Genomic DNA, 65,718 nt, shown 5'->3' on the forward strand with positions numbered 1-65,718 from the left:
TGGGGAGGAGGAGGGGGCATCTATAATGGGGGGGAGGAGGGGGCATCTATAATGGGGGGGAGGAGGGGGCATCTATAATGGGGGTAGAGGGGTCATCTATAAGGGGAGGGGGTATCTATAAGGGGGGGAGAAGAGGGGGCATCTATAATGGGGGAGAGAGGGGGCATCTATAATGGGGGGGAGGAGGGGGCATCTATAAGGGGAGGGGGTCATCTATAAGGGGAGGGGGCCATCTATAAGTGTAGGGCAAACTGGCTGCAGACACTGGGAGATAGATATATGCACAATTATTATCAGGGCCCCTCAGGTGTCTGTATTGTAGGGGGTCACTTGCATTAGTCACTAGGTGAGAGATATATCTATCTATATACACATCTTGTGGGGGGGTCACTATGGCTGCAGTCAGAAGTCTAGCTCAGTATGTATAGACTGTTGCAAGCTTTTAAAGGGAACCTGTCACCCCCGGTGACGGGGTGACAGGCTCCCAACCCCCCGTTAGAACCCCCTATACTCACCTCATCCCGGGTCCCGCTTCTGGAGGTGGTCAGGTCACGGAGATCTCAGCCGCTGCAGCCCGGCGCGCACACTGAGAGATGAGTCCAACGCTCATAGAGAATGACGGAGTGCTGGACTCTCCCGTCATTCTCTATGAGCGTTGGACTCATCTCTCAGCGCACGCCGGGCTGCAGCGGCTGAGATCTCCGTGACCCGACCATCTTCAGGAGCGGGACCCGGCGCGATGAGGTGAGTATAGGGGGGTTGGGAGCCTGTCACCCCGTCACCGGGGGTGACAGGTTCCCTTTAAGTTCAAGTTCAGAAGAGTAAGCCTCATTAAAAGGCTAGCCAAGTGAAGCTGAAGTACTGAGTCAGACTGTATATGGTTGTCAAGTTGCAAGTTTCCATGTTGAACATTTTCAAACTAAGAAAAGAAAGGATCTAAAGGAGGAGGAGGCTGCCGTGGCCTCTGCACACAGTAAGTCCCATGTAACATAACATTAATTTTACATGGTTTAAAATGTTGGCGACCAAATATTCTATTTGGCGCCTAAATTTTTCAGGTTAGGAGCCAATGGCTCCCAGGTAAATTTTTTAGTCTGGAGCCCTGCTTAGAGCTTTATCCAAGTTCAGCAGCCACCACTAATCAAATGCCGAACGTTCGGGTTCGGATGGACTCGAACCCGAACCTGGTTCGCTCATCTCTAGTTGTATGACTTCAGTATGCATTAGGATACTAATAAAGGGAAATATGAACATAAGAACCCTAGTAGTATATACCTTTAGGCCTTTCTCACTGATTCAAAAGAGAACCTTTGCTGTCTGAACCATTCTGCCATGCTCGCACTGTAACAGCCGTACACAGGATCCTCGGCCACAAGTTGTCACTACATTATACATATGCAGGCGGTGTAGAATATGCTGGTAGATTGGTGCACTGAGGAGCTGGGGACCACCCCAGTGCAACAAACTACCTAACTTACATATTTGGATTATTTATCTATTAGATAAATAATAGAAAAATGACAGAATGGATAGGCAACAGAGGTTATTGTTTGAAACAGCCTGAAAAGGCCTTCGGTACACACCAACAGGTTCATATATACGAAGCCACTATACATTTCTCTTTAAAAAGGTATGCCAACGCCATAGGCTGTATCCATGTTTTCCAGGACTCCCTAGGGCTGAATCCAACTTCTACAGCCACCGGTATTCAAATGCCAAACAATCAGACTAGAGCATGCTGGGGTTAAGCTCATCTCTAATGCCTATGTATACCAGCCACATACGCCCAAACATGGTGTAAACCAACCTTTGCTGTATAAGCAGGACTAGGTCAACATGGCGTCCAGCTTCTGGATGTAAACATTTTCCTTTTAGTGAGAAAGCTCAGATTTTGAAAATAGTGAGGAACTGAAACAAAGTATATAAAAAAAAAACATTTCAGAGCCATTTATTAATCATAATAGGTTTCATTGACATAGAAAACCGTCAAGTTCAATAGCATGCTATATTAAGAGAAAACGAATCCCAATAATAGTCACAATCTGGAATAGTTGTCATACAATATTTTCATTTATTTTCACATAGACGTTCTTAAAATACAAATGGAAGCACAGACAGATGGAGACAGACATTTCCCTTATACAGATGCGGAATTTAAAAGCCTGATCTGTGTAGGTTTGCAAAAGTGAAAGCGCCTTCAAATTAACCAAAGCCTTGTGTAGAAAGGGAGAGCCCCTGCCATTCCTCCGACGTGTCCCTTGCAGTATGGATCATTCTTCCTATAAATTACACCATGCACCTCATGTCCTTGTCTATAGTCCTTCCCATCAGGATTTCCACACGCTGATCACTTTTTCTTCTTTTCCTGAGTACTTGTAAACCAAGAGTCCAGGAGCTTCTTGCTGTAATAAATCTGCCACCCATGAACTTGCACGGCCACAACCATAACCAAGTACAAGACAGATACGGCAGAGAAGCCAAAAATGAAGCGGTAAGCTTTGCCATGCCGGTACAACTGCTGGGCCATGGGGAACATTTCCATACTGCCATAGATCAAGGGGGCAATAGAGAAGAGCCCAGTGCTGATCATAGAGATCACTAAGTAACTGATGTTATTACGAGGGAAGGAGAACAATCCAAAGAGAGAGGGGACGAGACTCAGAAGATACGGGTACTCCCACTGATACGGCATGGCTACCACATCATGGGGTACTAGCTTCATATGGGCCACGACTACTTGGGCTGCCATCAGTAGCCAGATGAGTAGGTGGACATAGATCAGTTTCTTGATTTCATTTTTCAGAGACACGCTGAAATAGAAGGAAAGACAATATTAACAAAGGGCAAATGATACAGAGGTAGAAATGTTTACATCTTATTAACCATTCAAAGTGGTGACAGACCCTCGCTGCTGTTAATGAGCCCCTAAAAGTTCCCTCCATAGCACAAAGCTATATATATCTATATCATAAAAATCAAAGTCAGTCTGTCTGTCTGTCTGTCTGTCTGTCCTCTATAGACTTCCAAACGCCTGAACCGTTTGACCCCAAATTTGGCACACAGATACATTGGGTGCCCGGGAAGGTTATTGCGAAGTTCCCGTCCCCGCCAGATGTAAAGGAGGGGAGGGGGAGGGGAAAGAGCGCTCCATAGAGATAAATGGGAAAATCTCCTCACTGCACACACAGGTGATATAATTAGCTGCAGCAGACACGGCAGTTGGAGCCTTAGCAACCAATAGGATTACTGCTTTCATTTTCACAGGGAGCAATGGTTGCTAGGGAAGCTGCCTCACAACATCCACAGTAATAACTGGTAGACCCCTACTCCATCTATACAGTACATGTATATACAGGACCCCCTACTCCATCTATACAGTACATGTATATACAGGACCCCCTACTCCATCTATACAGAACATGTATATACAGGACCCCCTACTCCATCTATACAGTGCATGTATACAGGACCCCCTACTCCATCTATACAGTACATGTATATACAGGACCCCCTACTCCATCTATACAGTACATGTATATACAGGACCCCCTACTCCATCTATACAGTACATGTATATACAGGACCCCCTACTCCATCTATACAGTACATGTATATACAGGACCCCCTACTCCATCTATACAGTACATGTATATACAGGGCCCCGTACTCCATCCATACAGTACATGTATATACAGGACCCCCTACTCCATCTATACAGTACATGTATATACAGGACCCCCTACTCCATCTATACAGTACATGTATATACAGGACCCCCTACTCCATCTATACAGTACATGTATATACAGGACCCCCTACTCCATCTATACAGTACATGTATATACAGGGCCCCCTACTCCATCTATACAGTACATGTATATACAGGACCCCCTACTCCAACTATACAGGACATGTATATACAGGACCCCTACTCCATCTATACAGTACATGTATATACAGGACCCCCTACTCCATCTATACAGTACAAGTATATACAGGACCCCCTACTCCATCTATACAGTACATGTATATACAGGGCCCCCTACTCATCTATACAGAACATGTATATACAGGACCCCCTACTCCATCTATACAGTACATATATATACAGGGCACAACAGATATACCAAACTGTGACTGGGTAACACTGCTACACCAGACCTGACCAATACCGCCATACTGTGCTGGATAACACTGTCATACCAGACCTGACCAATACCGCCATACTGTGACTGGATAACACTGCCAGACCTGACCAATACCGCCATATTGTGACTGGATAACACCGCCACACCAGACCTGACCAATACCGCCATACTATGACTGGATAACACTGCCACACCAGACCTGACCAATACCGCCATACTGTGACTGGATAACACTGCCACACCAGACCTGACCAATACCGCCATACTCTGACTGGATAACACTGCCACACCAGACCTGACCAATACCGCCATACTGTGACTGGATAACACTGTCATACCAGACCTGACCAATACCGCCATACTGTGACTGGATAACACTGTCATATAAGACCTGACCAATACCGCCATACTGTGACTGGATAACACTGCCATACCAGACCTGACCAATACCGGCAAACTGTGACTGGGTAACACCGCCACACCAGTCCTGACCAATACCACCATACTGTGACTGGATAACACCATCATATCAGACCTGACCGATACTGCCATACTGTGACTGGATAATACTGCTATACTAGACCTGACCAATACCACCATACCGTGACTGGATAACACCGCCACACCAGACCTGACCAATACCGCCATACTGTGACTGGATAACACCCCCATACCAGACATGACCAATACCGACACTCTGTGACTGAATAACACTGCCATACGGGTAAATACAACCCTGCAGGTATACAGGACATTACAGGTATACAGGACCCCAAAACTATACACTACAAGTGCACGGGACCTCCACAAAACTATATACTACAGGTATACAGGACCCCAAACTTTATACTACAGGTATACAGGACCCCAAAACTATATACTACAGGTATACAGGACCTCCACCAACTATATACTTCAGGTATACAGGACCTCCACCAACCAGACACTACAGGTATACAGGACCTACACCAACTCTATAATACAGGTATACAGCACCTTCACCAACTCTATACTACAAGTATACAGGACCCCAAATATACTATAGGTATACAGGAACTCCACCAGCTATATACTACAGGTATATCGGACTCCAAACTATACACTACAGGTATACAGGACCTCCACCAACTCTATACTATAGTTATACAGGACCCTCAAACTATTTACTACAGGTATACAGGACCCCCAAACTATATACTACAGGTATACAGGACCCCCAAACTATATACTACAGGTATACAAGACCTCCACCAATTATACACTACAGGTATCCAGGACCCTCAAACTATAAACTACAGGTATACAAGACCTCCACCAACTATACATTACAGGTATACAGCACCAACTATATACTACAGGTATACAGGACCCCCGAACTATACAGTATAGGTATACAGGACCTTCACCAACTGTACACTGCAGGTATACAGGACCTCCCTCAACTATACACTATAGGTATACAGCCCCCCCAACTATGCACTACAGATATGCGAGACCCCTAAAAACTATACATTGTGGGTATACAGAACCCCTCCAACTATGCACTACAGGTATACACTAATTCCACTGATTAACTCAGATGAAACAATACCTTTAGCTTGGCCTCCTGGGCACCTTAGAACAAATCTAATTAACACACTGACACTTTATACCCGGGCAGCGCTGGGTACATTTTCTAGTATATAATATTAGTCAAAGGATTGTTAGATGTGCTCTCTGTAGAGCCCAGCACCCTTTCACTACCTGTCAACCTCACTAAGCCTCCCTAGGAAGTAGACTGCCAATCTCTCCAAAGGCAAGACAGCGGGATTGAAAACGGCATGGTGCCAATCTACCAATATCTATCCTTCATCAGCCTTTAATGGTGCGTTTACACAGAAAGATTATCTGACAGATTATCTGCCAAAGATTTGAAGCCAAACCCAGGAACAGACTATAAACAGAGATCAGGTCATAAAGGAAAGCCTGTGATTTCTCCTCTTTTCAAATCCACTTCTGGCTTTGGCTTCAAATCTTTGGTAGATAATCTTTCTGTGTAAACGCACTATAAGTTTAGAGCACCCTTGTTGGCTTCTTCCAGCCTGGTACTCATTCACTGTATTATGTGAAGTATTACTGTTTTGTAAGAGGAGCCTCTGTAGGTCACCGGAGGCAGCGTTCAATCAGCAAGAGAAAACCCACACACAGAGCAAATTATAACTACAGCGCCACCAAGTGGTCATGAACATGATTACAATGACTAAACCTGAACAGTGTGACATTCGGTGCAGAATAAGACAGGTGGGCATATATTAGATATGTAATGGATGACACATAGATAGCTTCCTACCTCATTTGATAATGATTGGCCACCCTCTCTCGATGTTGGTAATCACTTCCATCTGTCCCGGTTGCCCGAGGACCTGCACGGGATGCCATTGTTGATGGTCACACCTAAGGGAAACACATGATTATGGGTATGAGCTGATTATAAATATAATATAAACAGATGAACCAGCAGCACTGTTGATTGTATACACTAAAAATGCAGTCAATGGTGCTGCCAGATGAATTCTGTCCTCAACACCAGTTTAAAGGGGAATTATTAGCAGATTAGATGAATCTAAAGTGCTGATAGCCTCCTATAGCGCCAGGGATGCTGAGGAGGAAGGTATGTGTGTAACATTCCTCCTCGGCACTGTTCCTGCACTGTTAGAGTATGTGCACACTACAGAATCCAAGGGAATAACCCGCTGCGGATTCCGCCGCCCGCGCCATAGACTCCATTCTATGCACCATCCACCCAAAGAATGAACCTGTTCATTCTTTGGATGGACAGCAGAATAAGCCTGTGTATAAAATGGAGTCTATGGCAAATGCGGAGATGCTTGTGAGCACGAACAAGAGTTGGAATCCGCAGCGGGGTATCCACCTGGATTCTGTAGTGTGCACATAGTAATCGACGCTCCAGTGCACTGTTAGCAGCACCGCCGCATAATTTGTTCCACCCCCTTCATTGATTATCATTAGAAGGGAGAGGCCAAATGACGCAGCAGTACTTCTAACGTTGCTCCGGAGTGGCGTTTACATTACTTCCTACTTAGCGTCCTGGGTGCTATAAGGGGCTATCAGCAGGTAGTCTTAATAATAGAATGCTGCTTTATTGCTGGGCTTTTGCTGCTTTATTTCCTGTCTCTTCTGCAAAAAAATAAAATAAATAAATTGTCTGAAGTCTAGTGTTAGCAGAAAGCCAATAGTAAAATATATCCTATGCTTTTTTTCTTGTTGCATTTGATTGCTTTGCATTTTAGGGCCTCAGCAGAACATATAAAACGACAGAGAGAAAAGGATGTTAAAAACACAACTTAAAGCCACCCAGGGGCTTAAGGGTAGAAACACACACCGGATCCGCAGCGGATTTCATGCTGCGAATTCGCGGATCGCTTTCCTTTAATTTTCATTGCAATTACATACTCGCAGTGGGATTGACATCCTGCTACCAGTATGTAAGTGACAGCCCACTTAACATCCCCCCACCCTCCAGCATACATTACCTACTCCACCCTACGGCTTGCTTTAGGGGTTCCCGGCTGGGTGGCCCAGCCACTGATTGACTGAGCGGGACGTCCAGTCGCCGGGAGTCCCAGAAGCAAGCCAGAGCGTGGAATGCACGTAGTGTAGTAGTGCGGTGTTCAAAAATTATTCACTAAATAACACACATTACAAAGTTATACAACTTTGTAATGTGTGTTATGTAAGTGAATGGTGCCCTTCCCCGTGTCCCCCCACCCCGGAAGTGTGGTGCAGTATACTCACCAGATTACTGTCGACCGCGGCCGCCATCTTGGGTCGAGTGACATCATCTTTGGGAGGCTGGCCAGCCAGACCGCTCAGCTGCGATTGGCTGAGCATAACTGTGCTTTGCCAATCTGGCTGAAGACGCAGCGGCCGGCATGATGGACAGCTAGAGCGGTCCACCTGGCCGGCCTCCCGACAATGACGTCACTCGACCCAAGATGGCGGTCGGGGGTCGACAGTAATCCAGTGAGTATACTGCACCACACTTCCGGGGGTGGGGGCCATTCACTTACATTACAAAGTTATACAACTTTGTAATGTGTGTTATTTAGTGAATAATTTTTAAACACTGCACTACCCCTTTAAGGGGGCTGTCACTTACATACTGTACTGGTAGCGGGATGTCAATGGCATTGAAAATGACAGGCAAGGGATCAGCAGCGGATTTCGCAGCATGCAATCCTCTGTGTGTTTCTAACCTAAAGGGGTATTCCACCTGAGATAAAAAAAAAATGAAATGCTCCAAAACCCATTTGTTCTTACTCACAAAGCCCCCTGACCTAGGTAGCAGGAGGGGCGGGTAATGGAGGAGGAGGCTGCAGCACAGGAGGGAGCCGATATCCGATTACCAGGGGGGTCTAGGTAGCAGGCACTGTTTACCGGGGCAATCCAGAACTCACAGATGATGCAGAAGACAGCTCCTGGGGGCTAGGTTACAAAGTCACCAGACAGCTAACCCTGCCCCCAGAGAGAACATCACATGGAGTGGGGAGAGGGAGCAGCGCATTGTCGGACTGGACCCAAAGCAGAAGATTTCAAAAGTCCAGAGAGGGCAAGTATGAGAGAAAAACAGGGAAAGGGCGCATACATGTTATACATGTGTATTAGATAGAGAATGTTATTGGAAAGGGGGATTGCTTAGAATATTGTTTTTGTTACCCAGATGACCCCTTTAAAAGGGGCATCCTATAAAGCATTTCTCATCGGGGGTATTTTTCTTTACTGGTTAACACCTCAATAGGTAGGCCCTATGAATACCCTTCTGACCCACCTACCACCCCCTTAGTAACCACGCTCACCACTGCGGGAAATCACCTGGCTCCTGTCTGCACACCTCAAAAGCAGTTACTTGATGATGACCATTCAAATAGCAGCTAGTAATGTAATAAATTACCACGTTAGCGAGAATGATGGCTGACGGAGAAAAACCAAGAGTAGCCCCTCCCCCTACTCCATTATGTGCATCTGTTCTTATGCATAAGGAGCTCCGGGAATGTTCTCATGGGAAATGCAGCTCTGATGAAAAGAACTCCCCAATACCAGCAGGGAATTTGATCTGCACATTTCAGTGCACATTTTGATGGGATTTTTAAGCACCTTTTTTTAATTGAAATCATTGTAATATTTTTATTTTTTTCCTAAAATGTGTGGACTGTGACGCAGTGATTATATATAGCTTTGAATAAAATGTACTAATTTATTATACCTTAGTCTTTATATATGACGTAACATCTGTTTCTGGAAGTTGGTTTAATATGTGACTAATGTAGCATATATATTTTTAGCAGTGCATATCCTTGCATCATATTTATGCATATGGTCCTTGCTCATGTGAACAAACCTGTAGGGTGCTATGACACCGCTCTTATCCAATCTGGATCAGAGTTTGGAAAATCCACAATGGATTAGGGCCCTATTACATGAGGGATAATCGGCCAAATCAGGCCAAACAGGACGATTATCGCTGTGTAAGGGTGCCTTTACACAGACAGATTTTTGAAGTCAAAGCCAGAAACAGACTATAAACAGGGTACAGTTCATAAAATGAATCAATTCCTGGTTTTGGCTTTAAAAATCTGTCAGATAAATCTCTCTGTGTAAACACATCCTAATAAAGAGAATGATCAGCCAATGAAATGATCGTTGGCCGATCGTCTCTTTAGATCAAGACCTAAAATTTTCGGGAGTACAGCTGCAGAGACCGGGGAAGGCCCAAGGACACCGGGGAATGTGGTAAGGTATGTGAATACTTTATTTTACACTAGACAAGGGCAGCACGGACATTTCTGCCCAATGATCGGCCTGTGTAATTGCTCAGTAAATAAGCACCGATCTAGCAGATCAGCAGTCGTTTACACTTAATGATCGGGCCTTTACAGTACCAGCATTGTGAATGAGATTTTTAGTACTCTCTCTCACACGTTATGGATAAACCTGCACAAAACCTCACTCCATTCTTTTTTGTGGATCCACGGCAAGATCACTGTGGATTTTCCCCACTGACTTTGATGGGGAAGTCAAAAGCTAGACAGAATCTGCAGTTTTGGAGATACGGGAGGAAAATCTGCACCGGATTCTTGGTTTTCAGAATGTACAAACCTGTAGATATATTCGCAAAACCACAACAAATGAAAGATTGGTGCAGATTTACATGCGGGTGCGCTGTGGACCAGTCCTGTGTGATGAGTACAATTCCTTTATGGCCCCTTACAGATGTAGCAGAGCCTAACCTGTCACTTGATGCTTTTGTGCATGCCACTAATGCACAGACTTAAAAGGGTTTCTGCATATTCAGCATTAGAGAAGAGGCCCTTCTCCTGACCTCCATATTCCCTTACAAGCAGCGACCACTGCTCTGGCAGACTACGGCCCTCCATGTGTTATACAGATTCTCATTAGGAGGTAACAGTAGCCGGGGGTTCCACTGATAATGTCCAGGGGGGGGGGGGGGGGGGGGGTCTGAAGTGCTAAACCCACTGTGGCCGACGTACATGATGAGAACCTTTAAGAACACAGAAGGTTTTTCTGCAGTCCTATGGAAGACCACAAAAATAACACAGAATACTGCATGTTATCCTGTATATACTATGTATAAGGACAGAGCTGCCTGCACGTTACATTGTATATACGGACAGCGGTGCCTGCACCGTATACACATATATTGCCTATCCTTGCACAACTCTACTAGGTGAGTGTAACTCATCCTTCTCCCTTTTAATGATTGGTATTCCTGACCTACTACACCAGGAGGCACCCCCACCCTCTCTCTTTTTGCGTTTCCTTTGTATACACATATAAGGACAGGTATATATGCACGGTATACTGTATATACTATATATAAGGACGGTGGTGCCTGTAGGTATACTGTATATAGTGTACCTAATATATATATGGACAGTGGTACCTGCACAGTATACTGTACATACTATGTATAACAGGGGTGGGGAACCTTTTCCATGTCGAGGGCCGGTCGGGCCTTAATAAAATCATTCGAGGGCCGCACTCAATGTTATACCATGCGCGGCAGTTAGTAGCGGGGGTTTGCAGCACCCGAACAAGGCAAAGTATTGTTCCCCTAATGCCCCTGCTATTGTAGTTAACCCTCTGTGATGCCCCTTGTACCTTAGTAATCCTTAGTGATGCCCCTGGTAGCCTAGTTAACCCCCCAGCCATGTCCCTGGTGGCATAGTTAACCCCCCCAGTCATGTCCCTGGTAGCCTAGTTAACTCCTCAGTCATGTCCCTGGTGGCCTAGTTAACTCCTCAGTCATGTCCCTGGTGGCCTAGTTAACCCCCCAGCCATGTCCCTGGTGGCCTAGTTAACCCCCCAGTCATGTCCCTGGTAGCCTAGTTAACCCCCCTAGCCATGTCCCTGGTAGCCTAGTTACCCCCCCCCCCCCCACAGTCATGTCCCTGGTAGCCTAGTTAACCTTCCCCAGTCATGTCCCTGGTAGCCTAGTTACCCCCCCCCCCAGTCATGTCCCTGGTAGCCTAGTTAACCCCCCCCCCCCAGTCATGTCCCTGGTGGCCTAGTTAAACCCCCCCCCCCAGTCATGTCCCTGGTGGCCTAGTTAAACCCCCCCCCCCCCAGTCATGTCCCTGGTAGCCTAGTTAACCCCCCCCCCCCCCCAGTCATGTCCCTGGTGGCCTAGATAAACCCCCCCCCCCCAGTCATGTCCCTGGTAGCCTAGTTAACCCCCAGTGTCTGCCCCAAATGAAAAAAATAAACATCCCACTCACCTTTCCTCCGCTCCCACGCTGTCCAGGTCCTCTTCTCCCTCCTCTCTTCTGTGCCGGTCTTCTCCTGCAGGCGGCGCGCGATGAAATGACGTCATCGCGCGCGGCCCGCAGGAGTCAGAAGACGTGCGCCGCGCTAGGGGGGGCAGGAGCCGGCATACAACACATCTTCCTGTGTCTGTGCCAGCTCCTGCCCCCCCTAGCGCGGCGCACGTCACAAGAGGGCAGGAGACAGAAGATGTGCACCGCTCTGAGGGGAAGGAGCCGGCACTCACAGCATCCTCCTGGCAGCTGTCACAGACACAGGAGGATGCCCTGTGTGTCGGCTCCTTCTCCTCCAGAGCGGCGCATGTCACAGGGGAGCCGCGGGCCACATCCGGAGGTGTCAGGGGCCGGATGCGGCCCGCGGGCCGGAGGTTCCCCACCCCTGATGTATAAGGACAGAGAAGCCTGCACATTACACTATATAAGGACAGAGAAGCCTGCACATTACACTGTATATACGGTACATACAGACAGAGCTGCCCGCACAGTATACTGTATATAAGGACAGAGCTGCTCGCACATTACACTGTGTGTAAATATTTATATATATATATATATATATATATATATATATAATATTTACACACAGTGTAATGTGCGAGCAGCTCTGTCCTTATATACAGTATACTGTGCGGGCAGCTCTGTCTGTATGTACCGTATATAAAGTGTAACGTGCAGGCAGCTCTGTCCTTATATACAGTGTAATGTGCAGGCTGCTCTGTCCTTATATATAGTATGTACAGTGTATACAGTATACCGTGCAGGCACCACCGTCCTTATATATAGTATGTACAGTATACCGTGCAGGCAGCTCTGTCATTATATAAAGTATGTACAGTATACCGTGCAGGCAGCTCTGTCCTTATATACAGACAGAGCTGCCCGCACAGTATACTGTATATAAGGACAGAGCTGCCCGCACGTTACACTGTATATACTAATATATATATACATATATATATATATATATATATATATATATATATATATATATATAATGACAGTGGTGCCTGCACGGTATACTGTACATACTATATATAAGGACAGTGCTGCCCGCACGTTACACTGTATATACTAATATATATACTATATATATATATATATATATAATGACAGTGGTGCCTGCACGGTATACTGTACATACTATATATAAGGACAGTGCTGCCTGCACGGTATACTGTATACACTGTACATACTAAATATAAGGAGGGTGGTGCCTGCACGCTATACAGTATATAAGGACAGTGGTGCCTGCACGCAGGGCTCCAGACTAAAAAATTTACCTGGGAGCCATTGGCTCCTAACCTGAAAAATTTAGGCGCCAAATAGAATATTTGGTCGCCAACATTTTAAACCATGTAAAATTAATGTTATTTTACATGGGACTTACTGTGTGCTGAGGCCACGGCAGCCTCCTCCTCCTTTAGATCCTTTCTTTTCTTAGTTTGAAAACGTTCAACATGGAAACTTGCAACTTGACAACCATATACAGTCTGACTCAGTACTTCAGCTTCACTTGGCTAGCCTTTTAATGAGGCTTACTCTTCTGAACTTGAACTTAAAGGGAACCTGTCGACCCCCGTGCCGGGGTGACAGGCTCCCAACCCCCCGTTAGAACCCCCTATACTCACCTCATCGCGCCGGGTCCCGCTTCTGAAGATGGCCGGGTCACGGAGATCTCAGCCGCTGTAGCCCGGCGTGCGCTGAGAGATGAGTCCAACGCTCATAGAGAATGACGGGAGAGTCCAGCGCTCCGTCATTCTCTATGAGCGTTGGACTCATCTCTCAGTGTGCGCGCCGGACTGCAGCGGCTGAGATCTCCGTGACCCGACCATCTTCAGAAGCGGAACCCGGCGCGATGAGGTGAGTATAGGGGGTTCTAACGGGGGGTTGGGAGCCTGTCACCCCGTCACCGAGGGTGACAGGTTCCCTTTAAAAGCTTGCAACAGTCTATACATACTGAGCTAGACTTATGACTGCAGCCATAGTGACCCCCCACAAGATGTGTATATAGATAGATATATCTCTCACCTAGTGACTAATGCAAGTGACCCCCTACAATACAGACACCTGAGGGGCCCTGATAATAATAATTGTGCTTATATCTATCTCCCAGTGTCTGCAGCCAGTTTGCCCTACACTTATAGATGGCCCCCTCCTTTTATAGATGCCCCCTCCTCCCCCATTATAGATGCCCCCTCTTCTCCCCCCCTTATAGATACCCCCTCCCCTTATAGATGGCCCCCTCTCCCCCCATTATAGATGCCCCCCCTTCTTTTCCCCCCATTATAGATGCCCCCCTTTCTCTTCCCCCCATTATAGATGCCCCCCCCTTTCCTCTATGCTAAGCAGTATTTAAAAAAAATAAACACACAAACTCACCTGACAACCCGCTCCCCCGGTGATCCTCCTCTTCTTCAGGCGCTGTCCCCGGCTGATGCGCGGCTGCCGGGGGTGTCCCATCCTATCCCCGGCAGCGCGGCGCGTCGGTGAGCTCCCTGTACGCCGGGGCTGTGACTTCTGACACAGGAAGCGTCTCTGACGTGCGCTTCCTGTGCCGGAAGTAAGGGCCCCAGGCAGCTCACTGATGCGCCGCGCTGCCGGGGATAGGATGGGACACCCCCGGCAGCTGCGCATCAGCCGGGGATACTTAAAGAGACAGCGCGCCGCCGCCGGGGCCAGATTAATAAATCTGGGCGCCATTTGCAAAATGTCAGTCGCATTGGCGACCATTTTGGTCGCCATCAGGAGCCCTGGCACGCTATACAGTATATAAGGACGGTGGTGCCTGCGCGCTATACAGTATATGAGGACGGTGGTGCCTGCACGCTACACAGTATATAAGGACGGTGGTGCCTGCACGCTACACAGTATATAAGGACGGTGGTGCCTGCACGCTACACAGTATATAAGGACGGTGGTGCCTGCACGCTACACAGTATATAAGGACGGTGGTGCCTGCACGCTACACAGTATATAAGGACGGTGGTGGCTGCACGCTACACAGTATATAAGGACGGTGGTGCCTGCACGCTATACAGTATATAAGGACGGTGGTGCCTGCACGCTATACAGTATATAAGGACGGTGGTGCCTGCACGCTATACAGTATATAAGGACGGTGGTGCCTGCACGCTATACAGTATATAAGGACGGTGGTGCCTGCACGCTATACAGTATATAAGGACGGTGGTGCCTGCACGCTATACAGTATATAAGGACAGTGGTGCCTGCACGCTATACAGTATATAAGGACAGTGGTGCTTGCACGCTATACAGTATATAAGGACAGTGGTGGCTGCACGCTATACAGTATATAAGGACAGTGGTGCCTGCACGCTATACAGTATATAAGGACAGTGGTGCCTGCACGCTATACAGTATATAAGGACAGTGGTGCCTGCACGCTATACAGTATATAAGGACGGTGGTGCCTGCACGCTATACAGTATATAAGGACGGTGGTGCCTGCACGCTATACAGTATATAAGGACGGTGGTGCCTGCACGCTATACAGTATATAAGGACGGTGGTGCCTGCACGCTATACAGTATATAAGGACGGTGGTGCCTGCACGCTATACAGTATATAAGGACGGTGGTGCCTGCACGCTATACAGTATATAAGGACGGTGGTGCCTGCACGCTATACAGTATATAAGGACAGTGGTGCCTGCACGCTATACAGTATATAAGGACGGTGGTGTCTGCACGCTATACAGTATATAAGGACGGTGGTGCCTGCACGCTATACAGTATATAAGGACAGTGGTGCCTGCACGCTATACAGTATATAAGGACAGTGGTGCCTGCACGCTATACAGTATATAAGGACAGTGGTGCCTGCACGCTATACAGTATATAAGGACGGTGGTGCCTGCACGCTATACAGTATATAAGGACGGTGGTGCCTGCACGCTATACAGTATATAAGGACGGTGGTGCCTGCAGGTATACAGTATATAAGGACGGTGGTGCCTGCACGCTATACAGTATATAAGGACGGTGGTGCCTGCACGCTATACAGTATATAAGGACGGTGGTGCCTGCACGCTATACAGTATATAAGGACGGTGGTGCCTGCACGCTATACAGTATATAAGGACGGTGGTGCCTGCACGCTATACAGTATATAAGGACGGTGGTGCCTGCACGCTATACAGTATATAAGGACGGTGGTGCCTGCACGCTATACAGTATATAAGGACTGTGGTGCCTGCACGCTATACAGTATATAAGGACAGTGGTGCCTGCACGCTATACAGTATATAAGGACAGTGGTGCCTGCACGCTATACAGTATATAAGGACGGTGGTGCCTGCACGCTATACAGTATATAAGGACAGTGGTGCCTGCACGCTATACAGTATATAAGGACAGTGGTGCCTGCACGCTATACAGTATATAAGGACAGTGGTGCCTGCACGCTATACAGTATATAAGGACAGTGGTGCCTGCACGCTATACAGTATATAAGGACGGTGGTGCCTGCACGCTATACAGTATATAAGGACGGTGGTGCCTGCAGGTATACAGTATATAAGGACGGTGGTGCCTGCACGCTATACAGTATATAAGGACGGTGGTGCCTGCACGCTATACAGTATATAATGACGGTGGTGCCTGCACGCTATACAGTATATAAGGACAGTGGTGCCTGCACGCTATACAGTATATAAGGACAGTGGTGCCTGCACGCTATACAGTATATAAGGACTGTGGTGCCTGCACGCTATACAGTATATAAGGACGGTGGTGCCTGCACGCTATACAGTATATAAGGACAGTGGTGCCTGCACGCTATACAGTATATAAGGACAGTGGTGCCTGCACGCTATACAGTATATAACACACGCATGTCCAGTCGCAGCTGCAGCCCGGCACACTGCACAGCAGGGATACATCGTCCACCCCGCGGCCTCCTGCATTCCCCAATGTCGCTTCCCTGCACTAGCCGCCTGGTTACACGGACACCGACTCACCTTACACCTTCCTCCCGACACAATGGCTCAGTCAGCGTTGGACCATGACCACTTCCGGTTCCCGTACAGCGCCATATTGGTACTCCGGAAGTGGTAAGGCGCCATCTTGCTGCTCCCGGAAGTAGCTGTCTTCTGTAGTGTATCCGTAACTGGAATGGGTTGACTTCTGTTTTCTATGGTTTAAGTTATTTATAGCGAATAAAATCACATGGCACTGCCCAGCCAGTGGTAGGACACTGAGACGTTTAACCTACACCTTAAAGGGTTTGACTCTTTAGTAGAGGTGAAGGCAACTGGAGCATTCTCCACGATCTAATCATGCTCCAGTTAAGCTCATCTTTACCAGACACTTGTAAATATAGGATAGGGGGTCCTCAGATCTGGACCCCTGTGTATTACACACTTGTAAGACTATTCTGCAGGAATTATATTCAGTCCTGTGCGAAGGAAAAACAAAAACACATCTTTTCTCTGGATCCCACTGTAAGAAAAAATGCAGGCCTTTAAACAGTTCCAACCAGCAAACAAACAGAAACCAGACAACTTTATGGTTATGTTTAATGTATATGTTGGAAATTTCTTAATGGATATGGTAAATGTGGTGTGAAAACAGCAGAGAGCTATAGTCACTGGGTAATACAACATTTATGACTGTGAATTGCAAGTTAAAGGGGTTAATCAGGTTTAGAGAAAAAAAAATAATAACACAGCAACTTTCTTGTAAAAACAGCACCACCTCTGTCCTCACGTTGTCTGTGGTAATTCAATTTGGCTCCATTTACTTCAGAGGAACCAAGCTGCAAAACTACACCCAAACTGAAGACTAGAGAGGTGCGGTTTCTGGGAGAAAGAAACCATGTGTACAACCCATTTCAGAGGTTTCTGATAAGAATGGGGCTACAGAGTTCAGCACTTTATACTTCACTCATATACCATTTATGTGTAAAAGAAAAAAAACTGCACCTGATTTTTTGTTTTCAAAAGTATTCGCAAAACCACAACAAATCAAAGATTGGTGCAGATTTACATGTGGGTGCACTGTGGACCAGTCCTGTGTGATGGGGGGAAAACAAACATTGTAGATTTCATTACTGACTACCAGCTTACATCTGGACACAACATTTTCGGGAGAAATCTCTCCATGTGATGTTCCACAAAACCACCATGTAAGGCCCTCATGGCCCACCAACAGGTCAGGATTTGAGGATCTCTCATACAAAGAACACCTCTGATAGTATAATTATATACTGTGTCATACTAAGGGTCCATTTGCACAGAAAGCTTATCCAACAGATTATCTGCCAAAGATTTGAAGCCAAAGCCAGGAATGGATTTGAAGAGGCCAAATCTCAGTCTTTCCTTTATGACCTGATCTCTGTTTATAGTCTTTCTGGCTTTGGCTTCAAATCTTTGGCAGATAATCTCTCTGTGTAAATGGACCCTAAGGAAATCCTCAAAACACCTGTTGGTGGCCACAAGGACTGGGACTGTGAAGCACTGGTCTAGAAAAAAAAAAAAGTACACACTAATGTGAGACTCAGTACATTAATTTTAATGTTAAAGGTGATATTCAGGGATAAAAAAAAAGTGTTTGTGGCTAAGAGTAAAAGATTAAAAATATAAAAAATAACCTATACTTACCTGCTATGATCCTCACGTGGTTGCAACACCCAGTCCCCTCGGTTACATCCTGATTGCAAATGACGCACCCAGATGCCCTGCTCAGTTATTCACTGACAGAGTTGGGACCCCACTGTGATTGACTGAGCAGTAGATGAGTGCAACTCATGTTTGAGTCTGCTCGCTCTGCATTTATATACCTGTGGCTGATGAAACGGGAGTCAGCCCTAGGAAAACATGGATATAGCCATAGGCCAGGACTTCCTAGGGCTGCATCCCACTTTATCAGCCACAAGTATTCAAATGCCGAGAAAGCGGACTTGAGAATGTTTGCGTCGCATTCATCTCTACTGAGCAGAGTAGTCCCTGTAGGAACAATGCATCGTCAATAGAGATGAGCGAAGCTGGAGCATGCGCGATCATTCAGCATTTGATTACCAGTGGCTGAAAAAGCTGGATACATCCATAGTCTATATCCATGTTTTCCAGGACTCCCTAGGGCTGCATCTAACTTCTCCAGCCACCAGTATTTAAACTCCAAACAATCAGATTCGAGCATGCTCAAGTTGCACTCATTACTAATCATCAAATATACATTTTTTTTTAAATCCCTGCAATGCCATAATTTACCTGTGGCGGCACTGCAAGGGAATGAAACATTTTCTGTGATGTCTCCTGTTCCCTCCCACTATGTGATGTAATTCACATGATCCTCTTGCACCAGGTACTATTTATGTGCACACCTAGTCACCAGCTGCACCCACATAACCTATTTATTGTACTAGCATTCACCTATATAAGCCACATAAGGAGTCAATTTGATGATTGCATTACATTGTCGATGCTGGATATGAGGACTCTATTAGGAATGTATAATTGAAGCCAGCAGCCATACAGCAGGAGCCCATAAACCCCCCCATGTGTGCGGCTAACCAGCAATGCCCTGTGCTCCTGTTTATTTCCACACTGCTGCTGGGAGTTGCAGTTGAGCAACCATGACCTGAGGTCACTGTACAGTAGAGCAGTCTGGGAAAAGGGGAGTGAGACTCTCATCATACATGAAATGTGCCTAAAGCATCAGTATGTGGCTGCCCTGGTCAGGCTGAGGAGCAGCAGCATCTTCAGGAACAGTAAGTAGCATCATGGATTATATGGGCAGCCTTAGGCTCTGTGCACACCACCCTTTAAATATATGAATGCATACTGAACATGTAGCAAATATACAGTTAAAGGAACCATACATAATATAGTTGATACAATTTGTGGCTAGATATATTTGTATAGAGCCTTGGTTTCTATAAATCCCATTTCCACTGTTTCTGCCCTGTGTTAACATGCCCTAAGCAGTTTTTACCATGTCCATCCGACACTAAGCAGCGCTCTACTTTTTGGCTCATACAATTCTATAGACACTTTGACTATACTCACAAAAAAATTTTTGGTCTCAAGTTTCATTGGTCATGGGACGGAACAAGGATTTAATATTCACCTTTATTATCCTATTGCTTTCTTTGAGATTAGTGGCATTGTGCATGGTTATTTCCATTGATGATTGAATGCTAGGCTGAACCTATGGGTATTTGGGGTAGTCAGGACTAGTAGACGTGTGATTGTTCAGCTGATATCCATTAGCCAACATTAACCTTGTGTCACAGGTTCTGCGAGGACAAGGCCTCTGGGTGACATTACAGGCTCGATTACATACAGACAGTAGCTGCCATAGTGAATCTGTATGACCCTAGAGGGCGAGTCACTCACTTCTCAGCAACAGGTTGTTACATGAGACACTTATCACATAGGTGAATACTGTCTCAGACCTCTGTGAATAAGATGGGGGAGGGGGACTGTCTTGTACGTAGCTCAGTGGTGTCAGTAATATATGATGCTGATCCTTCTGTAACATCCGTGATGGCCATAATAACATATCTGGCGCCACTTACCTGGGGATATTAGCAGGCAGGAATAATCCACCCTTACTAAATGGGTTGAATGGCCAGTTTCTTCAGAAGTCAGATTGTCAAAGGGATGTACTAAGCAAATTGTCATGGCTACGGGCAACCTGTCCCCTCGTCTCCTGAATCCATGACAGTCCACAAGGTCTGTAAACAAAAGAGGTTGCCATCTGTTTACAAAAAAGTAAGACAAGTGAAGTCACATAGTGACATCTCCCTTCCCCCATGTTCCCAGCTGTCCACTGACTGTCATTGAATGTATTCTATTGTATCCTGTCTTTTGGTTTTTCGCCACCAAATATGGCACCAAAATATACTAGATAATGGCGTCCACCAGAAGTTGCCAACCACAACACTATGACTCTGCCCAAAGTCTTATAGGATCTTGGGATATCTTAGTGTCATAGTACTGTGGTTGGCACCTGCTGTCTGACACTATTATTTATTATAACAATAATGTAGAGCTTAGTAGTCACCCCTTTTATGTATCCAGCTGGTTATTTCAAGTGCTTGCTGACCTACCTAAGGGTGCCTTTAAACAGAGAGATTTATCTGACAGATTTGTGAAGCCAAAGCCAGGAACAGACTATAAACAGAGAACAGGTAATAAAGAAAAGACTAAGATTTCTCCTCTTTTCAAATCGTTTCTGGCTTTGGCTTAAAAAATCTGTCAGATAAATCTCTCTGTGTAAAGGAACCCTAAACCAATCCCCTATAGGTCAATGCTAAACCATCTCTGTAATTGGAGATGATAATTTAATATTCCCCCAACCATGGCTTTGGAGTATACCCTGACAACAGCAGGAATATGGTACACATCCTACTATTTGAATAGGACCTATAGCACTGTTCATCCTGACCTTTCTGATTCATGGGCAGAATTGCAGTAGAGACTGACAAACAAGAAGAACAGTCATATCACAGAGGGGACTGGGATAAGATTGTAACAGTGGCAACACCCTATAATGGTAATCTGACTACATTTGTTACCCAGAATCCGATATTAAAGTAGGGCTACAACATGACTGCCAGTAGCAAACCCTTTAGTGAGTGGGACCTGTATTGTTGTTCATCTTGTTCTTTTTGGTTTATGAATAGAATGGCAGAACTGCAGTAAAGACTGACACGCACACAAACAGGACTATGACTCTGCAAAAAAATATAGATTTTCACGCCGTTCCAGATCCGTACAGCAAAAAGCCACCATACTATAAAAAAGATGCACTCTCATGTAACCAAAAAATGGGAAATAGTCTTTATTATATATACACCATCAAGACACAGGTTAAAACACATAAAAGTTGTGGCCAATGTTGGTCCACGAATGAATCTGTGAGCCCCATAGTCACTGGCACCGCACCATACACCAGGAACATAGGTGAGTTAGAGTAAATGCTCACATAATAACACATTTGTTCCACCTATTCCCATGAAAGGTAACAACAAAGGATGAAGCAAACAATATAGGACAAATAATCAGAGCAAAGTCAGTCTGGTGTATGTAAATGCCCACCCTGAAATGGACAATACCAGCTGTCTGCCATGCTCCTTTACCCAGATATAGTGGTGATTAATGAGCAGTAATAAATCCGCACTTCGTCCTTCTGTCTGAATCCTTCCATCAGAGGGGACCTTGTACCCAGGACTTACATGGTCACCCTGAGTTTGGTGACATCACGTATGATCTGACAGGACAAGGTACACAAGGCAGGATAAAAGGGAAGGGACACCCTGACACTTGTCACTTTCTCTGGATGCTGCAGACTGTGACTCCTGGTAATATGGCAAATCAGTAAGTATCTCCCAAGTCGCTGACTATAGCTTCTGAACTGTTGTGCAGCTACACTGGCACGCCATGACAGCCTGGATAGTAGTCGCTTTATATTGTTAATATATGACTTCTTTTCTAGATCAGAGGAAATCCTCCTGACAAAGATGGAATATGCTATGAAGTCGCTGAGCCTTCTCTCTCCTAGGTCTTTATCCAAGTAAGTAAAGTTTCCTTCTGTATTATTATGCTATATTCGTAAGCATTATTTACTGGTATACCTTCAGCCCCCCTTCTAATGTAACTGCTGACAAGGTACAATGGTAGTGACTCTCTAGCTCAGTAGCAACCTATATACTTTTTGCTTAGTAACACTCATTTAAAGGCATTGTCTAGTTTTGATAACCCCCTTTCTATAAATCAGCTACCTGTCACTAGCTGATGGCATTGGGTCCTGCTGTTAGGTACCCCCCAATATAGGGAGATCCCCTAACCTGCACGATCCAATGCTGTCTAGCAAGATTTCAAGGGATTAGAGACATTATGTTGGAAATAATGGACGTTGAATGTGTTTCAGAGAATATTTATCCAGTCCATTTATTATAATTACAATATGTAGGTAAAACAGTAGTAGTGATTCCTTACGTAGAAAGGTATTTAATAACATTCAGTGCATATCGTTGCAGTAGTGGAAACTATCAGAACTAGAGATGAGTGAACCTCGAGCATGATTTTTTATTTTTTTTTTATCTTTAAATAACCTTTATTACAGAATTCACCATACAAACATTAAAAACCACTCCATCCATGTCTGGATACTCCCACAATTTTTCTACATCTTGAACCAAATATCTTCTTAGGTATTTCACCTCATAACAATTCGAAAGACGTTAACATAACATTTCACTTTCCAGAGGGTGTTTATCCATGGTCACCATTATTTCATCACCTCTCTTTTAACTTTTCCCCTCCACTAAATTTACCTTAAACGTTCATGTCCCAGCCGGTCTCCTCCTCCGTGCAGGGGACCGCAGGGGAACAGAACCTGCCCCCACAGGCTCGGGTGTCCCCCCCGCCCCACAGGCTCCTGCCTCCGCCGGGCCGAGAAGGAGTACAATCACCCGCACACAAAAAAAAAAAAAAAAAAAAAAAAAAAAAACAGCAAACTATAAACCTTATTATTCTCGTGTCCAGCCTTATACATATTTCATACATACTACACACCATTAACCCCCTCTGGGAGCTCAGCCCTCCACGGTACCGAGCCACCATTGGGGATTTACTTTTCCTTTTTTTTTTTTTTCTTCCTCTTTCCTTCTTCCAAACACTCCAACACCACCGCCCACATATATTTATATAGACTTGTGGCATTACTCTGGAGCAGGCTGTCTGGACACAGCAAAGGAACCCTTCGCTGCTCCATCCCGCTCACTCCAGCTTATTATCTCACATTAACTCAACCACCAGCGGATCTCCAAATAATAATAAAATAATAATAACAAAAAAAAAAAAAAAAAAACACCGCAAAGTAACACCCCTCCTCTTCCTTCAACCGAGACCTGAACCCGAGACATAGGGCCCCAAGCCAGGAGAACCTCGAGCATGATTATGTTCGTCCAAACCTGGTTGATCGGCATTTGATTACCAGTGGCTGAAGTTGGATGCAGTCTGCCTGGAAAACATAAATACAGCCATAGACTGTATCCATGTTTTCTAGGACTCTCTAGGGCTGCATCCAACTTTAGCCACCGGTAATCAAATGCCGATCAATCAGGTTTGAACAAACACAAGGATGCTCGAGGTTCACTCATCTCTAAATCAGAACCCATCAGATCACTGTCCGCGGCCACACAGCTGTCTGTTTCCTTCATGTCACCTTTAACCATATTTATCAGTCAGACAGTATCATATTAGGAAATTTTCTTTAGTTGCGTCCAAAAGTCGAGCACTGTGTTCAGCCAACACAAAGTTCACAGGACATTAGGAAACACAGTGGGTGTTATTGGAGGATACTGTAGATCACACATGAGATCAGCAAATGTTATCATTGTCCTAATGTAGTAATTGATTATTACAGGTGTGTCTCCATCAGCGCCACAATGACTCAACAATTCCTTTCCCGTCCAACTTCCAAACCACGACCCTTCAGAGTTTGCACCTGTGATCGAAGCCTCCGAAAAGGCATTGTGGCCGACAGTCTTGAAGATCTGTATAACAAGGTAAAGACCTTTAAAAAGGCAGGAGCTAGTATTCAGGACATCTGAGGTCATCATGGATCATTTATGTGGTCATTGGCTACTATTACTTGATTAGCCAGATTTTTCTGTATGACTCTATATAGGGGTATTTTTCTTATGCCCCTCGTGTAAAACCATTGGTACTGGAGGTTAAGGTATGATTCATGGGTCCTTCTCCAGTCAGCTGGAAGCATCTCTGGTGAAGATGATTGGAGAAGGACCCATGACTGAGCAATGCAACTGAAAGAGATTGTAGCCCCCTCAAAGTCCCCTACTTTGGGCCATTTTGGTAAATCTGCGAGATCAAGTGCCATTTGAAGGATACAGGTGCACTCATAGATTTGACCCATTAAGTGATGGCTCTGTCTGCTGCAACAGACCTCTAAGCTATTTCAGTTGAGTAGGTCCAACACCTTGACTGAAGGTATGGCCTTGGTACTTTTTTTTTTTTTTTTTTTCTAAGTAGATGTGCCCCTATGTGAAGTCCCATCATTACAGTTCAGGAGGATTTTAATATGGGTCATCACTCACTATAGGTATCCTTCTTGTTCCTAGACACAGGATGCTCTGCTCATGAATGAAGCTGTTACATTGGTTCTGGAGGAAGATGGTACTGGCGTGGACACTGAAGATTTCTTCCAGTCTTTGGACAGTGGTGTGGTGTTCATGGCTCTTGAGAAAGGCCAGAAGTGGAAGCCCTCTAATGTGAGTTTATTGGATATTTCAATGCAAAATGATGGAGACAACCAGATGGCTGTATAAAGTGCATTTTGAAACCAGCTTGATGTACCTTGGTTACGGTCCTTTCACATGTACCGATAAGTCCAGATTGGGAAGTCTGATTTCAAGTAATCAACACTATACTGCCACTTCTCGTTTACAAATTTATTGTGGCCACGTTTACACCAGCTGATAATCGTTTAAATACAAACGATAATCCTGTAGTGTAAAAGGCCCTTTACTCATCAAGAAGAGACCCAGTCACAGCCCTGACCTTGTGCCCTCCTTAATACATATTAAAGGGTGGAGGGCTTGCTGCTTTTAACAAGTGACATATTCAGGGGTGCAGACTAGCAAGACAATTATACAGACCTTTAGAACAGTGGCATAAACTAAAGTCCATGAGCAACAGAGCTACATCTGATCTATCCCTTCCGCTTCCCCAATTACACCATATGTGGACACCCACCTATACAGTAGAGGGGTTTGTGGCTCCCTTGGGCACCGGAGCCTGGGTGCGATTGCAGCCTGTGCACCCACTATGAATACCCAACTGCTTGAGAACCACCAGCTGTCACCACCTTGTAAACAGGTCTAGGGGTTCCTCAGATAACACTCTGGGGCCCCGCAGTATACATAGATGGCACAGGAACATCATATGCTGTTGATTCCCAATGTAGCTCCCAATGGTCAATTTTTAATTCCGTTTTCAAGAGTCCTGTTTGCTAACAATATACGGAAACATTGATACTGGGAAGCTGAAAATGCACTCTGTCCAGCTGAGATTTAGAGAGTCTCCATTCGCTGACAGCAAGTATCATGAAACATGTGAGAAGTGTAAATATGTAGGTTTCTCTATTTAATAACAATTTTTTCCATCCACAGAATTCTGGCTATCATATTTGCCTGACCAACAAGCCTCAGCGGAAGTTCGATGTGGCACGCATCAGCTTTGACCTGTACAAGAATGATCCTCAGGATTTCATTGGGTGTCTGAATGTTAAGGCCACTTTTTATGGGACCTATTCTGTGTCCTATGACATTCAGTGCTACAGCGCCAAAAGAATGATGAAGTGAGTATCTGAGCAGCCAGGATGGCAGTGCAGTCCTGTCCCTGACCTCTGTGTGGAGGAAGGAAAGTGAAAAACAATACTGTTTTCTGTGGAGCTTGTCGCCCAGCTTTTCCAAACTGCTAGGGTATGTCCCACTACGAAATATGTGCAGAACTTTCAAACTTGAAAGTTCTGCATGAATTCCGTAGTGTGCACATACCCCTAAATGGCAAAATAACCCATACATGCTGTGATATTGGAGTTAGGAATTTGGCACTGGGTATAGAGGAATCTAAGAATGGGAATGCTGGGTGACAACCTGTAGCAATGATGGTCATGGCCTTATTGGTTGTCACAGTTTTCCCAGATGCAGATAACTAAAACAACTGAATATAATGTTTTATTTTTATTTTTTATAGAGAGGCCTTACGCTGGACACTGTTCACTATGCAAGCCACTGGCCACGTTCTCTTGGGCACCTCATGTTATATGCAGCAGCTTCTGGAGCCCAACAATAAGACTGCACTTGAGGAGGAAAAACCAGCATCTGCTCTCAGAGACCTTATCCCTTTCTACTCACGCAGGATGCTCCAGTAACACATAATGGGAAAGAAAAAGTGTTACTGACCATCCAAGCCTGGAGGTTACCCAAGGCCCCCTATGCCCTCACTTCATAGAAATGCCTTGCTGCAAGTGATAGGGCAAAACAGCGGTGACATTCTATTCTGCATATTTGCCCCTTCTTTAGAAACCGCATTTTCCAGTGTTTGTGATACAGCAATAGGTGGTGCAAAAATTTATTATATTTATCAATATCACAACTACAGGAAGTTACAAATACAACCAAAAGTTACTTGCCACTTATCACTTCCTAAATTGACTTCTGCATAGGCTTAGGGACAGTAATAGCTTTATTATAGTGAATGCGTCATATTTATTTTTTTTAGAAATCTGATACGTGCTGAGATGAGCGATGGGATGGTATAGATGCTGCCATGCTGCTTTTTCCCTTTGGCAGTATACCATTCTAGCCGTATCCTCCTGTCTGGCAGGCTGGTTGCTGTAGATAATCTGCTGAATAGGGTTGCTAACCTGCTCCGTTTTGCTCTCTGAATATCAGTCATTTGTTACAGAGAAGTTAGAAAACAATAATATATGATAAAGAATATATAACTAATACAAGTTGATAGCTCAGAATACTCAGATGAGCAGCATTTAATGTGAACGCTAACATGGTCATAACTCCAATCACAACAATCTGCACAGGCCCCTCTGGCATTGCACAGATCATGGACACCACAATTTTTTTTCTTTTTTTAGGGTGCCTTCACACATACCGACTCGCAATAGAAAACTCGCTGCGAGTTTCTGCTACAAGCCGAGGTCCTGGAACTCCCCTATTACTACATACAAGCAGTGGTCTGAAAGACCGATGCGTGTATGTAATGCAGCCGCCCCCTTAACCCCTTCGGCTCCCGCACCGCTGTCTCCATACGTTACCTGGCTCTGGCTGCACGGGGTCCCGGGGTCCTGCTCTGCCGCCCAGCCAATCAGTGTGTTGCCCAGCCGCAGCCACTGATTGGCTGGGCGGCAGAGCGGGACCCCGTGCAGCCAGAGCCAGGTAATGTATGGAGACAGCGGTGCGGGAGCCGAAGGGGTTAAGGGGGCGGCTGCATTACATACACGCAGCGGTCTTTCAGACCACTGCTTGTATGTAGTGATAGGGGCCTTCCAGGACCTCGGCTCGTAGCAGAAACTCGCACCGAGTTTTCTACTGCGAGTCGGTATGTGTGAAGGAACCCTAAATGGACTTAGGGGAAGATTTATCAAAGGGTGTAAAGTTTAGACTGGTGCAAACTGCCCACAGCAACCTATCACAGCTCAGCTTCCTTTTCAGCAGAGCTGGAAGCTGAGCAGTGATTGGTTGCTGTGGCCAGTTTGCACCAGTCTAAATTTTACACCCTTCGGTAAATCTCCCCCTTAGTCTCCAATTTTTACAAACTGTCTAAAAATTATTGGAGGTTGGCAACCCTACTACTGAACAACCAGCTTTATATTTGCTTGCCGGGCAGCACATCCCCAGCCAATCTGAAGGATTATTGGCACTGGTGGAGCCTATATAGCACAAATAAACTGGGTAGCATCCATTATTGCCATATTTGATCAGATTTTTGTGAAAATTAGGTGAACGTCTTTTAGTGTGTTCTTTTTATTTTTTTTCCCTTTTCATACTTGGGGGTAAGGTAACACAGTGGGGGAAGCTTGGTATTGAATACCATTTTAAACTATGATACTGGCACTTTATCCATTAACTGTAAGTATATAGAATCCCATAATCAGGCTTAGTAATAATATTGACTGTTACCAGCTCAGACTTTGGTTATATGATATTAATATATAAATATTATAATGCTTATTTATTCTTTGGGTTATAGAAAACACAGCATTTTCTCAATAAACACATGATATTGTTATCTTGAATGTGGCTTGTTGTATCTTTTGGTTATGTGGTGGCGGCAGAGCTTGTTACTTGTGTCTGTAGGTTATAGTGGAAAATGATAACAGTGCCTTTATGTGGCTGCGCCCGACCATAGAATGGAGTCTATGGCGTGGCCGGAGATGCACGCTGCCGCGAGTGTGGACAGAATCCGCGGGAACTTCTCAGAGAAGATTCCTCAGTGTGAATCCACCCTAAAAAAAAATGGTGCATTGTATACAATGGAATTAAAGCGACTATTCCAATTTGCTTACTGAATTTTTTTTTTTGTTTACACTACCTAGTTCGCGCGGTTGTGGAGATCCCGGTGGAGCAGTCTATTTTTTTCACATCACACCCACGTGTTAACCTTAAGGGTGGTATTACACGGGCCGAGCAGGGCCCGATAATACCTGTAAACGAGCAGCGATCTGCTAGATCGTTGCTGGTTTACTGGGCCTATTACACGGCCCGATAATCGTTTGACAAGAGTTGCAAGGACATCGTTAGCGATGTCCTTGCAGCCCTTGCTAAACTGGCATACATTACCCATCCACGTTCCAGGGCTGCTCCTGCTGTCCGCTTCTCCCGGGGTCCCGCGCGCTCTCTAGTTTCACAGCGGCCTGTCAGCTGGTAGGCCGCTCAGCCAATCAGAGGCTGGGACCGCCGTGGCCTGTGATTGGCTGAGCGGCCTATCAGCTGACAGGCCGCTGTGAAGCTAGAGCGCGCGCGGGACCCCGGGAGAAGTGGACGGCAGGAGCAGCCATGGAACGTGGATGGGTAATGTATATCGTTAGTCGCTGGCCACGCACCGCTATTACACGCAGCGGTGCACGGTAGACGCCCGACAAAAATAGGGTCTAACCTATATCAACGATCAGCCGATGATCGTTGTCATCGGCTGATCGTTGCATTTATTACACGGAGCGATAATCGGCCGAATCGGGCCAATTCGGCCGATTATCGTTCCGTGTAATAGTACCCTAAGGGTGGGTTCACACTGAGGAATCTGTGCAGAAGAGTTTCCACGGATTCCGTCACTCGCCCCCGTTTGCATCTCTGCCTGTGCCATAGACTCCATTCTATGCACAGGTGGACAACCCAAACAAAGTCCTGCCTAAATAAATCTACTGTGCAACCAAACCTATACACACAACCAAAGAAATTGCACAAATAATCTAGAAGTATAACAAATCCTTTATTACCATATACATCATATACATAATATTAAAAACTCAAAATTTCCATGGGGAATGACTCAGATAACACTAAGGCCAGAGGGGGAGAAAGATCTCAGTGCGGTAAACCAACCAAGTATGTATATGTATATATATGTAATATGTGCCAATTACAACGCTGCCATCTGGTGGTCACTAATAGTAAAGTACAGGCAGTAATGTTGAACTAGAACATCCCAACATAAAAGTGGACAGCTAAACCAGTACTATATAATCTATAGAGGAAAACAAGTACGTAATTCCTCAGCTGGCCACCAACTAACAAAGGAGCGCCAAAAGTAAAACGCCATATACAATTGCAGTTCATATGTGACCACATTCCAGCATCCAGGCACCGCACACACACTGAGATCTTACCCCCGTTCGGCCCACAAGCCCTTTTTTTTTTTTTTTTTTTTTATGCACAGGTGGATTACGCTGTCCGCTGAAAGAATTGACATGTCAATTCTTTCATCGGAATTCACCTGACCATACAATGGCACAGGTGAGTCTATGGCACAGGCGAAGATGGAGATGTGAGCGACGGAATACGCAGGAACTTCTCTGTGCGGATTCCTCAGTGTGAACCCACCCGTAGAAAGCACATTACTTATTCAAATCAGGAAAAAGTGCCTGTCTGCCCAGTTTGATGCCAGTTTTTACACCCCAAACCACTTTGGGCCAGACTGGACACATTTGGGTTTGATGCAGGGCATCCCTCTGTATGTTGGCAGTGTGACGTTAGTGGCGGTGACCTGAGTTGACCCTTCCCAACATATGGATTTATCAGACTGACACTAAGGACTTTCTGTAATTCTCATTGTTTTTTAAAAAGAATTCCTGTTTTATAAAGAAACCAATTTGTCCTTCCACTGTGGTGTGACAAAATATTCTTGACATGATTCAGGACACTATTTGTAGCAATCAGACATTTCTCCTTGGGTGCGTTATATTTTTGTAGCTCCTCTGAGATCGACAACAAGCCCTAAAAAAATCATCCTGTGAAAAAAGACATGAGGGGTCTCTCTGGTCACTCTAATGGACACAGCACCTTTAAATGGGATAACTAGTCTGGATGCCTTTCATGATTTCCCAATGTGGCAATATCTGATGTCAGTGTGATCGCTCAGGGGGTATGTGAGCACTCAGCCCCCTCCAGCTCATCATACCTGCTCATGTACGCAATATCGAAAAGATAAGCAGTTGTACCGTACACACTATGAAGGTATCGCAGAGTCCATCGGCAGGCAGTCCGACATAAATGTTCATAACATGGTGAGATACCTAGTGTTATTGCTGCAACTTAATAGTATGTTTCACAATACGAGGAAAACATCATGGTAATATCTGGAAAAAAGCTGTAGAACATTGCATAGCAGTAGTCACAGCCGCTATCACTGCAGAACATTACAGTAGTCACAGCCCTTATCCCTGCAGAACATTACAGTACAGCCACAGCCCCTATCACTGCAGAACATTACGTAACAGTAGCAACAGCCCTTATCCCTGCAGAACATTACAGTAGTCACAGCCCTTATCCCTGCAGAACATTACAGTACAGCCACAGCCCCGATCCCTGCAGAACATTGCATAACAGTAGTCACAGCCCTATCTTTGCAGAACATTACAGTAGTCACAGCCCCTGTCCATTACAACCAGCTCCCTGCAGAACACTTGCACACAGCACCCACCACAGACAGGCAGCGGCTTCTGCGTCCTGTTTAGAACACGTGACTACCATGATGGTCAGGCCCCGCCCCTTCCCGTGACGCGCAGCTAGTCAGGTGTGAGCTGTGCTCCATGTGTGCTCCGCAGTGATGGCTGCTGCCCTGTGCCGGCTCCCCGGGCTCACGGGCGGATGGAGAGCGGGGCCGGGCTGCCTGGGCTCTGTGAGGAGGCAATGCTCGGCGCCCTGGTGAGTGCCCGGTGCACATGATGGCCGCTGATAATGGGGCATAGAGTCCTAGTTGATGCTGTGGACCTCAGAGGTCGCTCCCATAATGGTGGTAGATACAGTATATCCCCCCTCTTCCCCATATGTCTTTGGTGACCTGAGGACTATAACCCCCCTTTATCTGCGCCCCCTTTATATTATAATATCTGTTACAGAATCTGTGTAAATTAAGATTATTTCCATATTTTAAAAAAAAAACCCACCTTTTCATGTCATGCTGGTAGTTGTAGTATAGCCACAGGTTGGGGAGCACTTATGTTTGATTCTCTAGTGATTCTGCCCATAACAATGGCAGCTATACAATGGTGTCCACAGGGTCCGGCCCCCTGTAGTATATCTCATTGCTCTCTATGGCTTCTCTTGTTGCAGGTATCAGGAACATTTGAAGGTGACGGATAAGGGAGCTGGCAGATCTTCCTCCAGAATCCCAGAAGGAACATCCAGCATCTTCAAGAACCCGGGCGTTACCACTGTGGATAAGCTGAGCAAGGATTCATTGTGTGATCTGCTGGCACAGAACGTGGTGTATATGGAAGGTGTGAGGTCCCTATATAGGCCTATAGTCAGTAGTTCATCACTGTGCTGGAGGGACTGACACCTCCATCTCAACCCCTCAGTGTATGTGTGACAGTTCCTGATATCCCACCCCAGTTGCTTTGCACTGCAGTGCCGCACACTCAGATTGACTGTTGTGTATTAGCACCATCCAGCATGGGAGAGCTGGCTACCATTACAGTAAACAGCGTGCCAGTTAAAACTTCTACCAACCAACCCAAGTGCAAGCAAGACAATCGTGACTGCTTCATATAGACTGAGCCTCAAGAAGAGAAGGAGACTGGCAATAGTCTGCCCACAAAAGGCAGTCATCTACTGGTTGAGGATCTTACCACTGCAACTCCAACAATCACAAGAATGGGGGGGCCCAGTGTCCCCTTGTTTGAATGGAGTAGCAGTTGGACAAATGTACTGTTGCTGTATAGGCTGGCTGAAGATACATGTACAGCCCATCTCTAGCATCTTCTTGCCCGGAGTTAACTGTTGTAGCAATGCGTGTGTCCAGCTCCTACCCCATTCATATGGGAGGGGCACAGGACCATGTTCTTGAGATCAAAAGGGTCTCAGCGGTCAGACACTTGCCTCCTATCCTGATAGAGTAAAGGTGTTGTTTGTGGGAAATTCCCCTTTAAGTATGAGTCTAACATCCCATTGTTTTTTTTTAATCTTTAGGTCCACTTGTGGCCGTCAATAAACCACAGGGGCTCCCCATTACAGGTAAGTACATACTGGCCCCTTTTACCTGTAATCTGATTCAGTATGTTACACTGCCCCCAAACCCCACTGCCATAAACCTGGATGGGATTAGGAAAACACTCTGAAAATTGATGTCACTTCTTTTCAGAGAAGTTCAGCACCGACTGCAGTCAGGGGGTGCTTCAGGGCCGGTAATACATTTAAGGCGTGAAGAAGCTGTGTATACTACCTGAACTGTGTTTTTCTTTACCATCAGGGAATCCAGAGACTCTGTCACTTGTGTCCATACTCCCGGAGTTACAGCAGATATTGCAGTTGAAGTCAGATCTTCACGTAGTAAAAGCTGCTCCAAAGTATGTATGAGAAGTCTACTTACTTTACAACCAGCAGAGGCCTATAGTGTGAATGCTATGTAAACTGCAAACATGGTTCTCATTAGGATTATCCAGCCATATATAAGTGGGATAGGCCATCAGTTTTATAATGGTGGGGCCTGATTTCCAGCACCCCTGCCAGTTAATACAAGCACTGCAGCCTCTTCACTGTTCACCAATGTTTGTACCCCCATCCTTTTATGATTAGCAGCATTGTCCTGTTCACTAGAATTGAAGAAAGCTTCAGTACCTTGCACCACTGCTTCTAATAATATGACCATAGAAGTACAAGCACTGGTAAACAGTATAGCACTGTGCCCCCTTCCAACAACTGATCTAATATTAATGGCCCACTCTGAGGATAAGCCATTTGTTTTAAAAGGCTGAATAACCCCTTTAAAGAACACTCAATGGTACACTTACATCCTATAGCAATGTAAAATATAATGGAGATGAAACAGCTATAAAGCTACTGTCTATATACAAAGATGTGATTATATAATATTGCCATCTATGTGCAACTACTATAACATTAACCCCTATGCACAAGCATACAACTACTATAATACTGCCCTTTAGGTACAAGAATGTAACTATGATAATACTGCCCCCTATGGACAATAATAAGTCTGACCAGGTCAAAGGTTTGTCACCTGATTGTCATGACTGCATTTTTTTGTATAAACACCTGTTATGTTTTGGATCTAGAGAAAGCTCTGGACTGGTTCTGCTCTCCTCTTGTTACACCACCACAAAAGAATTTGAGGATTATTATGCTAAATGTCGAAAGTCTGAACAACCAGTTACCACATTCTGGTGAGTTCCCACCTTCCCTTTCCTGCTGTATGAGATTTGTTCACTGTAGTCTCCTAAGAATGAGATTATAGAAGTTTCCTATTCTGTGTGCCATTTCTCAGACTTAAAGGACAAGTGCCATGAAAAACTTTTCCCCAGTAATTGAAGCACATTACAAAGTTATAGAACTCTGTAATATGCTTCAATCATCTATCTGCCTCCCTTCCCTGTCTTTTCCCCCCTCCACCCCCCACTAGGAAGTGTCCTGACTCACACAGACCTAATTACTGTCGTCACCCTCACCAATCTCTTCTCTCAGCTCCTTCTCCTGTTACAGCAGCCCCCTCCCCTGCCTTGTCAGGTGACTCAGCTTGCTCAGCTCCCATTGGCTGAACAACTGCAAGCCATCACTTGGACTGGGGAGGGGGGTGGCTGGTGTAACAGGACCTAGAGCAGCCCTCCTGCTGATGACTCATCCTCACAAGAAGGAGCTGCCTGGTGAGAGTGACTGCAGTCATTAGGTCTATGTGAGTTAGGACACTTCCTGGGGGGGTGGAGGGGGGGAAAGATAGGGAAGGGAGGCAGATAGGTGATTGAAGTATATTACAGAGTTATATAACTTTGTAATGTGCTTCAATTACTGGGAAAAAGGTTTTCATGGCACTTGTCCTTTAACTTGTTCACCATTAACCCTTTAACAAATGCTTTGAGGTGTGACCTGGAAATAAATGTCCTTGTTTTCAGTGCAATAACTCTTGGTGTCCCCAGTCCAGCCCAGGGGGAGATAAAAGTGGCTCTGAAACAGGAAACTATTGGAGACCTAGAATTGGTAAGATCAAAGATCTGACATTTTACATTGCCTGTTTTGTAAGCTAGCTGTCACATTGTATGCTCTGGTGAAAGCCACTGAGCTCCTATCAGTTCTACTAACCAGAAAACCAGTTTGGGTGTCCATTATTATGTATTTAGTGTCCCAAACAATACCATTCATTGCTGAGGTTTTTGTAATAGGACAGGGGAGACCTTTGGAGTTGTAATACCCAGTTAAAGTGATACTCAATTCAGCTACCCCCCCAAACTGCAGGTACCGTCCGAGCTGAAGTCGTTCTCGGTCATCTGTTACGAAATTTGACTGGTGCCTTTGGCGAATAAACAATCTTTAATCTGCAGAAGCTGAGTCAATGAGGCTTGGCATATGGCATCCATGCCCTAGGCCTGCTACGCCTATTATTCCTCCTTCTTCGCCCTCCTCATCTGTAAGGGCCCTATTCCACAGGAACGATAATCGCTGATTCGGCCGATTATCGCTCGGTGGAATAGAGAGAACGATTAGCCGATGATCGTGTCATCGACTGATCATTCATTTAGGGCCAGACCTAAAATCATCGTTCCCCCACCGCGCATCGCTACGGTGGAATAGCGGTGCGCGGCGGGCAACCGACGATTTGAGAAGCGCAGCATACATTACCTGTCAGGTCTTCTCCTCCGCTCTGTCTTCCTCCCCGATTCCCACGCGCTCTAGCTTCAGAATGGCCCATCAGCTGACGGAGCGCTCAGCCAATCACAGCCCGGGACCGCCGCGGCCTGTGATTGGCTGAGTGACCTCTCAGCTGACAGGCCATTCTGAAGCCAGAGCGCGAGGGACTCGGGGAGGAAGACAGAGCGGAGGGAAGACCTGACAGGTAATGTATGCTGCAAGGACATCGGTAGCGATGTCCCTGCAGCCCTCGCTCAACGATCATCGGGCTGTGGAATAGGCCCAGTAAACGAGCGGCGATCTAGCAGATCGGCGCTCGTTTACATCGTTGATCGGGCCGTGCTCGGCCCGTGGAATAGGGCCTTAACTCCCCCGGACGCTGTAGCACATGCACAAGTAGAGGAGGAGGGCAAAGAAGTAAGGAGAGGCGTAGCAGGCCTAGGGGACAGGCACCCTCATTGAAAGGCACTGGGCGCATTTTGGAACAAACGACCAGGAAGTACTTCATCTCAGCAGATGGATGGTACCAGTGTTTTTTTTTTTTTTTTTTTTGGGGGGGGGGGGGGGGGGCTGAATACAGTATTGCTTTAATGTTCTTGCTTATTGTGTTGTTAGGTGTTCCCTGTGATGCATCCCTCCAAAGGAAGCCTGGAAAGAAAAGAAGTAAAGCGAACAGAAACTCTGTATAAGGTTGTCCACTCTGTGGAGGGGTGTTCTCTTCTACAGCTGCAGCCCTTGAGTGGTATGAACATATTTGACTAGATTAAAGGTTTTTAGTGAGATTACAAAGAAAGTTCAATCTTGTCATCAAGCAAACCCACCAAAAGCTCATCTGATATAATGTGTGTGTGCGTGATTAGTTTTTCCAACATCAAATGACCTTATAAACCAGACTTTCAGATTGTAACTTAGAATCAGTGCAAAATCAGCGATATGTGAACAGCGATATGTGTATTGATTATTTTTTGTAACCACAAAATTGTGCTTAATGGTGGACGTGTCCATTTTTTTTTTTATCTGTTGATATATTGTCCTTTGATTATTATTATTTTTTTTTTCTCTCTCTTTTTAGTTTATAGAGATCAACTTTTAGTCCACTGCACATTAAAGTTCTGTCCAATACTAGGAGATCACACTTACAGTCCACGAGTGGCCAAAGTTTTAGGGGAGAATATCTATGTTCCTGTTGACCTCGCAACGCCAAGAACACAGGTAGAGATTGGACTTTCTGACTTTATGTCCAATGTTTCTCCATTCACATAAGATTTTTTATTACTTATTTTTTTATTGTTTTTTTTATAGGAAAAGGGAGTGATTTAAACTTTTAATATGGACTGGAATTTTTTTAATTATGATTTTTTTTAACACTAATCTGTAGTCCCCCCTAAGAGACTTTTATGAGCAATGCACTGTTTGCTCATTGAGATTAATGTAGCACTTAAAGCGACTCTGTACCCACAATCTGACCCCCCCCCCCCCCCAAGCTGCTTGTACCTTTAGATAGCTGCTTTTAATCCAAGATCTGTCCCGGGGTCCGTTCGGCAGGTGATGCAGTTATTGTCCTAAAAAAACAACTTTTAAACTGGCAGCCTTGTGCCAATCAGGAGTATCTGTGCCCTAACTTTGCACCACCCCTCCCGTCCCTCCTCCCCACCCTCTTCATCATTAGGAATGCCACTGAAACATTTTCTCCATGCTTAACATTGCACAGGTGTCTTAACGATCCAGCCCATGTGCCGGGCTGACACAGGTGGGAATAGGAGACCATCTTCGTGGAGCATTCCTAATGATGAGGTGGGACAGAGAGGTTGTGCCAGCCTAATGCATACACAATCTAGGCCACGCCCGTTAGGCACGGGCTGCAAGTTTACAGGTTGTTTTTTAGGACAATAACTGCATCACCTGCCGAACGGACCCCAGGACAGGTCTTGGATTAAAAGCAGCTATACGAAGGTACAAGTGGTTTGGGGGGGGCAGATTGTGGGTACAGAGTCGCTTTAACGCCCTATTCACACATCCTGTTCCTGTCCGCAATTGCGGATCCGCAGAAAAATAGGACCAATGTATTTCAATAAACCCATACACACATCCGTGTTGTGTACTGGGCTGCAATCCGTTCCGCAAAAAAAAAGGACAGGCCCTAGTACGGACAGTAACTGACACACCCAATACAACTCTATGGGGTCCGTATTTTTTTACGGATGCAATACGGACTGAATTTGCGGATTGTTACTGACTGAAATTTGCGGATTGGAAAAATATACTGACGTGTGAATAAGGCATTAAGTGTAACTGTCATTTCAGGGTCATTTTTCTGAAAACATTAAATATCAACAGTTCAAGCGATTTTAAGAAACTCTGTAATAGGTTTTATGTACTAAAAGAGTTTCCTTCTGTACTGAAAAAGCAATCTCCCAGCCTCCCCCCTCACATCAAATGAAGCAGGATTTCTCTCTCCATTATGTGGCTATGGAGAGGGGAGGGGCTGTTAGGAGTGACTGAGCACGGAGGATTTCTGCACAGCACAACACCCTGCAATCTTCTCTCAGTAAGTTCATAGATAAGCACTGACCTTTCTGACACCTGAATTTAGCGTTTTAGGTGCCCAGAGAGTCTACAAACAGCTGACCTTCATGTCACCTCTTCCTGCTCCCTCATCTCCCTCGGCCCCTCCCCCCTCCATAAGGATAGAATGGAGAGAGCAGAGCCCGTCTTCACTGGCTTCTCTGTAATGAAGACGTGTTTGCCTGATAATGCACAGATAAGAAGTCAGGGGGGGAGGCTGGGAGATTGCTTCTTGAGTACAGAAAGAGGCTTTTTTGGCTGATGAAACCTATTACAGAGTTTCTTAAAATCGCTTATACTACTGATTTCTGCAATAAAAAAAAAAACCTGACAGTTACGCTTTAAATACTGCATTGATCTATGTAATCTGGGCTCGATTGATAGAGGCAGCGAAAGGGGCTGGTAAGCCTGATATCTGCTAGTAGTGTGTACCACCTTAGGGAGGCCATGACCTACCAGTACGTCATGGGTCATTAAAGGGGTAGTCTCCAATTTTTTTTACTTTCAAATCAACTAGTCCCAGCAAGTGCTGTAGATTTGTAATTTACTTCTATTAAAAAAAATCTTAATTCTTCCAGTACTTATCAGCTGCTGTATGTCCTACAGGAAGTGGTGTGTTTTCTCCAGTCTGACATAGTGCTCTCTGCTGCCACCAGTTGATTTGAAAGAAATATTTTGGGGTGAACTTCCCCTTTTAAGGAGTTAAGAGCCAATCATATGCACAGTCCTTTGACAGTAACATACTATTATGTAATCTAAGTAGTAAAGATGGGAATAACAGATCTTTATTTAAATGTTTTCTTTTTGTTGATAACAGCGGATAGAAGAGAAGACTCTCCGCAAGATGCATATAACTGAGCCGCAGGTGCACCGTATACCTCTTCACCTTCATTTGCAACAGTTACTGATGCCAGACAGCCGCTCTAGCACGTACCCCACACATCTTACTGCACCGCCTCCCCCTTTCTTTCAGCGGACAATGAAGCTTTTGCACCTCAAAATGAAGTAGTCAGTAGCCAGTTGCCTTCCAGTCAGGGACGGGTTTATAAATAAATATGAACTTTTTTTATTTCCTCTATTACACCGATGCCTTGATTAACGTGTAATAGGGGATTGGGCTGTTTCATACATCTGTAAATAATGTAAAGCTGCTTTTCTAAATTTAATATATATTCTGAAAAGGTATTTCATTTTCTAAAAAAAGTACATGATCTTATTGTACATGCCTCCATCCTATATTTTAATTAATCTCACTGGTCTTTGTGTGGAAATATGTACAGTTCCTTTAATTTTCACTTAGTACTCACAGAGCTACATTTACAAATCTGCTGATTGTTAAAGGGGTACTCTAGTGCTGATTGAAAAAAAAAAAAACAATTGATCAATCAAACATAGTTTTTACATTTACCATCCCTCTGGAGTCTATCTCTGTTAGAATTTCCCTCTTTTTGCAGGTCCCTGAAGCTCCAGTTGGTGGCTTCATTTTTTCTTTACTTCCTGGCTTGGGCATTCCCATGATGCACTTTGTCTCCTGTGATGTCTAACTGACTCTGTAAAACTGTTAGATGGCTTACATTTTTTTCAGCCAATTAGAGCTCAGCAACCTGAGTCATCTGACAAAGGGAGACTGGCTTAACAGGGCTTTGATACTCCTCCCTCTTGATGATGTCATTGTCACAAAATGGCTTCCACAGAGCAGCCTGGGGTCAACAGTCATTAGAAGAATGAGTTTACTTCACTTCCTGGTTGGGGTTTGAGGGGGGAAATATAGGGAAGAGGGGCAGATAGGTGATTGAATTTGATTATAGGTTATATAACTTTGTAATGTGTTTCAATTACTGGGGAAAAGCACAACATATGACATACTACTCTTCAATATACAATGACATTCTGCAGGTAAAAGTCTACTGAAGAGGCTGACATTGTGCTGGTAGGGATGTATGGGGTACTGGTGCAGTAGCAAAGCGTTACAGTAAACTCTGCTAATATAAGAGGGAAGCCTTCACCTTTCATAGACAGAGCAGATGATCTGGAGTCTTACAGTTCGCAAGTCCTTTGTCCTGTTTTGCTGCCACTGTTACTAGAGACAAATTTACCCTAACAACTGGCAGTGGTCAGTTTAGGGGTAAGGAGTTTCTTTTTGGTAGATTATGTGATATACAAAATTTAGGAATCGCATGGATGGAAGCTGTCTGAAATTGGAGTTACCATTTAAATGTTAAAGGGGTATTCCCAATTTTTATTCCCTATCCTTGATAGGGGATAATAAGCTGATCACTAGGGATCCAACCTCACTGATCCAACCTCCTGCGAACAGGGATGCAGTTATCTCTGCAATAAATGCAGTGTTTAATGTGCCTGTGTGGCCTTTGGTCCATTCATTCTCTATGTGGCTGACGAACACTTCATAGAGCTTGGGACTTAAAAACATCTGACAGTCCCTTAGAGAATGAATGGAGTGCACGGCGCACAGGTGTGGTGGGCACTCCATTCATTGTGTGAATGGTTGTGTCTCCGTTCATGAGGGGTTTCTGGCAGTTGTACCCGCTGCTAAACGGACTGTGACCAAAAGCTTACTATCTTTAAATAGATTTAAAGATTTAAATAGATTTAAATAAACAATTTTTGCTTCACAGAGTCCTAGTGTCCAGAATTCTAATTCCTGCTCTTTACATTATTGTAGCAATTACATTGATAAAGGGTGTTCAGGACTACACGGTTAGTTGCACCACTACTGCTCCCAGCTTGCACACAGAATAATGTTCATCCATGTAGGTTCCACATGGTTGTCACAACCCCACCTTTTATTGCTCAACATCGGTTTTTTATTACAGCCTTGACCTGTCACAATACATGTCCAATTACCCAAATTGTATCTCCAACAATGAGTTTATTGACATACAGGACTGTGGGGAGTAGAAATTTTGTCAGTATTGTTCATAGCAAACAGTAGTTATGGGGAGTACCATTTGTTTCCTCAGACAGCCCTGTGCTTTCTCTGTATCAGGATCACAGTAGCACTGATGTGAGGATGGCTGTCCCCCGTGCTGTAAGAGGCTCTGCTCCTTCATGGAACTTGCTGAGGTTGGTTCCCTTGGTGAGCTGGAAACGGATGGGCTTTGCTGGAAGTTTAGCGCTCCTGGTACAGTTGCACATTGCTTGTAGACTGTTGCTCAGTGAGGAAGATCCCTTGCAGAACAAACATGGCATTCGGTGGGGGTCCAGCCCTAAATATGAAAAAAATGAATATGGGTTGCTACTGTATCTTATATCTATCTACCAACTGTTGCCCCCGTAAACAGAAATGTGTATACCACATATATCAGCAAATTTAACCAAGCTCTTAGGACTCTGTATAACCCCATTTTTAGCCTAACCCTCTATGAGTGATATAATGATAAAGGGTCTCCCGTTGGGAATTTATATATCATTGTCACAGTTTTCTCACCTGTCTTTGGAAAGTTTTTAAGAAGTTGAATTTCTCCCAGATCAAGACTGGAGAACTTCAAGTCAAGGTGTATCCCATCCCTTTGGCCAGCTGGGTGCTTTACTAAAAGTGGCTTTTCTGAGAGAGACAGTTTAGGAGCAGGGATCATGCGCTGATGCATGTGCGTCACCACTCCTTTTGACACGCTTCTCCCGTGCGTCAGGGATTTGGCCATATCCTTGCACTCTCCTCCCAGTTTTCTGGACAGCTTGACAAGCTCCACACTCTGAGGTCCACATTTTACCTCTGCTATGGAAATGTTCTCTTTACCAATAGCTGTAGTCTTTGCCCTTTTTAAAGTGAGAGGTTTTTGTGTGGACTGGGAAGACTTTGATGTTGAATATGGGATTGTTGACCTTTGTCTTGAAGGATCTTGGTTCCCAATAAATGAGGTTGCAGTTGATGTTTTGCTTTGCACCATGGAGAGGGATCTTTGGTTGATCGGATTAGTGAAGCCAATGTTCATAGGTCCATTGAGGGGTTTTAAGAGAGGTCCACGTGGTCTTTTCACTGTTAAGCCTTCCACCAATAAATTGATTCCAACATATTGCGGGATATCCACTGCTGGCTAAAATGATAAAGAATATGTTGTAATATGTTCTTATCTGTTTCTGGAAAAGCTGAACTACAAGGAATGACTAATTATGGAGAGGGAACTGCTCCTAGGGATGTACCTGCTTATAGATCAGTTCGAAGCCACCAACATCACAGTTGCGATCATACTTCCGATCAATCACCACACGTAAAGTGTCCTCCTGAACCATTGCACAGAGTCTGGTGGTCACAACTGTGGATGGCGCCATTGTTGGACTGGCATTGATTTCAATCAACCAAGGCTGAAAGTTCTCACCAAACATGAAATCAGCCCCGTACAACTCAAAGCTGCTTTTTCTGAACTCTACTACATCCTGGGCACTTTGCATAGCATGTATTATGGCAGCTTTCATCCCTGGTACAATGATGTCATCCCAGGCTCTCTTCTCTCCCAACCTCTGGAGATGCATCTTGAATTGATCACTAGACCACATGTTATCAGCAGGAACCTGAGGATGACGACTGCGGGAGTTCTCGAAATGTTTTTGGATGGAGTTGTTGCATAAGTGGATGGATCTAAAAAAGAGATAATGACTGTGTTAGACCATTGTGATTCAGCATAGAGAAATTTCCTAGTCATCTCATGTTCTGTGATCAGCGGTGATGTCCATATGTCTGTAGCACTACGTCTACTTAGTAATAATATTTTTGGCTTCTTTGAAGAACTAGTTGTGCTAGGATGATCTGCAGAGAAAAGAGCAACACGATGAATGGAGGCAATCAAAGAGATCAAGAAGATAACTCTGAAAAAACTGGATAGCTAGATGGTGACAAGACCCTGTACCTAATCATCTGCAGAATTAAGAATTAGTATAACAAGCTAACCTACGTGTCTAGACTTTCCAGAGAGTACGGTTGCGTTGAAAATCGCACATAACATTCCCGGTAGAACCAGATGGTTAAAGGGTTCCAATCAGTCACCAGAAACCACTGACGCACATCAAACTTGGTGCTAAAGATGAGAAGCGGTCTCTCAATGTATTTTTGGACCACCCATTTTCCGTCTTTGACAATCATAGGATCACAATCCACCAATTTCAGAATCTCGGCCAAGCGATCCATGCAGATAATACCTGCATAGAAAATAAAATCAGTAAATCAGAAAATAAAAAGTAATCTAAAATCATAAATCATCGTTAAGTACTCGGTATCTTAATCTTTTTCGCGAGTGTGGATGGTGGGTTGGTCGTGGTGAGTTTAGCACTTGAGAGGCTTCACATACAGTACAGTACTGTATAAGATTGCTGGAGTGCATATACAGTACAGTCAGTGCACCACCATCTCCCATCCTGTACTGTATAAGACTGCTGGAGTGCCTATACAGTACAGTAGTAGTACAGTCAGTGTACCACCATCTCCCATCCTGTACTGTATAAGACTGCTGAAGTGCATATACAGTACAGTAGTAGTACAGTCAGTGCACCACCATCTCCCATACTTTACAGTGGGGGGTACTATACAGTAGAGGATGAGTAACGAGTTAGTGACTACTGTACTATAATTGCTGGTTTTGTTGAATGTTTCTTGTGTATAATGTCCTGTACAGTATTGTTCTGTAATGTAGAGATTAAACTGGACACTTATCAATGTAATATATGAGTATTGTAGGTAATTATTGGTGGGCGCTGGAACCAATTAATCACATTTACATTATTTCCTATGAGAAAACACTGCTCGGTTCTCAAACTGCCTTCCAGAACCAATTAAGTTCGAGAACCGAGGTACCACTGTATATATCATGGTGACTGGTTCCCTTTAATAACGCTTGAGGAAGTAATGCTAGCCACATCCACTCATCACATTTCTTGAATGTTAATAAATTTGTTCTCACCTCTCCCACGGGATTTGGCACCTGGTTTAACAATCCAGATATTCCTGTCACCTTCGATATCTAGCTGTGGATTCACTTCAGCTAACTGCTGCAATAAGTTACTGCATTGATCCATATAGGAGAATGAATTGCCAATCGATGCTCCTTCACTGCAAGAAGATAACTTAGTATAATGAATGTCAATGTCATAATAAACACACATATGTATTACTGTGCAAGGGGCATGTCACCTACACACTTCCCCAGTATGTGGCATGGGGGGCATCTGCAAGGAGTTCATTGTTTTCCACTCCAGTGCCAACCTTGCACTCCTCTTCCACTCAAATTAGACATAAATCACACCTCAATGCAAAAGATGTAGCCACCTACCATGTTCTATGGATTCATAGGTACCCAACACATACTTTGTTCTCCAAATCTCAAAGGGTTAACACAAGGGCCTAAGGGATCTTTTAGATCAGTGCTCATCAGGGCTCAGCTATAGAGCAGGCAAAGCAATTCGAACAATCACTGGATAATTACATCATCTATTACATAGAGAGATATGCAGCTGAAGAATGGGTGCTTTTTAACCTGCCAAAATGAGTCAGTGACCTGACAAAAAAGTGTTTGCTTGCTGGGCCTATTACACATTAAACCTACTATGTAGAGCTATGTTCCATTGTGGCTTTGCAAATAGACAGTCCTCTTCTGCCACGAGCCGTGGTATGGAACACCCTGAAGTGCCATAGACTGCATTGTAATACACTAACACTGCAGTCTATGGTGCCTCCAGGAATTCCATACCATGGCTCGTGTCAGAAGAGGACTGCCTACCTGCAGGATTTTTTTGAAGGATCCTGTGATAGTCGCGAAGTGAGAGGTATCCTTTATGTCCAGTACTACCCAGTCTGCACTAAAACTACTTGGCTTATTCAAAGGTTTTATATAATATAATATAGCTGTGCTGTAAAGATAATCATACAAAGCTGAGCACTTTTTTAAACTAATATATTCTTTTACCATTGTTAGCAGATAGAGTGGATAACCCTGGTATTAATCAGATTATTTCTTACTAATTCACTTACTGAATGACCTGATAGTAACTATGCAAGAACTCTTCCCACGTTGCATCTGTCATAATGGAAGTGGAAGCTGTTTCGACATCAATATCGTTGTGTTCTAGGCTGTTCAGATAGGCTTCACAGGTTTGGATGGCTGTTGTTATGACATGAGTTGGTACACTACCTCCACGTTTCTTGGTTCCTCGTTTGTTATCTATAGGAAAGTAAGAGACATGCTTATCACAATAAGGCTAGGTGAACATTACATTTTTGGATATAATAATATTTTTAGGCGAAAAAAATGCTAATGTTTTAGACTTATTTTTGCTTTTGTGACTGTTTTTAGCTGTAAAATACAGCTAGAGCTCATAAAATGACGGGGAAAATTGTGGGAAATATTTTCGACTCTTGAGATTTAATATCTTCTGATAAGGAGGTGATCTGCAACTTTCTCATCCACCAAGAGCTCTACTTCCTGTCAGTGAAAAGAAACATATAAAAGGCCCAAACTGCACTAATTCCTCTTACTTAGCTTTGTGTTTGCTACAAATTTTGCATTTCAAGAATCTATATTTTACTTGCACTGATACACGGTAACAAATCATCAGAGACGGAGAGGTTTGTACTGCTGATGTGCTCCATATACAACCACAGCAAACTCAGATGTAAGAAATATTATATAGATTTTCAACAATCGGACATTTGAAAAGTAATAAGCAGGTGATATCCAAAATATAGCATTATAAAAAGCTGAAGACTTCACATTAAAATGGATTTCTAGGAATTAAAGGGGTTATCCAGTCTTAGAAAAACATGGCTGCTTTCTTCCAAAGACAGCATCTCTCCCTACCACACACAAACTCAGGAAAGGGGTGGTGCTCTTTTTTTTAAAAAAGTTGCTGTTTCTCTCTAATCTTGGATAACCCTCTTAATATTGTTGTCTTTTCCCGAGAATAGGCAGATCGGTGGGGACTAACTTTTTGATCCTTTTATATTACTTTTTTTTTAAAAAAACCCTTTTAAATATGTCTGGAGGGGCCCATGAACATTAAAAGGTTTGTAAGTGTGCAGTTTCTCCTTATGGCTTCCTATCTGTAAGTCATACAATAATATGAAGCATAGAACATACTACTTTCTGGCCTATTGCATGAAAAATACATCCAGAAGCATGTGTCTATTAGAGTCTGGATGCTTCCATGCTCAGTTTGCATAGATGCAGCCCCTCCACCTCAAAGCACTATGGGGGAGATTTATCAAAGGGTGTAAAATTTAGACTGGTGCAAACGGCCCACAACAACCAATCACAGCTCAGCTTTCCTTTCAGCACTGCCTAAAGCTGAGCTGTGATTGGCTGCTGTGGGCAGTTTGCACCAGTCTAAATTTTACACCCTTTGATAAATCTCCCCCTATGTCTCCCTTTAAATACCACTATGCTCCTATTCACCATTCATATTGGTTGGGTACTCTTGGGTGTCTGAAGTTCTGTTCCAGTCTCCTCCCGCCACTCTTTTGAGAATACTCCGAGCAGCCGTCAGCCAGAAATCCTCTAAAAACGCAGAACACACAAGAACATTATTGATAACACATACTCCATTTCTTCATGACTTTTTATTTGTATGAACACCTTAGAATTGATAATAACAATAAAAGCCGTATAGGTTAAGAGTTTGGGATTATATTGAAGGAACACTTATATAGTGATATCCCTATTGCAGGACCTGGGTTGGTGAAGCATGACATGTGGATTCTCTTTTTGGAGTTCTCTAAATCAGTGCTTCTCAATTCCAGTCCTCAGGCCTCACCAACAGGTCATGTTTTGAGGATTTCCTTAGTATTTCACAGGTGATATAATTGTACTCAGTGCATCAGGTATTAGCACAGGTGTCCTTTGTATGGGATATCCTCAAAACATGGCCTGTTGGTGAGGCCTGAGGACTGGAATAGAGAAGCACTGTTCTAAATTGTTGTTATGCTCCGACCCCCTTAGGCCCTGCACTGGGCAACAAAATGTATCGTTTTGTTCCAATTTACTAATACAAATTGTCTGTCTTTATTCAATCCTACAGGATTGTCCATTGGATGTTAAAGTGTATCTGTCATTTAACAATTTTTTTTTTCCCGTCACAGAGACGTGAAAAGCTTTGATAACTTGGGGTTGTTTACACCCCCAATGACTGTCAAAATGAACCACAAGTGTGCGGCTCACTGGTATTATTAGGCTATGTTAACACGCTGTATGAGACCGGAAAGGCTGGTCTCAGAAAAGATCATCCCGCTGGTACTGCAGTACCGGCCGGATGATCTTTAGCGCCGCTGAGTTCTGATGTGAGCGCATTGCATCAGAACTCCCCACTGCACACAATGGAGCGTGCGGCCGGAGCCCCTCGCTCCACTGTGTGCACTGACTGGGTTTTCTGCAGCCACTATTCAATGAATAGCAGCCGCAAAAAACTGACATGTCAGTTTCTCGCGGAGCCACTAGGGATCCCAGTCGGAGTGTATATTATGTGTATACACTCCAGCCGGGAATCAATAGACAGCAAAGTAAGGTATATTTTTGTATTAATCACGGCCGTTGTTGCAATTGGAAACAACGGCTGTAGTTTTACCAAAATATACATAGTGTGAACATAGCCCAAGTCTAAGAAGCTTGGCTCCTGCAGCTAGAGGAAGATTGCAGAGAGCTGAGGAGTAAAGCACACAGCAGTGCCCTTTTACCCACTTGTTCTAATAATTAGTGAGGGTCTGAACACCCAGACCCCAAAAAATGTCAAAACTTTTGACATGATGCTGTAACATATATTGGGGATCCAACAGCACCAAGTATAAAGTTCATGAAATGCTTTTAAGAAGTAGATGCATGCCAGAGGGTCTCCAATCCCGTGTATGTTGCTTGAATAAAATTAATTGAAATTCATGCTACTGGAATCTGTCGGATTACTTCTCATCTGATGATTCTCTAACATGTCAAAAGCTTTGTTAAATGACAGTAACCCTTTAAAGGAATCTGTCAGCTGTAATTCACATTCTACACTGTTGACACTGTTAGGCTAGGTTCACCTCTTGTTTTTTTATGCATGACCTTTACCCCACAAAAAGGATGTAGAAGAAGGATGCATATCGGGAAAAAAAATTGATTTTTTCCGAAGAATGCAGGGCCCATGCTTTATAAATGTTACTACTCACAGTAGAAAAAATACTATGGGGGAGATTTATCTAACATGGTGTAAAGTAAAACTGGCTCAGTTGCCCCTAGCAACCAATCAGATTCCACCTTTCATTTTCCTAAGAGTCTGTGAGGAATGAAAAATGGAATCTGATAGGTTGCTAGGGGTTAACTGAGCCAGTTTCATTTTCCACCATGTTTGTGTGTAACAGAGGGTCCTGTAGCAAATGAGACTCTCTGCCATGTAATGGTCCAGTCTCTGCCTGTGCAAGAGATAAGCTGCTGTAGGCCATAGTGACATTATGTTCACATAATGGCTATGTTGTCCTATGGCTGCACCTAAGGATGAAACAACACTATGGCCTAGATGTAACAGTAGAATGGGGTGAACTAGTGGTGGAGGACTAAACAGGAATTTTGATGGTTAGTTTCATAAAACTTGTCCTCATAAACCCCTCTAAGGGGACAAACACACTTGCCGGATCCACAGCGAGTCCCCCCGCTGCGTATTTGCAGCGAGACTCGCTGCGGATCCCGCCCCTATTCTTTCAATGTTAGACAAAATCGCAACAGGGATGTACATCCCTGCTGCAAATTTGTCCCCAGCCCGCCCCGTTAACCCCCCTGGCCACCGGAGCATATACTTTACCTGATCACGGCTCCAGCTTGCTTCGGCGGTTCCCGGAATCTTCAGCAAGCCGGAGCTGGGATCAGGTAAAGTATATGCTCGCTCCAGTGCCCGCCCGCAGACACGGCCGTCTGATCACCCCCGTGCAGCCCCGGCCGCCCCCACAGCCGTCTGCGGATCGCTGCGGATCCGGCAAGTGTGTTTGTCCCCTAAAGATAATTACTGACCAGATTAATGCTGCGTTTACACGGAACGATCAAACGACGAACGAGAAATTGTTCATTTTGATCTTACAACATGTTCTTAAATCGTCGTTCGTCGTTCGCAAAAAATTCGCCGATCGTTCCGTGTAAACAGTCGCCGCAGCCCGGCCCCCCGCTCATCCGCAGCTTCCTACGCCGGCCCCTAGCAACCACCCCCGCCACTCCGATCGCCATCCCCCCCGCCGCCGACGCTCCGATCGCCCCCGCCGCCACGGCCATGAGCATACATTACCTGTCCACGTAGCAGGCGTTCGAAATCCCCGGCTCCCCTCTTCAGTGCGTTGATTGGCTGAAGAGGGGAGCCGGGAATTTCAAACGGCTCCTCTTCAGCCAATCAGTGCTCCTCTTCAGCACTGATTGGCTGAAGGGGAGCCGTTTGAAATTCCCGACTCCCCTCTTCAGCCAATCAGTGCTGCCATGCATTGATTGGCTGAAGAGGAGCCGTTTGAAATTCCCGTCTCCCCTCTTCAGCCAATCAATGCACTGAAGAGGGGAGCCGGGGATTTCGAACACCTGCTACGCGGAGCAGGTAACGTATGCTCGTGGCCAGGGCGGCGGGGGCGATCGGAGCGTCGGGCGGGGGGTCTAGCGATCGGAGCGGCGGGGGGGGGCGGCGGGGGTGGTGATCGGGGTGGCGATCGGGGCTGCGGTTAACCGTGGGGCCGGGCTGCGAGCGGGGGGCGCGCGATCGTAAAACTATTTTTCCATACGATATATTGTACCATCTAAACGCTGATCGATATGAAAAATAAATCGTTACTCCGACATCGTTAATCGTACGATCGGGCCAATTATCGTTTCGTGTAAACGCAGCATTAGTTGTTAGAGTTACTGCGCCCAATAATCATACCAATGAATGCCCTCTTCTCATCCTCAGCTCCCAGTCTGTAGCAACGTGGGAAGAAAGAATCAGGGTCGGCTTCATCAAACCAGTGGAGGTTCCTTAAATTAGTGCAGATGCCCACCTAGAAGAACAGCAGATCCACCTTGTCAATGGTCTATTAAAAGTCAATTCCATCTAAGCATTTATTTAAAAGATTTTTTTTTACATGACTCATGTAAGACTGTACAGTAACACAATGTAGGACAAAAGAATTTACATGACCTCCGCCAAGCTGCTAGCGGTGTGTCTGATAGCCAGCTTGTTGACTCTTTCCAGTTGCAGCCAGGAGATTATTGCTATGTAGATTGTACCAATATAAAATTAAGCTCTTGTCCGCATTCTGTAAACCCAGCCGAAAGACCCACCTTGGTAGTGAAGGAGCCTGCTTTGGCATAGTGGTTCATCATCTGATCCTTCTTCAGGAACCTGCAGTCCACAGCATCTCGCCTGGTTGTCCAGATAAAATAGGGTATTTCATTGCGGACAAGTCTTGACTAAAGCAACAAAAACGCAATGTGCAAAGTTACACAATGTAAATATACAAGCTACACATTGGCCAGAAACAGTGTTACTCCTCATGTACACACACAACAACTTATCCTGAAAAGTTACCTTAAAGGGCAGGTACACTTTAAGCATTGGTGTCCTGTTCCTTATAGAGTGCAATGTCTTGTAATAAACTGTGCAATCTGTTGTCTCCCCAGGATATAAGTGGTAGGTGCCTATTGTGTATGACAGCTGCTTATCTCAATATATTGAAAAATTAAGTTTGATCATCCATTTTGTGTGTGCATGTTGATGGAGAAGAAGTCAGAGACCACCATGAGTTATCTTTTGTATATTCTCATCTTAATTTCTGACTACTTTCACTTCTTTGACTAGAAGCTACAGTAAATTATCTGCTCTCTACAGCCAATAATCATTATCTTTGACATTTACCATTAAATCATAGGTGCCATCAGGATCTTCATCTTTCTCTTCTTCCTCCTCAGCATCGTCATCTAGAAATAAATTAACCAGATTTTGTTCGTTAAAGGAAGTAGCTACTTGATCGAAATCCTAAATTCTGGTGCATTGTATTGTGAAAGACGTGTCACTTATCACACTACTATGCACACTACATATCTCCCAATGCACCAGAGCAGAGCAACTAATCCGGCAGGGGGCAGCAGGGACTTGTACTGTTCTGAGCGCTAACAGAAAATCAGTAGAACTGTTCATGAAAAATTGATTCCATGCCTTGTCCAATGTTCAATGTGCTGATTTTTTTAGAGGGTGTTGATGATGTTAAATTATAGCTTTCCCAGCTTTTTTAGGATATCTATGATGTATTTATACAATGAAGTTATAATTAGAGATGAGCGAACCGGGTTCGGGTTCCAGTGGATCCGAACCCGAACGTTCGGTATTTGATTAGCTGGAGCTGCTGAACTTGGATAAAGCTCTAAGGTTGTCTGGAAAACATGGATATAGCCAATGACTATATCCATGATTTCCACATAGCCTTAGGGCTTTATCCAACTTCAGCAGCCACCACTAATCAAATGCCGAAAGTTCGGGTTTGGATCGACTCGAGCATGCTCAAGGTTCGCTCATCTCTAGTTATAATGTTTCACATGCTGCAGTGGCATACATAATAAAAGCTGAGAAATATATTGTACCTTCCTCTGAAATGTATGTTTTTTTTTTTGCGTTCTGAGATCCTTTAAGAATTGCCCCTTGTTTTCCCATTTTATGTACCATCATCATCATTTCCACTTCCGTCCCCATCATCTTCTTCATTTTCTTCATCCGCCTTTTCTTTTTTCCGGGAAGCCTTCGTGACTTTGGGCAGCTTCTTCTCCACCCATCCTCGGCTGCGCAGACAGTGACGTATCACTGGGTACGGGCCGTGAATACTGAATATCTTTTTTTGCTAGTGGTTAAGAAATGAGAATTACAAAGGTAAAAACAACAGGCAGATAGAAACCAACATAGATGACTATTGTCTCTTCTTCGAACTTCCCAAAGTGCGTACAATATGAAGAGGCTACAAAGCACCTTCATTATAAGACCATACTTATGTGACCATACTACTGGTGGATAATCCCATCAATGCCATGTGATCAATATTTGATGATAGAATATATAATGCGTAATAGTACCCTAATTTCTCTTTTCGAGTAGCAAGCTGTGCGTTCACACCCTGTGGGTTTGCTGCAGAACTGCAGTGTATGAACATACCCTAACACTCTGGGACTTCAGGTAAAGCCTTTGGTACCATGCCCACACAATAGAGTGATGCTATTTCTAGGCTACAAAGCTCAATGAAATAAATCAGTTACAAGGTTTCCGTTGTTTCTGGATGCTGAATATATGACACTGACCTTAATTGCCTTTTCCACCAGCATCTTGGCAAGTTTCAGGCGATCTGGGTTAATCATGGTGTTATGACTGATCTTGCGCCCCCGTCCTTCGGCAGCCGTCACTGCATGCACACAAGAGGGATGTCAGTGTTAGGACCTACAACCATAGCGGTCTGCGAGATGTTTGCAGCAGCGGTTACATGTTCTCATGGTCCCAAAATCTTTTGTAGAAAGTGTAGTGTAGTAAAGGGGCAACGACAACACAATCCAACGCACCCACCCAAACCATCAATCTCCACTCCTGGCAATTACCCCCACTGCATCAATATAGACATATAGTATAGGTGGTCTTCTATGGTTTTCCAGCTTATGTGAAAACTAAAACTTCCAACATTCCATCTATAGAGTGTCAGTGCATGATGGGACTTATATATCTTAAATATCTAAATTGATGCAATGCAGGGAACTGAGGCAGTACTGGTGGCACTGAGCGTGCACAGAGTGAGCAGTGCACAAGGGCATTGGCCAAAGCACCAGAAGGCTGAGATGGTGTCTAAGGTGCAGTTCAATCATAAGGGGCATATAATATAATACTAATGTATACTTCCAATGCTGGGATTAGAAGTGAATGACAGAGGCCATTTACCATCTTGCTTGTGCTTCTCAGTCGCAGAGTGAGGTTTCCTTCTGAGGTTGCCATTAGAAGTCTTCTCCTGTCCTTCACACAGAGTCCGGGACTTACCAGACATCCCTAAGAAATTGGAACAAGTAGATTTGGATTGTAAGTAGAAAGGACAACATAGCACAGCAAAAGAATCAATCCTTCTACTTACTATTAGGCACTATGGGTTATAGTATAGACCAATGCTTCTCAAACTTTTTCTACTGGAGCCTTCTCACCCAACAGACAAAATGATGCCTGGCTCTCACCAGACTGACCAAGAGGATGCTGGGACCTCACCATCTGTGGTAGAAGTCCATGCAAATATAAAAATGATCGCTCAGTCTACCCTCCATTGGTCTCCTAATCTCTGTACATACAATAAGTACAAAATGAGTCAATAATAATGTTCCTAAAGCAGAGATTGTTGGAGTCAGGGAAATAACTGTGCAACTTATAGTCACTTTTGTGAGAACTGCCTCCCCAGCTGCGCCTCACCAGCAACTAGGGGGCGCCTCACAGTTTGAGAAGCACATCTAAAGTGGCCCCAGAAGTCAGAAAAGATTAAAAACTAGAAATCCAGGGTTTTACTAAAAAATATTACAATATAATTTGACATATTGCTTTACCTCTTTCTTCTAGAATTTTTGTTTTGTCACAGTTTTCCTCCTCTGACTCCTGCGTTGTAGATGAAGACTGGGGCTGTGTAAATTAAATTAAATCAAATTAAACATATATACATTCACACGTTTGTTCAGAATTGCTCATAAATTCACTCCTTACTATTGCAGTTTATCTCCTGAAAACAATTAGACAAAATTATGTTTTTGTACTGTTGTGCCCCATATATATATATATATATATATATATATATATATATATATATATGTAAGGAGTGGATTTGAAAACACTTGGTTCTGTCATATGCGGTATCAATTAGGTGTTCTCAAAAAAAACAAAACAGTTTTTTTGCTGATATATTGCAGCGCCCCCAAATTGAGTGTTTTGGTGCACTGGGGGCGGACTACTGTCCCCAGTAGACCGTTGTGCCCCAGCCGGAGAGGGAGGGCCACATCTGTGCACTGGTAGTGGTAGTTAGTTTAATTAACATAAAGATTAAAGGGGTTATTCAGCAATAGAAAAACATGGCCACTTTCTTCCAGAGACAGCCCCACTCTTGTCTGCAGTTTAGGTGTGGTTATAATTAAGCTCCATTTACTTCAATGGAACTGAATTGCAAAACCTGCACCCAAACTGGAGACGAGTGGTGTTGCTGAAGAAGGTGGACATATTTTTCTAACGCTGGATAACCCCTTTAAACTCCTAATAGCATGGAAACACCCTATGCACAATAGAGACAGATTCTTCTAACCTGCTGACAGTTTCCCTTATATTGCTCTGTAATATAACTTCATGTAAAGTGTTTTTCTGTATTACTCCACTTCTATTAAAGTGACTCTGTACCCACAATCTGACCCCCCAAACCACTTGTACCTTCGGATAGCTGCTTTTAATCTAAGATCTGTCCTGGGGTCCATTCAGCAGGGGATGCAGTTATTGTTTTAAAAACGACTTTTAATCCGGCAGTGCTGTGTCTAATGGCAAGGGCTTACATTTGTATATGCATTAGGCTGGCACCACCTCTCTGTCCTTCCTCCCCACCCTCCTCATCATTAGGAATGCTCCAGGCAGATTGCTTCCTATTCTCCTTCTGTATGTATAATGAACATGGGCTGGATCGTTAATACACCTGTGCAAAGCTCAAACAGCAGTAAATGTTCCTGGATCATTCCTAATGCTGAGGAGGGCGGGGAGGAGGGAAGGAGAGGGGTGCCAGCCTAATGCATATACAAATGTAAGCCCCGGCCATTAGACACAGCGCTGCAGGATTAAAAATGTTTTTTAGGACAATAACTGCATCACCTGCCGAACAGACCGCAGGACAGATCTTGGATTAAAAGCAGCTATCTGAAGGTACAAGGGGTTTGGGGGGGGGGCAGATTGTGGGTACAGAGTCGCTTTAAGTGGCAGCAGTAAGGGGCAACACAAGCTGATGTGTTAGGAACTTCAGGGCTACAAAGAGGAGGGTCACGTTCCCCCTGTGTAATGTATATTCTTATATACAGTACTTGGGGGAGGATGCATGTCGCTACAGCACGGCAGCCTCTCCACAGCGAGCAGTGATAGCAATCACTGTGCTACAGTGTCGGACAGCCTCCCCCCTCCCATGGGTACTGTATATATGGAGGGGCTGGTCAGGTGACCCACTCTGTATAGTGCTATAGGACATGTTAAGCTTATAAAAACAAGGTAGATTAAAGGGAATGTCATCTATCAATATGGGAGTTACCTAAGTAATAATTCCCTGCAGTGTTGATCACTAATAAAGCAGCAGGGCTGCAGGAGAATGCCTTGAAGGGGTATTCCAGTTTCAAGAAACAATGGTGATTCTTTGTAAAATAAACGTTATACACTTAAGCAAATCAATCAATTTCTCATTCCTCCCCACAAGAATGCAGATGTCATTACATTACAATTGTGAGTCTGGAGCCATCTGTCTGTTCATCACATGACCAGGTAGATAATAACATTATTGCATTATTGGACACTCTCCGTCAGTCCCATATTCTACTTGACCACTGGTGACTGAGAAAATAGTCTTCAATTGATTAAAGGGGTAGTTCACAAAAAAATCAACTGGTGCCAGAGATTTGTAATATATTTCTATTAAAAAATCTTCAGTCTTTCAGTACTTATCAGCTGCTGTATGTACTGCAGGAAGTGGTGTATTCTTTTCGGTCTGACACAGTGCTCTCTGCTGCCACCTGTGTCTGAGACAGGAACTGTCCAGAGCAGTAGCAAATGCCCACAGAAAACCTCTCCTGATCTCCATACTGGAAAGAATACACCACTTCCTGCAGGGCATAAAGCAGATGATAAGTACTGAAAGACTTTTAAAGATTTTTTAATAAAAGTAAATTACAAATCTCTGGCACTTTCTGGCACCAGTTGATTTGAAAGATTTTTTATTTTTTTTGTGAACTACCCCTTTAAGCTGTGTAAGGCTGTGTAAGGCTGTGTTCACACTGTCAGGGTACTGCACCATTTTCTTTGAAATTACAAATTACCACCACAATATTGGAAATAAACTACAATGTGTGAACACAACCTAAAGGCTAATCAAGTGTGTGCCAATCATCAAAATTAGGACCCATTATCATACAACCACTATATATAGGAGTGATGGTTGTGGGGCCCGGGTATGGATTTTTCATCATTACCCAAGTGTCGGCCAACTTAAAAGACAAACAACGGTAAAAATAAGAATGGCAGTCCAACGATACTGAATTTTGATATATGACTCCAGGGCAAGTCTCTATTTTCCTCTTTGCTACCAGTGCCGTAAGGTCTGTAGGTGGTAGGTAAGCCGACCTATGACAGTCATTCCACAGCTCAATACCAATTGTCCCCACGAATAGAACATAAAAGAGCATTCACCTGGGTAACCATGGTGACAGCGGCGCTGGCGGCTACTATTGTTCTTTGTGAAAAGACGACTTCACAGGGACAGATCTGTCATTCAGGTGCCATAAATCTGTATACAACAAACACATACAATTATTCCAGGGTCTGCAGAGAGGCCAGAGGGGGATTTAAAGTGATTCCCCCCCCCCCCCCCCCAAAAAAAATACAATTGCTCATCCTCTTTTGTCATTATATTAAAAATTCTAAACCGTTCTTTCCTTTGATTTATTGGATTCTGGGAAATTAGGATGAAGACTAAAACAGAGGAAGTTACATAATTCAGAAGTGTTGTTACCCAGCTTTCCTTGACCCCGAACGGCAATTCTGCACAGTCCCTTCATACTATCCTTCAGAATCCCGGTGTTATGGACGATTGTGTGGCAACTGTTTTGGGCAATGTTATAGTGCCCATTATGATCTGTAGAGGATGGCATATATATATATACTGTATATATACATATATATATATATATATATATATATGTGTGTAAAAAAAATTGCAATTGAAGACAGCGTCCTAAAGTATCAAAAAATATTATCCTTTATTTTGCCATATGCGTATAAAAATACAACGTTTCGGCCCTTTAAAACATACTGAGCCTTTCTCAAGTATGGCTCAGTATGTTTTAAAGGGCCGAAACGTTGTATTTTTATACGCATATGGCAAAATAAAGGATAATATTTTTTGATACTTTAGGACGCTGTCTTCAATTGCAATTTTTTTGGGATGAAGTACTGGGTACAGGCCAACCCAGTGGAGGACTGTGCGTCTGCACGGAGGTTCCGCTGTTTCCACTTGGAATAGACTATATATATATGTATATACACACAGACACAGCTTACAATGGAGTAGCTAACTGCTTACGGATTTCATCCAGGTCCAAACCGCTTGGATTGGTTTTCATTTCCCTCTTTATGTCCACAAAATATTAGTAGTGTTACTTATTGCCTTGAAAAAATGCCTGCTTTCCACTTCGGTGGCATGTCACATGACCAAACTAAGGCTGCACTCACACGTTCAGTAGTCCGCAATCCGCAAAAATTTAGTCTGTAATGCATCCTTATTGCATCTGTAAGACTGGGTTCACACTACGTTTTTGCAATCTGTTTTCTCATGTGTTTTTGCAAAAAAACGGATGGAGAAACGGATGCATTTGTGTGCATCCGTTTTTCCATTGACTTCCATTATAAAACGGATCAAAACGCATCCTTTTTTTTTAATGTGCACAAAAATAAGGTCAAGTGCATTTTTGTGTACGTTAAAAAAACAGATGTGCTTTGAATCCCTTATTTTTATAATAGAAGTCAATGGAAGAACGGATCAAAATGGATACACACAAATGCATCCGTTTTTTTTCTATCCATTTTTTTGCAAAAACACATGTAAAAAAAAAGCACTGCAGATACCCGGCCCGACCCGGATTGTGTGAACCCGGCCTTATCTGTATTTTTGGTGGATCGGCAAAGAAGGGGAAGGTAACAGAATTACTCATCCGCACTCTTTACAGATTTGCAGCCTTTACAGATGTTTCTTCTGTAAAAATTAATGATACACAAAAATTACGGACGCTCCCATAGACTTCGATGGGACAATCTGTGCCGCAATTATGGTCCGTATTAGAGCTTGTCTGTCATTTTTGTGGATTATGGATCCATATAACTACAGATAGTGTGAACATCCTAAATTTGTTCATAATTGCAGATCCGCCATTATGAACAACTTTCTGGAACGTGTGAATGTAGCCTAAGACTCTCATCCTCATGCCCATATACTAGGAATACAGGACCTATCTGGAGCAGAAAGACACCAATGAAGCAGAGAAGGGGCACACGTTTGGCGTTAAGTACTAAATTACTGTGGACAGTAAGGTCGGAATCATTTAGACAAGCCCTTTAACTCAATAGTGAGCCTCAATGCAGAAAGCTCACTTTTTACAAACATTTATTTATTTATTTTTAGGGTACAAACCCACTTGACGTATTTGCTGCGTGAATCAGTCTTAAAAATAAGCAGGCAAAACGCAGGTTGGCTTTATACCATTGTTCTGCGTTAAAATACGCAATTGCGTATTTTTGAAGCGTGAAGCTTGTTGTTAGCAAAGCATCAGTTGTTAACAACCTGTGCGAAAAACGCATGTAGCTTCACGCAGCAAATACGTCAAGTGGGTTTGTACCCTTAATTAGCAAAAAAAATTGCCAAATTTCAAAGATTTAAGAAAAAAAAAAGTTTTGAGATTTGCATAAATCTGTGATACTTTCTATGTGAATTGCTCCCATAATAGCAAGCCGGGGGTCATTAGTACATCATACAGTCTACGAGGAGGCGGCACATGATATATGAATCAGTAACATTAGGGAATTGCCATTCATGCAATTGCCCAAAAGGAGATTTCGAACTGCTCCAAGGCTAATCCCTTAATAACGTCCTGCGACTGACAAACAACAACAAGACGCATGTCACATATAATCTCAACATCCCATAGTCTACCTATTTGTAAGTCAAGCGATGAAAGAATATATTGTACACTTATGGAGTCTTACCGGGCATGTTAGTGCATGGCACATCTAGCAGGCAGGGGCATTGGTGCTGCCCCTCTGTTTGCAGAGCTTTGATGCCAGCTGAGGTTGTGCACTGTGCTGCTGCAGAGCCAACTTCCCTGTCATCCTGCCCGTGACATGGCAGGCTCCCTGGATAATCCGTCCCCTTCTGTTTGTTGTTGCCTGGGCGACCGTCTCCTGGGCAACTGGGAAACACAATCCTATTCCTACTGCTGCAATGGTGGCGTCCCAGTCAGCTCTGTAATCCACCTGTCAGCTTGTGTGTCACAACAATGTGTGAACTGTGTATAACCTTCATGCATCTCTCCGCCATGTAGTGTGCGGCAGCCAAGAATTCTGCATAATAAAAGATGGCGGTCTCTAACCTTCCAGAACGGTCTAAAATGCCCAATGCTCTGAAATTCTACTGAACGGTATAGTATAGCGATCAATGGGAAAAATTAGAGTTGCTTTCACACAGAAATGGCGCCATTCCTGTCTCCAGGTTGTGTGCGGTATTGCTATTCAGCTGCAGCAAGAGTGGTGCTGCTTCTGGGAGAAAGCTGCCATGTTTCTCTAAGCCTGGACAAACCCTTTAACGCTGACAAGTCCTGGGACCTGTCAAACCCAGGGCGGCATCCAACTTTTGCAGCCGCGGGTAATAAAACGCTGAGCACTTGGGTATGCGTAAAGTTGCCAAATCCGAACATTTTGACAGGTGTGCTAACACTAATCCACAGATATAATACAGAGCCTAAAAACAGCCATATAAGGGTATGTGCACACTACGAATCCCGACCGAACACCCACCGCATGCATCTCCCCTGTCCCATAGACTCCTCTCTATGGTTTGCCAGATTCCGCCATCTGCCCGAACAATGAATCTGCTCATTCTTCGTGAGGACAGCGGAATCTGGCAAACCATAGAGAGGAGTCTGTGACAGCGGATATGCATGCGGCCGCGAGCAACAGAATCCTCTGAAACTTAACTGCGCGGAGTCCGTAGTATGAACTCACCCTGCTGTAGCTGGCAGCCCCCAGTGAGCATGGTGCCTTTTTGGTAATCTTCCGTGCAGTGGATTATGTACAATCTTATGTATCTTACTGTACTAAAGAGTCAGAGAGAAGTTGTTTGTGCCACACTCTGGCATGCATCCTCCTCCCTCTTCATGAATAATCAATGTTTCTCGGCCTCCTGCTCGCTCAGCTGTCAGATTGCAGATCAGTTGTCTGTAGGTAGTTTATGTCTGAAAGAAACACTCAGGTATAATTGAATCTCTTCTCCCTTATGTGTTGGAGCTGTGGTCTAGGGGTAACTCACCTGTCTAGAGACCTGCCAGCAGTTCATTCTCTGGTTTGAATCCCCTGATGGAAATTAAATAGATGTCTTTTTTTTTCATTATTGTATTATTTTTAGGGTTGTTCACACACAGTGTTTTTGCTCAGTATTTTGCAACCATGGAGTGGATTCAGAACACAGAAAGGCTGTGTTCTCACACTGTTGAAATTGAGCGGATGGATGTCATTTAATAGCAAATATTGGACGTTGTTTTAAAATAATAGTAATTATTTGCTATTAAATGGCGGCCATCCACTTAATTTCAACAGTGTGAGAACATAGCCTTTCTGTGTTTTCAATCCACTTCTGGTTTTGGTTACAAAATACTGACCAAAATACTGAGCAAAATTACTGTGTGTGAACATAGCCTTAAAAATGATACTATAATGAGGAAAAAAAAAGACATCTATAAAACTTCCATCAGGGGATTTGAACCAGAGAATGAACTGCTAGCAGGTCTCTAGACAGGTGAGTTACCCCTAGACCACAGCTCCAACACATTAGGGAGGAGAGATTCTTTCAGAGATAAACTGCCTACAATCTGCAATCTGACAGCTAAGCAAGCAGGAGGCCGGGCAGCATTGATTATTCATGAAGAGGGAGGGGGATGCATGCCAGAGTGTGGCACGAACAACTGCTTTGTGACTCTTTAGTACAGTAGGAGACATAAGATTGTACATAATCCGCTGCATGGAAAATTACCAAAAATGCACCATGCTCACTGGGGGACTGCCAGCTACAGCACACTGTTAGCACCTCAGGTAGGGGCCAGGAGCTGACAGATTCCCTTTAAGCCCTGTTAGTTAATATAGCTGAATTCTGAGAGACAGCAGATTTTCAGGGTCAAGCTTATAATGCAATGGTATGGTCCAGTGGTGTGGGAGTCCAGTCCCTGTCAGACTACATGATCACAGCAGCACAGTGTATTTAAGAAAAAGTATAAGCTAATCTTTTGAGGGGAAATGATCCTTCATGATTGTTGCAGACTTTTCTATTCAACTTTGCAGGAAACAATACATGTGCTGTAGAAACTACCCCATTCAAGTGTAATAAATGGTCTTTTAGGGTATAAACCCTCAGACCGTATATGCAGCGTATTTACTGCTGCTATACGCAGCAAATACGCAGCAGATTAGATTTAAATAACTGAACTGAACATCAAATCTGCACCATCAAATCTGCTGCGTATTTGTTGCGTATCTGCTGCGTATACGGTGTGTGGGTTTGTACCCTAAAAAGTTAAAACAAGTCTCTGCAACTAATATAAAGAACCTTTGCTTTACCATATAAAACTATATGATCTTCCTTTATTAGTGCAATGCTGCCACCTACTGGCTACTCTGCATAATACTAATTATTAAAGAGACATGACATGTCAGAACATAGCGTAAGGGGAGAGTGTTTCTCTACTATCCATCACACCACTACACCACTTCAGCAGTGAGTCAGGTTATTTCCTCTTTCTTGAGTCACTGTATTGAACTGAAGTCAGCTGCTTAGGAAAATCCTAAACTCCCTCCCCCATACCCGCTAGAAGCTCACATCTTTTACCATTATTTAGAAAAATAAATCCAATTCTGACCACAGATCGCATCAGATTTTATTGGTTCATCCAAAAAAGGAAACTCCATGCAGCCAAATCATAGAATATAGAAAAACGACTCAAACCACTTCCTCAAAGACACTGGTGACCGCTTAAAATCAATGTCTCCTCTGTATTGTAAACCATAGTAAAGTGTAGACTGAGAGGAACAGAAAGTGTGGTCACTTACAGACTGGCACAAACTGCAGCTGCCGCTCTGCCAGTGTGAGAGACGTTATTAGAAGATATGTACAAGGATATGTTATAAGGGTTTTACCCCAGAGATATCAGCTCGGGTATTAGTATAGGGGTAGCTCCATTCTTATATAAAAGGGGGCAGTAGTAGTTGTATTGTAGACAGATGTGAGTCAATGGAAGTTTGTGAAATACCATGGTGTCTGGAAACTGGAGTTTAATGGAATTTTTACTATTGTCTTAAAAACTGCAAGATTGCAATTGCCTGAAAAAAACAAAAACAGAACAAAAAACCCCACAAGATAATCTTTGGCAGTTTTTCTTGCTTTTTTGGAGGCCAGAAAAATGTCACAAAACAGCTGTATCTGGGGGAACCCTTGTAGTAATATTGTGTACATAGGGGGCGGTATTATAGTAGTTATATTCTTGTACATAGGAGCAGTATTATGGTAGTTATATTCTTGTACATAGGAGGCAGTATTATAGTAGTAATATTCTTGTACATAGGGAGCAGTATTATAGTAGTTATGGCATAAGCAGGTAGAAGTAAAAATCCAATGCACTCACCAGCGATGCGGTCTTCAAGGGTTTATTGGATACAAATCACCATCGGGAGGGGAAGGGTGAAACAGGTGCGGGAGCGTAGGCAACAAAAGTTTCACGCCGCGGCGCTTTGTCAAGTTAGGTATCTAACTTGCCTACGCTCCCGCACCTGTTCCACCCTTCCCATCCCGATGGTGATTTGTATACAATAAACCCTTGAAGACCGCATCGCTGGTGAGTGCATTGGATTTTTGCTTTTACCTGCTTATGCCATACATAGCCTCTCTTTCTCCTGCTGCACCCCAGCCTCAGGTCCACTGGATATTGTTTGTCTACATACCGATCCACCTGTATAGCCTTACACACCTGGAGTGCGGGCTCTGCTCTCTACCGACTTGGTTATTATAGTAGTTATTTTCTTGTACATAAGAGCAGTATTATAGTAGTTATATTCTTGTACATAAGAGCAGTATTATAGTAGTTATATTCTTGTACATAGGAGGTAGTATTATAGTAGTTATGCTTCAGGAAGATACAGGTGCCGGCACTGTCTGAATACTGCTCAATCAGTAGCTGTGCGCTGGAGTCGGATTAAGGGCTAATAAACTGCACTGGTAAGTAGCCGCGGTGCTCGAACAGAGACAAGGGCAGTACGGTGTATAAAATAGAAAATAAGTCCAAGCACTCACCGGATGAAGGGATCTCTTTGTGCGTTTATTCAGACATCACAGGGAGGGAGCGGTGGTAGACGGTGCGGGAGAGTGTAGCAGACAGTTGTCTGCTACACTCTCCCGCACCGTCTACCACCGCTCCCTCCCTGTGATGTCTGAATAAACGCACAAAGAGATCCCTTCATCCGGTGAGTGCTTGGACTTATTTTCTATTTTATACATTATAGTAGTTATATTCTTGTATATAGTAAGCAGTATTAAAGTAGATATATTCTTGTACATAGGAGCAGTATTATAGTAGTTATATTCTTGTACATAGGGGGCAGTATTATAGTAGTTATATTCTTGTATATAGGAGCAGTATTATAGTAGTTATATTCTTGTACATAAGAGCAGCATTATAGTAGTTATATTCTTGTACATAGGAGCAGTATTATAGTAGTTATATTCTTGTACATAAGAGCAGTATTATAGTAGATATGGGTCTGGTCCTGTGGCATGGGGGTCGCAGGGTCGTCCCACGGCCCCCGTTCCCTGACTGTGCGCGCCTGTGGGGTTGGTGGCCACTGACTGGCACGGTGTGGACTTAGTGTAGGGACCCATGTGTATCAGATACTGGCACGAGGTACATGGGGCAGTGTGGCTTGATCAATTCATACACAAAATTCTGATGTGTTTTTTATTTAGCCTAGGGGCACTAGTATCAGCCATAGGTGTGAGGTGCAGCACTCTGTTTCTTCCCTGAACCGTATTTTGTTTCTCTCTTTTCTCCGTGTATTGCACTCCTCCTGGTGAGACCCACATGACCGCAATTAGCAGAAGACACCTGAGTGCACATGGTTTTAATCCCTCCTGTCTTTTCCCATTCTGTCTGCAGCAGCTATGGTGAGCGCAATACCTCATCCAGACTTGTGCTGTTTGGGGGCAACCTTCTCCGCCGGTGGTGCTGGCCGGGTTCTGGTGTGGTGTTTTTGGGTCTGGTCCTGTGGCATGGGGGTTGCAGGGTCGTCCCACGGCCCCCGTTCCCTGACTGTGCGCGCCTGCGGGTTGGTGGCCACTGACTGGCACGGTGTGGACTTAGTCTAGGGACCCATGTGTATCAGATACCTGCACGATGGTACATGGGCCAGTATGGCTTGATCAATTCATACACAAAATTCTGATGTGTTTTTTATTTAGCCTAGGGGCACTAGTATCAGCCATAGGTGTGAGGTGCAGCACTCTTTTTCTTCCCTGAACCGCATTATAGTAGATATATTCTTGTACATAGGAGCAGTATTATAGTAGATATATGCACAAGCCAAAAAGACAGAAATGGCTGCACATCGCACCCATGGCTGACACGAAAGCTTATTAAGCTACATTTAAAACCAACATCAGAAGTTAGTATATAATTTGGCCAAACCATATTGCCTCATGTACCACGTGTAGGTCCTCTGATACACGAGTCCCTAACCAAAAAACATCACTGTGGCGGTCAGCGACCACAATCCCCGCAAAGCGTGTGCAAGCAGAGAAGGGGGGCCACAGAATGGCCCTGCAACCCCATTGTCACAGGACCAGACCCTAAAGGGCCCCCCAAACCCCGCAGGCGCCACCAGCGGAAAAAGTGGACGCCAAGCAACACAAGTGTGAACAAGCTCTTACCTCTCTTCATTCCTCTGCAGGTAGAATGGGAGAATACTAGGAGATCCTCCCCTTATGTACACAGGTGCTTCCTTCTAATTTGGATCACATGGGTCTTACAAAGCACGAGTGCTAGCCACAATGAAAAACACGATGGTACATGGTACATGGGGCAGTATGGCTTGATCAATTCATACACAAAATTCTGATGTGTTTTTTATTTAGCCTAGGGGCACTAGTATCACCCATAGGTGTGAGGTGCAGCGCTTTTTTTCTTCCCTGAACCGCTTATAGTAGATATATTCTTGTACATAGGAGCAGTATTATAGTAGTTATATTCTTGTACATAGGAGCAGTATTATAGTAGTTATAT

The 65,718-nt window shown here is 44.2% G+C and overlaps 4 protein-coding genes and 1 long non-coding RNA gene across 6 annotated transcripts; 3 read left to right on the forward strand and 2 right to left on the reverse strand.

The window, feature by feature from the left end:
* Positions 1 to 2,048: 2,048 nt before the first annotated feature.
* Positions 2,049 to 17,053, reverse strand: JAGN1 (jagunal homolog 1). The gene is made up of 3 exons (XM_069968748.1): positions 16,968 to 17,053; positions 6,478 to 6,581; positions 2,049 to 2,810 (listed from the first exon to the last, which is right to left on the reverse strand). The coding sequence occupies exons 2-3, from the start codon at positions 6,564 to 6,566 to the stop codon at positions 2,348 to 2,350; spliced, it is 552 nt and encodes a 183-aa protein (XP_069824849.1). The 5' UTR covers positions 6,567 to 6,581; positions 16,968 to 17,053; the 3' UTR covers positions 2,049 to 2,347.
* Positions 17,054 to 22,181: 5,128 nt separating this feature from the next.
* Positions 22,182 to 27,471, forward strand: CIDEC (cell death inducing DFFA like effector c). The gene is made up of 6 exons (XM_069966822.1): positions 22,182 to 22,331; positions 22,450 to 22,527; positions 24,385 to 24,526; positions 25,100 to 25,249; positions 26,150 to 26,337; positions 26,736 to 27,471. Exons 1-6 carry the CDS (start codon positions 22,294 to 22,296, stop codon positions 26,911 to 26,913), a joined length of 774 nt encoding a protein of 257 aa, XP_069822923.1. The 5' UTR covers positions 22,182 to 22,293; the 3' UTR covers positions 26,914 to 27,471.
* Positions 27,472 to 31,699: 4,228 nt separating this feature from the next.
* Positions 31,700 to 40,720, forward strand: RPUSD3 (RNA pseudouridine synthase D3). The gene is made up of 9 exons (XM_069966821.1): positions 31,700 to 31,924; positions 32,333 to 32,499; positions 33,191 to 33,235; positions 33,471 to 33,567; positions 34,297 to 34,404; positions 35,128 to 35,212; positions 36,476 to 36,602; positions 36,933 to 37,072; positions 39,243 to 40,720. Exons 1-9 carry the CDS (start codon positions 31,827 to 31,829, stop codon positions 39,432 to 39,434), a joined length of 1,059 nt encoding a protein of 352 aa, XP_069822922.1. The 5' UTR covers positions 31,700 to 31,826; the 3' UTR covers positions 39,435 to 40,720.
* Positions 40,721 to 41,208: 488 nt separating this feature from the next.
* On the reverse strand, positions 41,209 to 59,566 carry TTLL3 (tubulin tyrosine ligase like 3). Of its 2 annotated transcripts, none has more exons than XM_069966824.1 (16): positions 59,393 to 59,566; positions 56,825 to 56,921; positions 53,956 to 54,028; positions 53,312 to 53,416; positions 52,687 to 52,787; positions 52,061 to 52,235; positions 51,260 to 51,321; positions 50,686 to 50,814; positions 50,288 to 50,402; positions 46,825 to 46,926; positions 45,405 to 45,594; positions 44,338 to 44,486; positions 43,336 to 43,579; positions 42,587 to 43,022; positions 41,874 to 42,480; positions 41,209 to 41,652 (listed from the first exon to the last, which is right to left on the reverse strand). In XM_069966824.1, exons 2-16 carry the CDS (start codon positions 56,834 to 56,836, stop codon positions 41,435 to 41,437), a joined length of 2,718 nt encoding a protein of 905 aa, XP_069822925.1. In that variant the 5' UTR covers positions 56,837 to 56,921; positions 59,393 to 59,566; the 3' UTR covers positions 41,209 to 41,434. The 2 variants fall into 2 exon arrangements, with proteins under 2 accessions (XP_069822925.1, XP_069822926.1); XM_069966825.1 differs by having other exon boundaries at positions 41,456 to 41,652; positions 42,269 to 42,480.
* LOC138788708 (uncharacterized) lies at positions 48,759 to 50,459 on the forward strand. Its single transcript, XR_011362634.1, has 2 exons — positions 48,759 to 48,969; positions 50,315 to 50,459. It is a non-coding gene; the product is annotated as an uncharacterized lncRNA (long non-coding RNA).
* Positions 59,567 to 65,718: the final 6,152 nt, after the last annotated feature.

This window comes from Dendropsophus ebraccatus, chromosome 4 (assembly GCF_027789765.1).
Source record: "Dendropsophus ebraccatus isolate aDenEbr1 chromosome 4, aDenEbr1.pat, whole genome shotgun sequence".
Classification (NCBI taxonomy): domain Eukaryota; kingdom Metazoa; phylum Chordata; class Amphibia; order Anura; family Hylidae; genus Dendropsophus; species Dendropsophus ebraccatus.

Coding starts and splice junctions, on each gene's coding strand:
- JAGN1 (XM_069968748.1), bottom strand. CDS start 6,566: ATGGCATCCCGTGCAGGTCCTCGGGCAACCGGGACAGATGGAAGTGAT. Junction 2,811..6,477: donor GCCAATCATTATCAAATGAG/GTAGGAAGCTAT, acceptor CTTCTATTTCAG/CGTGTCTCTGAAAAATGAAA.
- CIDEC (XM_069966822.1), top strand. CDS start 22,294: ATGCTGCAGACTGTGACTCCTGGTAATATGGCAAATCA. Junction 22,528..24,384: donor TCTCCTAGGTCTTTATCCAA/GTAAGTAAAGTT, acceptor TGATTATTACAG/GTGTGTCTCCATCAGCGCCA. Junction 25,250..26,149: donor AGAAGTGGAAGCCCTCTAAT/GTGAGTTTATTG, acceptor TTCCATCCACAG/AATTCTGGCTATCATATTTG.
- RPUSD3 (XM_069966821.1), top strand. CDS start 31,827: ATGGCTGCTGCCCTGTGCCGGCTCCCCGGGCTCACGGGCGGATGGAGA. Junction 33,568..34,296: donor GTAGTAAAAGCTGCTCCAAA/GTATGTATGAGA, acceptor TTTTGGATCTAG/AGAAAGCTCTGGACTGGTTC. Junction 36,603..36,932: donor ACAGCTGCAGCCCTTGAGTG/GTATGAACATAT, acceptor CTCTCTTTTTAG/TTTATAGAGATCAACTTTTA.
- TTLL3 (XM_069966824.1), bottom strand. Junction 52,236..52,686: donor TGGTGGAAAAGGCAATTAAG/GTCAGTGTCATA, acceptor CTTAACCACTAG/CAAAAAAAGATATTCAGTAT. Junction 51,322..52,060: donor AAGTGGAAATGATGATGATG/GTACATAAAATG, acceptor ATTTATTTCTAG/ATGACGATGCTGAGGAGGAA.